The sequence below is a fragment of the Artemia franciscana genome, chromosome 19, assembly GCF_032884065.1.
Source record: "Artemia franciscana chromosome 19, ASM3288406v1, whole genome shotgun sequence".
NCBI lineage: Eukaryota > Metazoa > Arthropoda > Branchiopoda > Anostraca > Artemiidae > Artemia > Artemia franciscana.
This window is the reverse complement of record NC_088881.1, coordinates 23,170,987-23,235,928: the sequence shown is the minus strand read 5'-3', so window position 1 is coordinate 23,235,928 and position 64,942 is coordinate 23,170,987. Positions and strand designations below refer to the sequence as shown.

Sequence of the window (64,942 nt, the reverse complement as noted above, 5' to 3'; positions counted from 1 at the left end):
CTTCATACTGTTATTTTAATTGGCAAAATAACTCTAGATATTGCTTAATCCTAACTGTGAGTTTTCTATGATTTTGTCCTTATCTATTTTTAGCCTATGTTTTACTTGGCTGGTTAGAAGTTTTATATTTTTTTTGTCTGTTGCGATTTTAGCATGTTTTCTCTCTTTTTCTTTATTTATTGCTTATCTGTTAAGTGTAGTTTGAAAAAAGGGATGTAGATCGTATTTATTCACTTAATATCACAGCGAAATATCTCCAGTTTGTGTATCCTTGGTATAGGGATGTCCTGGGTGCCAGCTTGGCACCCAGGACATCCCTGGGGATCACTTGGGGACAAAAAATTAACTAATAAACATCGCAATGAGATACTTGGCTTTGGGTTCAAAAGGGACATCTTTTTTTTTTTTTTTTTTTTAATCGGAGCCAAGTATGACTGATTGCTACTTTTTTGAGAACGAACTCCTGAAACATAGGGGCTGTTTAATTAGAATAAGAAACTTTTTTAGAAGTGCCTAATACTTTACCGTGAAGAGCAAGGTATTGAGGAGGGAGCAGCCCTCTTGTATACGGAATAATTTCTGTTTGTTTTTACTTTTAACGTAGAGCCTTAGAACATTTGGCTGATTTTCGAAAAAGGGGAAAACACACCTAAAAATTCAAACAATCTTAATAAAATCATACTATTAGACTCAGCTTATAATAAAACTGTTGAAGTTTCAAGATCCTACCTACAAAAATGGGGAATTTTTAATTTTTTTTTTTTTTTTGCCAGAAGAAAGATGACGGACGCGTGTTTTTTTTTTTCCAAAAAAAAAATGTAATCGAATCGAACCGATGGTCCCAGAAGATTGAAAGAGCGTTCCTTTGAGCTCAAATCAAAGTTATAATGTTCTTTTTCAGTAATCAAAAAAATAGAGGACAATTAGCTCCCCTCCCACGCCCTTTTTCCCCGGATATCTGATCAAAATTTTGATATAACCATTTGATTCAGCAGAGGGTAAAGTCCAATGAGTAAGCCTTTGAAGAAGACTTGACTCTCCGTAGCCCCTTGGGAAATGACTGAAAGTTACGCAATTTGCCCATTCTTTATATGCAGTATTTGTTATTGGGAAACATATAAAGATTTTGTTTGTGCAAGTCTAAGCGGGGGAATCTTTTCCAAAAAAGCATTTTCTGTGGAGACGAAAGTTTCCAAAGAAAATTTTACACCAGGGTGTCTTGTTAATGTAAAAAAAAAAAAAAAAAACGGTTAAAAACTAACTAAAAACTTCTTGAAAGTTTTTTCTACTGAAAGTTAGAAGGAATATTAAAACTTGAAACGAAAAGAAAATATTTCGTATTTGAGTGGGATGCCCCTTTGTCTTCCTTCACTCTTTAAGATACTTTGCGGGAAAGATTATGAGACCTATTACTACTACTAATAATAATAATAATAACTCACTGCAGCACCAATCCGCATGAGGCCAACACAGCTACGCACGCTTCTCCTCCATCCCAGTCTATTCAAACCCACCCAGGAAGTCCCTGTTTCCCTTAAATCTTTCCTTGTGACAAAAATAAAATTCATGATCTTCAGTAGCTTATTTCTAACCTCAGAGCCACCATATTTAAGAAACTAATTTATCACACTATCAGCTCCTGGAGCCTTATTATTTGCCAAATACGTTGGGTAATAAATCAATAAATTTGTTGTGAATATTTTTTTTTTTTCGCATCACTAATTGTGGCGCCATTCCTTTCTTTAACTGGGACTAGTCCCGATTGACTACTCCCTTTCAATGTATTAACATGCCAGTATAATATTTTACTATTATGCCGTCTAGCTGCATCTTCCAGATTCTCAGCAATTTTATCCATGGCCTCCACTTCACATCTCCTTAATTCATATTTTAATACTTTCTCCACTTTCTTTACATTCCTTTTGTTTCCATATGATCTATCACTCAGGTAATTCTTGTACAAACCCCTTTTACTCTCTATTAAACATAAAGCTTTTTCACTAATATTCCTAGTTGTAGTCTTAACAGTCTTCCCTAAGACACCATCAGCAACTTCACAAATTGTTTTTCTAAAATTATTCCATCCATCTTCCACATTGTCAAATTTTAAACTCTCAAGTTTAGTATTTCAACTTTTACTGGAAGGTTTCTCTCAGATTTTCATCCTGGAGTCTACCAACATCATAATTTTCCGGGAGATAGTTACCCTTCCGAAATTTCAGCTTTAAATTAACCTTAGACACTACTAGTTGGTGATCTTTACTGTTAACATCAATAACAGCTTTCCTATATACCCTAGTATCTTGTATTGATCCTGCTAGTCTTCGGTTTACAATAACATAATCAGTAAGGTTTGCTCTTTTGCCATCATGTGAATACCATGTCAACTTATGGGACATTTTATGACCAAACATCGTATCAGTTATAACTAGGTTGTTATGTACCTACAAAATTGCAAAAGTCTATAGCCATTACTGTTTTCGTTTCTTATACCAAATTTACCAAGGAGACTAGGACATCGAATATGGAACAAGGGGATATTGAAGACGTGGTCAATAGACCTACATGTACAGGTTAAAGAGACTCGGAGCGAAGAGACGGATGAGTTAGGATGTTTGGTAAATATGGGAGCGCACGGGTCACCATTTGGGAAAAGAAGGAAGCATATGAGTCAGGTCAGGCTGAAAAATGACCCTTACTTCTTATATCGGGGTGGGGGTATCAGGATGTGTGAGGTATAGGTAGGAGGCATTTGCATTTTGTAATGAAGTGCAAAGAAGTGGTAGTTTTAATGAAAAAATTTCTGGGGTAGTGTTTTATTGATGTAGACAATTGGATAATGATAATATTGAAAAAATCAATTTGGGGTAATTCGAAAGTTGTGAAAAGTCCTGAGACAAGTGTTCAACCACAAAATTTCTTTTTCAGTAGGTCAATGTTCGATTGAACTTGCGTATTTTTCTATTATATATCAAGTGATGCCACTTGTTGGTTAGTATCTTGTTTGTTTTTGTAATAGTCCTTGCAAAAATAAATCATAAAAATGCTATTATTATGATTTCCCTGTTCAGCTGATTTTTAATTTTGTCATTTCTATTTTGTCTGCTGATGTGATCACTCTTTTGTATCTGGTATACCCTATATGAGACGCCAACTGATGCAAAAAGTTTTTAAACATCTGTGTGACCCTACGGCTACGATTTTAGTGGATTCAATCGTTTTTTGTTTTTTTTTTTGTAATTCCAAAATTGAGATTCAAATTGAAAATTGTGTACTACAGTTTTTATCTTTGGCCATGATCTTGGCATATTAACAAAAGCTACTGCACTTACCTATGTAACCTGATTCACAGTTGTCGAATATCCAACAGTAAACTGGTTTAAAACAAAGGCTCCTAAACAAAAATCCTTAAATGATAGCATAAAGTTATATAGCTTTTTCTTTGAGTTCAATTTTCATAGGTGGCCTATTAAATGAAGAAGCAGCTACACATTCTGAGTCATTCTGTATGTCTTTGGCAATCGGTGATGATATTGTTCCAAGATTGAGTGTTTCTACTTTTCGACTTTTAAAAAGCCAAATTTTATATGAACTTCAATCGTGTCAGGACCCAAAGGTAAGATTTTTTTATAGCATTTAGCAGGTGAGGCTTGAAACACTAAAAGACCTTTGATGTATACGTTGGGTAATAAATAAATAAATTTGTTGCGAATAAATGTTTTCTTAGCAACTTAGGATAAAGGGAAGACTTTTTCATGAGAGGTTTCAAGGCCCAGACATCTGCATTTTTGCCCATATTAACGTTTTTATTCGCAGAACTTTCTTGTGAGAAGATGCTTCGATTTGTCTTTTAGAGGGATATATGCCTCTGTCCCCTGTTTGTAGCTATTAACGTACTATGTCATTGAAAGACAATTTTCTCTAAATTTAAGACGTTTAAAACACCTGCTTAGTGGCTATGCAATAGGCTGCTTCTTGTGCACCAAGAGGGAGAGAGGTACAGGTGTATGAATGATGCCCATTATATTTTGACTCTGTTAATTTTGCCAGCCATTTTTAGGTGTTACGTACAATTTTTCTTCTTTTTTTGCAACTCTGATAACTCGTTTATTTCCTGTTTCTATGTACTATCATAAAAAACACTTTGACTCTTTGTCTTCTCTTCTGCACTTTTTTGGTGGATTTGACCCATCTCCCTTCATGGCATTGATGCCATTTTGGGTACTCTAATAAGCTAATTTTCTCTGTTCAATGGCTCCATCAAGGTTTCCTTCTATTTTTGTCTTATCTTAGTTGCTTTATAATGGTAGTGTTATTGATAGTGGCTGAAATACCTGCGTATGTAAACGTGTTGCGAGAAAAGTTATTTAATGCCGAATTTTCTAGTTTAAAGTGTTAACGAGAAGTTGTTTCTCGCGAAGTAGACATGGGCGTACTGAAGAACCCGATGGACGACCTTTGCTTTCTGAAAGTAGACAAAATCTAAATCAGGTGAGTGAATTTTGTGATCGTCCTGGGGATTAACTTTTTAGATAGTGTTGCTATAAGCAGTTCTCCAATAGTAACTAGAGGGTGAGTGTAAAAAAAAATGTGCTTTTGCTGGATTCTTTTTTCTTAACGTAGTGCGAACGTGATAAAAATGAACTTGGAACCAGAAGATAATTTTAAAAATAGCTTCGAGCTCAAGGCAATTCGTTTTTTTTTTGTATTTCAAATTGTGAGGGATATAAGAGTGTAAATCAAGTTTAAAATACAAGACAACCAATCAAAAGAAGCTTATAGACTAAAGGTGAAGGTTGTGTAGAATGAATATTTATGCAAAGTTTGTTTAGTTTCCGCCCAGTAAAACTTATTTATGGTATAGCATTTCGCTGTGCCAAGAAAAAATGAAGGTTCTTAAAATCAGGATATTACAGTAAGATCGAGGCAGGGGGAAGGGGCTTCTTAATACCTACTGATTTGCAAAAGTAGATTGCTAACAGACCATTTCACTATCCTGCTGGTTCTAATTTGACACTTCTCACACACTTCTAATCTCCACTATATAGTGCAGATGCTCATCGACAGTGCGCAAGCGCAAGGGTCCAAAACAGACGTACCTTCGTGCTCCATTGTCGACCTTTGTGATACTTATGGACCACGATCGCCACCCTGAGAATCTTATTTGAGTGCCATCCTGCCCAAATCTATTACCAGCACTAACTTGGTAGTTATGACTTTGGTATTAATAGTCTAGAACAAAAAAAGTCTAGTAATTTGTTGTCTTTTTAAGTGAAAAATAAGAATTTTTTTTTGCGTATTTAGGAAAACATCTCATGTCTGGACAGCAGTCAGGAAATATTTCTTTTGTCAAATTGTTTTAATGAAGGTTTTTTTTTTTGCCCCGGCTGGTACAAGCTCAGCCTCTTGACTAGATTTGTTTGTCATGCTGTATGATTGATTTAAGTTAAGGATTTGTAACAATGCGAAGTTAGTACGACAGAATAAGTACATTCAGTGCTAAATAATCTCTAAAATAAAGTGCACACCTTCTTGTTTCCATGTTTGTCAATCGCAAGAGCTGCAAAGATTGCTATTTTAATTTTACACCAATAAAACATGCAAAATTTCCAATGTTATCTTGATCTATGATTATATTTATATAACAAAATGTGTTACGTCACTCATTGCTTGATCATGTGTCCCAAGTCTTTGTAGTTCGATCAGGCCTTCTTAAACTATGGATCGTGACTCCAGATGGGGTCGCGGAGCAAAATTTTGGGGCCGAGAGATATTTTAATGTTAAATATTTAAATACCCGATTTTGTAACATCTAGATGCGTATTTGTGTAGAGTCACATTCACAAACCTCTACATAAACAAATGTTGGAATACGTGCACACACGGGCAGTACGTAGTGTTAACTAGTGTAGTATTGACGCTCTCATCAATCTTGGCCTTTTATATTAAATATTAATTTCAAGAATGTAGATTGGATTCAAAACTATTTTGGATTGGCGTAGGTGACATTGATCATCTGCCACTTAAAGCTCCAAAGGAATTTTCTGAGTTTTTCCAGTAGTGGATCCAGGGTGTGGGGTGCCCCCCCCCCTCCTTGGAGTGGACAGAAGTGCGGTCTTCAGATTTCTTTGTCTTGATTGCGCGATCAACGCATGTTTGAAAAGGATTGTTGATACTTGATCTGCCTACCCTAAGTCTTTAGGGAATTCTCCTGTGGTTGGTGTCACCCGAGCTTACAAGGCATTATGTAGCTTGTCATCCCGTAAATCGTTGAATCTTCAAAAAGTGTGTATGTCAAAACCTGTTTCCTTTTCAGTAGCTAAGCAATTTTTTGAAATGACAGCAATAAAAGATTTTTGGATAATTTTACCCAGTTATGATGTCGAAGCGAAGACAGCATTCAACTATATACAACTGTTTTGGTTCGAAATTTAGGCAACTGGATGATATACATTTACCAGTAGATTTTGATGATGAGAATTTGAGTGGTGACAGTGATTCCAACGCTGATAAAATGGAAAAACTATGGGTGATTCGTTAGCAAAAGGGGCTGTTCCCTCCTCAACGCCCCGCTCTTTACGCTAAAGTTTGACTCTTTCTCTCAACTCTACTTTTTATTAAATAAAAAAAACTAGTTTTTTTATCTGAAAGTAAGGAGCGACATTAAAACTTAAAACGAACAGAAATTACTCCGTATATGAAATGGGTTGTCCTCTTCGCAATCCCTCGCTCTCTACGCTAAAGTTTTTAATTGTTTTAAAAAGTAGAATTGTGGCAAACAGTCATAAACTTTAGCGTAAAGAGCAAGGGATTGCGAAGGGGACACCCCATTTCATATACGGAGTAATTTTTGTTCGTTTTAAAGTTTTAATGTCGCTCCTTACTTTCAGTTAAAAAAACTAGTTTGTTTTAATCTAATTTCTGAACGTTTTTGAATTAATGCTGATTTTGTTTAATGTCTGATGTTTGATTTTGGCTCCCCACACATAAATTATTAAAATGAAATTTGCATATTAATTCTTTTTTTTTGGCTAAATGGCTTTCTCTTAGTTTTGATCAGACGATTTTGAGAAATAAGAGGTGGGGAAGGAGACCTAATTGCGCTCCAATTTTTCGGCTACTTAAAAAGATAACTAGAACTTTTAATTTTTAACGAATGTTTTTATTTGTACAAATTATACGTAACTTAAGAATTAACTTACGTAACAAACTTTTATATTCTTATATTTTTATGATGTATGTGAGGGGGTTTGTCCCCTCGTTAATACCTCGCTCTTTACACAAAATCTTAAGTTTTGTCCCAGCTCTTTAAGAATAACCCCTGAATCAGAAAGACCGTAGAATAAATAGTTTAAATTACTAAAAATACTTTAGCATAAAGAACGAGGTATTTATCTTCTCCTAAATACCTCGCTCTTTATGCTAAAGTATTTTTAGAACCCCTCATATGCGTAATAATCTCTGTTCGTTTTAAGTTTTAATGCTACTCCTTACTTTCAATTAAAAAAACTTTTTCATGTTTATTTTTTCATTGTTTTTTTTTTTACAGTAATGCTAGAAAATCCTGCGCCCTTTTAATTGAATTTCTCTTCCCCCATGACATATTCCTCCAAGGAAAGATCCTCTCACATAGCCCCCTCCCCTCAACCCCACCCCCAAACCAAAAAAAAACCCCTGAAAACGTCTGTACGCTTCCCAATAACCATTACTGTATGTAAAGACTGGTCAAAGTTGGTAACTTGCAGCCTCTCCCCCAGGGAATGTGGGGGGTAAGTCATCCCCAAAGACATAGTTATTATGGTTTTCAACTATGCGGAACAAAATGGCTATCTCAAAATTTTGATCCGTTGACTTTGGGAAAAAATGACCGTGGGAGAGGGCCTAGGTGCCCTCAAATTTTTTTGGTCGCTTAAAAAGGGCACTAGAACTTTTCATTTCCGTTAGAATGAGCCCTCTTGCGACATTCTAGGACCACTTGGTCGATACGATGACCCCTGGGGAAAAACACAAACAAACAAACAAATAAACACGCACCCGTGATCTGTCTTGTGGCAAAAAATACGAAATTCCACATTTTTGTAGAATGGAGCTTGAAATTTTTGCTTTAAGGTTCTCTGATTTGCTGAATGCGATGGTGTGATTTTCGTTAAGATTCTATTACTTTTTGGGGGTGTTTCCCCCTATTTTCTAAAATAAGGCAAATTTTCTCAGGCTCGTAACTTTTGGTGACAAAGACTAAATTTGATTAAACTTATATATTTAAAATCAGCATGAAAATCCGATTCTTTTGATGTATGATTTAGCATCAAAATTCGGTTTTTTAGAGTCTCATTTAATATTGAGCCGGGTCGCTCCTTACTACAGTCGTTTACTGTTTTAAAAAGAAGAATTGAGAGAAAGAGTCAAACTTTAGCGTAAAGAGCGGGGCGTTGATGAGGAAGCAGCCCCTTTCATATACGAAGTAATTTCTGTTCGTTTTAAGTTTTAAAGTCGCTCCTTACTTTCATTCAAAAAAACTTGTTTTTTTTATTTAATTTGTTATTAGGGTGGCTATAGCCCAATTACTTTCTTAGTTTCAAATCTTACCATCTATTTATTATTAGGGTGGCTATAGCCCAACTACCTTCTTACTTTCAAATCTTACCATCTATTTGTTATTAGGGTGGCTATAGCCCAACTACCTTCTTACTTTCAAATCTTACCATCTATTTGTTATTAGGGTGGCTATAGCCCAACTACCTTCTTACTTTCAAATCTTACCATCTATTTGTTATTAGGGTGGCTATAGCCCAACTACCTTTTTACTTTCAAATCTTACCATGTATTTGTTATTAGGGTGGCTACAGTTCAGTAGCAGAAAGGTATGGTGCTTCTCATGTATTTGAGAATGGTCATGAGACTGCTCAAGAGGTTAAACTATATTTACCTGGAAGAATACTTCAAGTCGATAAAATTACAAGTAGCAAGTAAGTTTTTTTATATTTCAGAAACATATTGTCTTCTTTGATTATCTTTTTACTGATTCGTTATTATTCTATATTTATAGATGGACATTGAAAATCAAACGAAAACAAATGAATAAATAAAACTTTCCTTCCCAAAGCCAAAGCTTGTTAGGGAGTGTGTTTCAGAAATCCACAAAACAATAATAAAAACATGATGTAATCTAATGTATATAATACAGTATTATATAAATAATGCTTAATAAAACATTAAGCAACTAAACACATCTGAACATTCTGAATCTCACACTAATCAAAATATACATTCGTCAAGTCCCCTAGCCCCTTCCTGAATTCGACCTTGTCTACGTGTAATATTTCTCCAGTGTAATAACAACTATTTAGAAATGTAGTAAAAGCTTTTCTTCACTCACTCTTGGTAACTATTGAACCAAAAATCTGCTATTTTTGGCTTACTGTCATATAACCATGAACTGGACTCATTCTGCAGCAGCATATGACTACAGGTATTTTTCATTTAAACTCTCTTCCGTGAATTTCGTAGCTTTTTCTTCTTCCTCTTTTTGAGAAGTGTGCATTTTTGTTGTAGACTTCTTTTTTTGTGCAATGAGAGACGCATCGTGCTCTACCTCTTTGTCTGCCTTGTAATAAGTCGACATGTACAAGTTGTACTATGTTAATTTCAATAAAACTTATTTTCATTTTGCTTTTCCATGCCTTTAATGCTATGTTATGTAGCCTGTCATACCATTTTATCTCCTCGGGTTCAGTGTAGTGTGTTTAAAATGTTTGGGTTGGTTTTTAGATACCTGCGTAAACGACTTTCTGACTGGAAAATCATTGTCAAATAAAATCCTTACATGTTTATATCAGAATTAGTAAAATGACTGCAAGTTTTTGGTAAATACTTATAGTAAATACAGAATTGTATTCTGTATTTACTTTTGGTAAATACAGAATTAATAAATACTTCTGCTAAAAACTCATTGCATTCTTCTACAGTCACCATTTTGTTTTCAAATTTCATTTTATTTCAACTTTACTTTCCCTCGTAAAGCCCCCACTTTCTTTGAATATTTCCTTATAATCTCTTCCTAATTATGGCGTTCTGTTTTGTGTTTAAAAAACTTAATAATTTCTGCATAAATTGAATTTCTGCAGAATAACGTCATTTCTTACTTATTTGTTTAATTAATATAATGAATTGTATGAATATTTATTTCTTTTTGTGTGTGTTTAAATGAACAGATTAAAACTAAAAGAATTTCGTCAGTAATCATAGGGGAGAAAGATTACAATTTTTTGCTTAACTTTTTGCATATTCACACTTTTATAATTGGTACAGCGTATAACCAAACTGCGTATACTGCGTTTGGTTATAACCAAAGAAAATATTTATATTGAAATATCTCGTATAACCGAATTATTGTTACTCTATTAAGAAGAGTATCCCTAAGTTGTATGTTGGTTTGTGGGCTATCAATGAATGTATTCTTGTCGAAAAGCTTCTCAAAATTGGATTTAAAGCCAAATTAGTTTGTTTTGCAACTTGAGATGGCTTAAAGACGCATTGATGCCTTTTCTGTGCTACTTATTTTAATACCAACTGTTAGAGACACAAGTGCCGCGTTTTATTTGGTCTTGTTTCAGTCTAGTTTCAGTCCTGTTTCCTTAATAGCGTTTTTTTACGTATTTAGTAAGCTCAAAGCCGTTTTATTTGCGAAATCCCGTAAGGGACCGTACCGTTTTCCGTAACTAGATCCCGAAAATCGAAACTTCTTCGTCCAGGCAGTTTCACCCCTTGTTTCATAAAAATGGCGTCAGAAAATATTTACCTGATTTTGATGTGTATGAAGATTTCTTTTATTTTGTTGACCAACCAGGTAGTATTTTTCCAGATATGTGTACGGCACTGTTTTTCTGTGCCTACTGTAAGGTATGCCCTTGGCTCTAGCAAATTACAGTACTTGGTGTCTTTTTAAATCCTAAAAAAAGTCAGACTTCACTTTCAACATTCCCAGATGGGTAAATGTATGACAGTTCATATTATTGACTTGCCAATAAAGTGAATATACCACCCAATGCCTTTTTTTATGCTCTTTACGAATATAATAGTTGCTTCTATCGCAAATTCAAGCTTAAGCACTTTTTGACCTAATCTAACCTAAAAAAGCTAGTAACACTCAAGAAGCATTCGCCGATTTTCAAAACTTTTGTCAGTAAGCTGCCTAGCTCTTTTCCAGCGTTTTATTTGTCAAAGGCAGTACCGAAACGAAACAAAACGAAGGTTCAAATAAAACGGAATTATGTGAAACAAAACTGGAAACGATAGCCCAAAATGAAACCATCTTCTCTAAAAAAAAATATGGATAAGGTATGGCTGCAAAAATAACAATCCATTTCTCATTACCAAACATGTTCCTTGGAAAATAACCAAAACAGAATCTGGGCATGGACAGCGTATGATAACTGAAATGCTGAGTAGTTCTTCTATAAAATGGTTATTTCTGTATAAATCACTTTTCTGAACATTCTATTAGGATCTGTTTTTTTCTAATACCTGAATTCCAAAACTATAATTCTTTTAATATTTGCTTTCATATATTATTTAGCCTTTTTTGGTTTTCTTAATAACACTGATGTCTTTTTTAATCGGAACCGTTCTTGGAATTAGCAAATATGGCAGTTGTTCCTGGCAGGTTTACAAAAGAAACCATTCCTTTCCTTCTGCTCAGATGAGTCTCGTTGCTAAATTACAGAAATTGAGGTTGAAGAATATTACCAAATCTGGTTGTCTCCTGGTATACGATTTAGTTTGCATAATTAATAGTGTTTGAAGGGATGTATTTTTTCTGTATGCTAAACTGGTGCTTTTTTTCTGTGTGATAGTTGGGAATGCGTAGAGTTATGTCTGGTGTTTGATAATTTACATGTTCATAGTGAAAAAAAAAATGCTAATTCCATATCCGGCTTTTAATTATAAGTTCTAAAATATAAATGGAATTTAAAAATATCTCATAAAAGATGATTATCCAGTTTTTTTTGTTTTTTTCTGGTGAGGTCAAAAGCAATGCGTCTCCTAAATCGCATGCGTTCTCTATTAGCTCTTGTAATATTTGCAAATTTTCCTGTTTTCGATGGCAGGAAAGCCAAAATAACACAATGATTTCCCACTTTTTTCAGTTCCAATGAATCTCGGTACAGAGTTCGATGGGCTAACCGTGAAGAATATGACCAAATCCTTTTATCTCCTGGTATACTTAGAGATCATCTGCCTCATGTTGTTGCTAAAATTCTTCAGGCTGAGTCCAATTCGAGTGATCTAGTGCTTTCAGAAGTAGTTTCAGTATGAAAATGAGTCATTCCTATTTCGAAAGAGTTTATTCTTTAATGAATTATTTATTTATTGGTTTATGTAGCAGTGCAAATTTTATCGGAGGGTAAACTTTCTTCCAACGAAGAATGGATTGTTTATGCCCCGCCCGAATGGGTGCTCCTCATATTTTGGTATTATCGGAGTGATGGAAATAAGCCATTTTTTCCGTCGTTATTTTTTAAGTTCAGTCTAACATAAGCCCTTAAATTTACCGTTTACAGCTGATTAATGTGGTTTCATTTCGGTATGTATTACGTAAAATTATACAAAGTTGCCTTTCAGGTAGCGGCATTCAAAACAATCGATACATTACGCAGTTGTAGAGGACCGATGTTCTTTTTTTTTTTTTTTTTTTTTTTTTTTTTTTTTTTTTTAATATCTTCCTGTCTCACCTAAAAGTTTTAACGGACATGTCCAGGAATGCATAGAAATTGAAATAAAAATATATTTACGGCCTTTATAGGAAAAGGAGAGACACAGTTACCTCAAGAGCAAATGTGCAAGACTTTAAGGAGTTAGTGGAATCTCTAGATAATAATTTTAGTTTGTCAACCTATACTGCGGGATGTAAATTTTGCAAACAGTGAGGGTTTCAAAGATATGTCATTTAAGACCTTTGGCATAACAGCGAGTTCTATCGAGAGCCAGTACTCGATTTTTCTCACTACTGGGCTTCGATGCGATTTTGTGTTTGGTGACATCGGTGTATCAGCGATAGAACGAATTAGCTATAGAATAGGCTTTATTAACAGACGATGTAAATCAAATTGAATTCAAACTCCTAACGGAAAGCGTAGCTCGCAGAATTGGGTAAAATAAACGTAAAGAATTGTCAAAAGAAAGAAGTTTTCGAAAAGAGAGAGACAGAGAGAGATGCCGATCAAAAAACAAGGGGAAACAATCGCTATAGAGTAACATGAAATAAATGCAGTATAATGTTGTTTTTTTTGTTGTTGTTTTTTTTTTGTAAAATACTCATCAAAATACTCCGATTTCCTGTTATCTTAGAGCGATAGATTTTTGTTCATGAACAGACATGTTTTTGTACATTATTTCATCTTCTCTGATATGAAGAGATATTTGGTTATTAACAGGCTTTATAAAAAAAAGATCTGACTTACGGGATTTATCACTCGATTCCAACTTATCTGATACCAAAGACTGTTTTGTGATGACTAAAACTAAATTTAAAAAACTAAATAAACATTGAAAGCCAAAATCTGTTGATTTTGTAAGAGTCGAATTAATCTTCACCTATTTGTTGCCCAGTAAATATTTAACTTCCCACTGGCTAAAATAATTTTCGTTCTAACAAATGAACAAAGACCTAAAGGCCTTTTTGAGAGCACTCTAGATAATTCTAATACTCTTTTAATTTGACTGCAACAATATAGAAAGTGATGCAGGAAGGGTCGAACCTGCATAAGCCTTTATTCGATAGAATCGTTTTATAAAATTATATGAAAATCAAATATCTTTAGATTCGTTGATAAATAGTCAATTTTGTGATGTTTTGCAAAATATTTCTTATAACTATTTTAAATCCTTTAAAAACATTCGACTGTTTAATTCGACTTTTTAACATCTAATTCGACTGATTACATTCTTGGTTGAGGGTAAATAGGCATAAGATTAATCTTGGTAAATCAAAATCTTGCCATTTTCCCCCATCTCCTGTTTTTTATACATTGAACACCCAAATCTGTTGATTTTGTAACAGTCGAATTGATTCAGAGGATACAGTTTAAAAATAATTGGTGTTGGTGCAGGGGTGTGAGGGGTGATACAGGGTCGAACCTGCATAAGCCTTTATTCGATAGAATCGTTTTATAAAATTAAATAAAAATCAAATATCTTTAGATTCGTTTGTAAATAAATATCTTTAGATTGGTTTGTAGATTCGTTTATGATTTTTTGCAAAATATATCATAATACCTAGCTTGAATCCTTTTGCATTATTTAAATTTGGGGACAGGGGATACGCTGTAAATCTAAGTAAAAATGAGAAATTTAATATAAAATAACAATTGTCTTTGGATTATATGTGTGGAATTAAGATATTTCAGTTCTTGTTTTAGTTTAGATTTCTCGTATATAAATGGCTCCTTAAAATAAAAGAAGATCAGGTTCTCAATATAAAACAAAGACTTGTATTAGCGTGGGAATTCTGGTTTTTACCCCGTTTTACTCATTTTTTGTCCGTGTTAGGTCAGTTCTACAGAAATATATTCATATTGTTTGTCGTAGATTAGGATATTCACGTATTGTTCCTTCTTGTTTGTTAATAGACTTAGAAAGCTGTGGTCGCAGGTGTGCCCAGAACTGACCAGTGAAAGGGGTGAGGGATTATCACTTTAAGTAAAAGCTTATTTTCGAAAATACATGTTGACTTCCAAAAAAATATGTTTGATAAATATGTAATAGCGTAAAGTGCACGTAATGTGTAGAGGAGGGATGGTGTCAAGTGGAGGGGGGATCATCCTATATCCTCCTACATTTTGAGAAAGATTGGAGAAACAACAATCCCCCCCCATCACGTATTGAAAAATATGCTTCGCACCTCTCCTAAATTCTCGTGGATTGACGCCAGTGCAGAGAAGAATAAAACCTATGCGTAAAAATATGCTTTTTCAGCACCTGGAAGTGTCCCAAAACGTTTAAAGCATAACGCGGATAAAACGGCTAAAATCCATGCCAGATAGGAAAGAATGAAGGAAATCGTATATATAGGCTAGGCTTTTTGGGTGTTGTAAAATAATGCTGAATAAAAACACTAATTTCTATCAAGTATATTACAAATTATTCAATTATTTCTCATGCAAACAAGAGCAGAATTTTTATGGATATTTTCTACGGGATATTTAGATTGATTCAGAGGATGTTCTGTCTGAACTTTTACCTCTCTGATCAGGGAAGAAGGAAGTTTTATTATATACAGAAACACTTGACATTAAGCATTTATTTCCCTTACGAGGTGTTTACAGCATCTAATTCATAGATCGATAATTCTAAATGAAGTCTATTAATAAAAATATGTCTACGATCTAAATAGATAGAGTAAAGAGATGATCTACTTAGATGTTTTTGAGAGTCGCCAACTTTCACCCACCTGGTCTGCATATCCGAATGCCATTTTTAATGCACAATTTTGCCAAGCGTGTTCACTCGCCTTGCCGCTTGACACATTCTCCCAGCCATGTGGTACGATTTTTGCCACTCTTGTTAGGCTTGGCACGTGTCATCCAGTGTATGTGATTTCTGAGAATCTGCAATCCCTCTAATAGTTTTACACTGGTCATCCATAGCCCACTTTACAGTAAACACTCCATTTTTAAGAACTAAAATTTCTAACTAAATTGTAAATAACACAGGTGAAATATTGCAAATCAACAAAAATTCGTGATAATAAAAAAAATAAAAGAGAGTAAAATGGTCTCAAATACGGATCTGGTAAAGCGGGTGCTAAGTGGATTAAAAAAAATAAGAGGGGTAAAGGGATCAATTAATAAAAAGTTCCAATAGTAGGGAAGGTCAAATATTTTTATATAATCTGTGTGGTTGCCAAAGGGGTGATGAATGAATATGGAGAAACTACTCAAAGAGACGTGGGTTTAACAAGGATTTGGAGTTTGAATGAAATCTCTTTTGTTCAGTAATTGGCAAACTTGGACACGTTTTGTTCAGTAATTGGCATGGTTTGAAAATTTTTCAGCCTGTCAGTGTTCAAAAATTGTTTGACTGATCCTTTTTTAAGTAATAGTGGCAATATTAAGACATGTTAACTTCTTTGGCAACAATTTATGGGGTACACTTTTGAACTAATTCAATTTTATCTCATTTTCAAGGGTCCTTGTACCCCTCTGCAAATAGTTATTCCTAAATTTGACTCACAAAGAATTGTAAACGGGCTGAGAATCAGAAATAGGACCCTTGAAGTAATTGAAGAGCTTAATATTGGGGAGGGTATCGAAATCCCACAAAGTGGCATTGTAGACAGTCCAAGGACTTATATACTAGTCATAGTCATCTGAGGTTGAGTTTGATAAAGTAAAGTAGAGAGAGGTTCAGCTAGTGGAGTTTAGTTTCATATTTAAATCTAAAATTTACTCAGAGATTTGAAAAAGGGCTGAAATTCTTTAAATTTCAAAACGCGTACTGTCTCATGTATTTTCAGTATTGGAAATATTGATAAACGATCTGTTTTTATCTTGTCCACATGTATGTAAACCGAATGGTCCCATTAGAGTGGTTTTATGGCCTTAGACATCAACTCTTGTTTCTAATCAGAACTATTTTAAAATAAGTGACGAATCGAATTTAACCGTAGTTCAAAACGAGTTTTTCGTCGCATTTGAAAACCGGGATATATTGCTCTAACGGTTGACGAAGCTTGAGTTTATATGATTGTGGTCAGCTATTTTCCTAAAATAGAGGCTTTGCCTGCCACCTTCCCTGATTTTGTAATAATATTATATATCCTTTTATTTTTATCTTCAATGTCTTGATTTAGTGCCAAGGAATTACTATTGTACAAGAATAATATTTTGTATTAACCAAGTATTACATATCAATTTTTATTAGATTAGAGACTGGTATTTCAAGAAAAACTGCCAACCACAATATTATAACCTCAAATTCCGTTAATTATGAGAAAAACTGATTGAGAAATATTTTCTACTTTTTGAAGGTAGGTGATGGTATCTTTAAATAAAAGCTTTAGCCGCATCGTAGGCTAAAATTAATTACATGAAATAAAATGACTGGAAACATTTAAATAAATAAATTGCTTTAAATTGTCAAATGTCAAGTTTGTGATTAAAAGATATATTTTCACTGAAAAGAGATATGGTGTCCCAAAGACGTTTGTCTCCACTTCTAACATAAGGGAATGGTTAGTACTCAGAGTGCATTGTCCATAACAAGGAGAGTCTATTCTCGCCCAGAAATTTTAATACTATGTTACATCGTTCTGTATAGCAGTTTCTCAGTTTAAAATCACTAAGTATTAACAAATAACATCCAAAGAAAAAAAGAAAGAAGAACGAACCACTACTTGTTATTAAAACGGCTGTATATTGCCAGTTGGAGAGTTTAGTGACAATGACCTTGCTCAAATTAACTTTGAAACTTCCAAGATGTCACACCGCGTTTTTTTTTGTTTTTTTTTTCAGTGTCTCATGTATTATTCAGTTATGGATCGTTTTATGGATATTCATATTCGTAACCTCATTGTCGTTCTTTAAGCATAACAATTTTGGTATAGAAAAGGACGAAAGTTACTTTATAACATCTAATCAGTAAGCTCTAAGTTCTATCCAATGTTAGCGTGTCAAGTAAAAGTCCTTGAAATTCTATATTAGATCCTCCACTTTTCAGAGGTAGTTTATAATCTGCTTTGTTTCTTCATGTGCGCATGTATGTGCGTGCTAGTAACTTACTCCTATGATGCTGTTTATACAAATGTAATTGGGAAAGAATTTATTTTTTGTTCTCATTTATTTTTGCCTTTCTCTTGGTAATTTAATGCAAAGGAAGTTTTTTGAGGCTTTAGATTAATTCCTTAAGTATAGGCCATAAAATAATTAGCTTTAACATTATTTAGTATAAAAGAAGTCAAAAAAGACCCTCAACATTTTATCTGATACAAAGTTATTTTTGAAATATTGGGAATTTTGGTATTTTTTTTTTTCGTTCGGCTTCTTCATTTGCAATGGTAGATGTTGCCTTTCCTGGTTTTTTAGTTGAGGGTTCACCGTTAGATTGGCGCTAGGATAGACTTGGAACTGTTATATTCTGAATAACATATATTCTATAGATTATTTTTATTAAAAAGTTTTTAGGAAGATTACTGGTACTTTTTTCAATTTTTATGTTTTCGCTTAAAGAGTGGATTGAACATTGTGTATGTTTTGATAACAGTTCTTGAGTCTTGCGTTTAAACTCTAATTTGTCTTCCGCACAAAAATATATGTACAAAAAAGAACAACACAAGAAGTTAAAGTTCGCTTCTTCGTCTTTTTACCCCCTCTCCTTTGGGTTGACTAGAAATTGATATGTTTTTTTTTTTTTTAACTGTGGAAGTACCAAAAAACTTGGTGGAAGCGTGAGGGTACACAGTATGTATTTAAAAATAATCCTGAAAGTTTATTATTTGTACTGCTCATGTGGAAAAGAAGGAAAACAATATAAATTATTTCTGTATTTAATTTCACTCATTTGGTCTGATACTCGAGTCTTTGAATTTTCAAAAGAAATTTCATTATATAAAGTAAAAGAAGTTAGTAATTCTCGCCACACGCAACTAGTTCTTTTCTGTAACAGAATATTTTTCTTACACTAAACAAATTAATGTTTTGATACTAAAAACTAGACATTAAACACCCATTCAAACTGAGACTTTTCTAACATTGAGGTTTAGCTTTGGCTAATTTGAGACAATCAGATTTTTCGTAAAATTTTCTGATTGGCTGATATCTATAAAAAATACTGAGTGGCTAAAATTAGTACTAGCTATTTCTCCGTATTTGTAAAATCTTATTGTGAATGGGTCTTAAGTAAAACCTTATGGGTGCAATCTATCGAGCCTCTTATTAAAAAACTTACTATATTTAAGCTGAAATTAGGCGAATGCAGTAAATCGTTAAAAAGATATATCTAGTACATGTTCTTTCACCGTAATATGTCTTGAATAAACCTTACCTTGAAATGCCCATGGCCATGAATGTACTATCATTATGTATATATATTTTTTTCCTAGTCGGGCAAGTTGCAGAATATATTACTATTTAGGGTGTGCATGTACTTTTCGCAAAACGAAAAATTCCTATTTGATTTGTAAGGAAAGTGTAAGTAAAATTACATAACTGTGATGTCCCTTGACTCCATCCTTAGTTATGGTGTCGTTACTGTGTGTTACTTGACATATTTATTTTTTCCAATAAATTCGCTTCTATTTTATAATCTCTTGTTGTTCTCTGGCTTTTTAGATATACTTATTGATTGGATGATATTTATAGTGGTGTAACTATCAGTCAGTATTTTTCAAACTGTTTAGGTGCTTAGGAGAGGTTTACACTGATTTTTGGTCTATAGCTTGCTTCAAAATTTCTTTCAAAATTGTAGATGCCTTTTTCCCAAATAGCAAGGGTTGTCACCCATGGCACTAAAGCACGTGTTATATAGAACCCATACGTATGTTCCCGTGGGAAAAGGCATTTGGCCCACACCTCCAGCTATCATGCGTTTGAGTTTTCATATTACAGTTTAATTCAGTTGTTTTTTATGCTTTGGAAAATATGAAGAATGTATATATCTACTAGTCTGTTCTGAGTTATGTTTATATCTGCCACTCAAACAATTTTTGGGTGCCACAAAGATAGTAATAGCTGTTCAAATTGTCATTCCGTAACTTAAGTTGTTTAAGGTTTGCTTTTTCTGACGATACCGCTGTTGGGACCCTTGGAAAGACGGAATTTGATATCAAGTCCAACCTTGTGGCATTATTTGAGAGAGTTATGTCATGGTTTAATGCCTATGACTTCGTCTTGAATATTGGTAAATCACATTTTCTTATTTTTTTTCTCGAATTGGTATAGCTTTCCCTCAGCTTACACACCTTCAGGTGTCACAAGGCTCCTTGTGTAGACCAGAGAATCGGGTGGTCCGGTTTCTTGGTATCCTGCTTGATGAGAACCTTTCATTCAGAAACCATGTAGCCATGATAAGGGTTAAGGTCTCACGGAGTTTGGGTATCATTCGAAAACTTAGATACACATTTCCCGGATCTATTCTGAAACTTCTTTTTTTCTGTCTTGTCCAGTCATATGTTTCTTATTGCCCCATTGTATGGATGTCTACTTTTCCGTCTACGCTGCGGTCACTTTCCGTCATGTATAATAAAGCACGGCGTGTGGTTATGGACACCAACCATTCTTCACCAACACAGCTCTTAAGTCTACGGTCTATTTACATTATTTCTTGTGCTTCTTTTGTCTTTGATCAACTTCACGGCAATCTTCCAAAATCTCTTTGGAAAACTCCTATGTTTATTTCTGATTCAGCTCCATATAGCCTTCGTTCTTCAAATAATAAAATGCCTACCCCCACTATTCGATCAGATTTCAATCCCCACATTGCTTGTCAACAGGTCTGGAATTCACTACCTTCTTCAGTGCAGAAATGCCACTCGTTTGGGACTTTTAAAAGGATTCTTAAGGATCATTGAATAAAGAATCAACTAGATTTTTTTTTCTCTGAAGAGTTGATGGCCCCTGTGTTTTGTTAGAGGTGTTTGGTTTTCATCTCTGCACTTTGCTCCCAGGCCTCAGGTATGTTCTCTGTTTTTTTTTTTTTTTTTTTTTTTTTTTTTTTTTTTTTTTTTTTTCTTGTTGTTGCTTATATTGTATCCCCCGTAAGTATATTGCCTGCGAACGGCTATATGTGATTGCCTATATTGAATTTATTGCTTGTATAATAATTGTTTTTTTTTCTTATCCCCCTTGTATCCCTGGCCATGGAGCCTTTCGAGGGGAATTATGTGTATTGTAATTCAATTTTGGATTGTATTTTGTATTGTCTTCTATTTAATATTAATAAACTTCTCTCTCTCTCTCGTTCTCTCTCTCTCTCTCTCTCTCTCTCTCTCCTCTCTCTCTCTCTCCTCTCTCTCTCTCTCTCTCTCTCTCTCTCTCTCTCTCTCTCTCTCTCTCTCTCTCTCTCTCTCTCTCTCTCTCTCTCTCTCTCTCTCTCTCTCTCTCTCTCTCTCTCTCTCTCTCTCTCTCTCTCTCTCTCTCTCTCTCTCTCTCTCTCTCTCTCTCTCCCCCTTACTCTCTCTCTCTCTCTAACAATGCGTAACGGTCTCTGGCTGGTTTGCTAAAAATAATTCACCAACCAGAACAACTTTAAATTCTTACGGACTTTAAGTAAACCAATGTAAACGTAAAAGGAGTCTAATTGTCAATTTTTCACATATATATTGGCATACTAGTAGGATTTTTTTTCTAAATTTCAGACTTCCTGTTTACTCCATTAGGAACTTACAGAGACCAGACTTCGGGCCAAGACTGGCTCATCAAATTTAGCTGATTCCTCACAAGTTGAGCCAGGCCACATAATATCGGGCCTTTGGACAAATGAGTTAAGAAGTAATAAAATCTCAAACTTAAAATTTTTGTTGTATGTGCTCTCGTGTGCCTTGAGCAACTTCTACTGAACTGAACTTACATCCCGAGCCATCTATACATGAATGGTGAAATTCTGTAAGATTAAAAGACACATACAGACCTGTACCGGCATAAAATTCGAAGAACATCTGATATGGACAGGAAAAGTTTACCCTCAAAACCTCTTTTGGCAACCAAGATCATATCAAGCTCTTTTCTTCTATTGACAAGTTATTAATGAAAGCTATTTAAGCTAAAATAAATTAAGGAGTATCTCTTCAAGGGTAAATATAATTTTCGACAGAGCCAGCGAAAAGCAATATACAAAAAAATCATTTTGGTCAAAAAGCGCCACAAGACTAAAATAACGAGGCTCATAAAAACGTACTCAAACTGGTAAAGGTAAAAAAAAGTTTAAGGATAAGGCACTAGACTTTCAAAGTCCAAACCGACGGTGCTGATCTCCGTCTCAAGGCACTTCAGTCGGGAAGTGCAATGGGGCCCCGTAGTGACCCCATGGAATCATATATTTCTCTTGAACTTTTGGGCACTTATTATTCAAGTTACTAAGTCAAATTTGAGTTTTATTAATTTTTCCCCTGAAGTTTATTTACTTTTAGCCTGCTACAAAAAAAGTGTATGTGCCTATTTTCTACCGACCACTTAATTGTTTCTGAATATTAAAAGCTGCCAGTTTAAAAATACTTTATGTTGTGGCAAAATATCGTAGTCCTTCTAATGTAAACCTTTATCTAATTGACTAACTGAGAAAACTACTATGCTAGTTCAAGAGTCTGTCTACTGGCTAAATGCAGGTCTGTCATGTTTTACCAAAAACACATTCTCCCTTTTCTGAACGCTCTGCTTTTGAATTTCATGAATATGATGAGTGTAAGCGGTAGGTTTTTGAAAGTTTTTAGGTTAATTCATGCTCAAATTTGTCCCGGAAAGCTGTTTTCAAGCTTCCCTCTGCTTTCCCATTTGTAACCCCTGGTTCCCACTCTTGCGATTTCGCGCAAAATCCTTGCGACATGAGGCAAATGACACAAATCATGCAACAAACGACGCAAAACCATCCGTTTTGCTGCAATGTCAAATGCGTTGAATAATTTCAACTCATAAGACAAATCCCATGCGTTGTTCTGTTAAAAAAAAAAGAAAAAAAATCATGACCGATGTCATGGAGCTGATTGAAAAGCTAATTTTAACTGATTTGAATTCTTCTAGAGTTTTTCGCAGTGACGCAAAAGTATGCGTTTACGGCCCTTGTGTTTCACCATTGTTTCTTAAGGAATTATGACAAAAAGTCGAACTTTAGCGTAAAGAACGATGGCTGAGGAAGAGGTACCCTCTTCATATACAAAATAATTCCTGTTCATTTGAATTTTAACGATGCTCCTTACTTTCAATTGAAAAAAAGTGCTTTGTTTAATCTCTGACCATTTTTCAAATCATACCAGGAAATCCCCTTCTCTCCCCCTTATAAACATTTCCCCCTGGAAACTTTCCACTCCACGGAAATTCCACCACAATAAAACTCCCTCCCCATTCCCCCAAAAAATTTTATTTTTCAGAATAACAAACCCAAGGCAATTGCATAAACAATGGGCAAACTGTATTACTTACAATCCCTTCCCCAGGGACGATAAGGGTTCACGTCATCCCTAATGGCATAATTATTGGCCTTTCCAAGTGTGTTGAGTCAAATGTCTATTCAAAATGATGATCAGATTCCTTTGGAAGAAAATGGGATTTGGAGGGGGGCCAATTCTTTTGATCACCTAAAAGAGACATTGGATTTCTTATGCTCATTCAAATGATCCCTCTCCCGATCTTTTAGGACTATTGGTTTGATACGATTACCACTGAGAAAAAAAATAATAAAGACGCGTGATCTTCCTTCTGGCCAAAAAAAAAGATAATACAAAATTCTATATTTTTATAAGTAAGAGTTTGAAACGTCTACATCGGGGCTCTGATATGCCGAATCCAAAGGTGAGATTTTGATTAAGATATTTAGAGTTTTTGTAGTCGTTTCCCACCTTAAAAAAAAAAGAAGAGCAGATTTTCTGAGGCTGGTAAGTATTCGATTGGTAACATTAAACTTAATGAAAATTATATATTTCGAATCGGTATAAAAAGTCAGTTCTTTCGTATATCTATTGTTATCAAAATTTAGTTTTTAGATTGTTGGTTACTATTGGACCGAGTCACTCCTTACTTTAGTCCGTTACCACGAACTGTTCGAATATCAGTGAAGAAAAATTTTTAAAGAAAAACGTAGAGGCTTTCACATCTGTATATTCATCTATTTGTTAGAAAAGATTGACGAGCCATAAAAATCAGTCTCTTCGTTTAATGATGATCATCCTTTTCATTTATGACAACTGTTGAATATTCCAGATGTGTAAATCAGAGTGGGTGACAAGCTGCCTGCTTCCCACATAATGTCTGTACATATCAAGCCTAAACAAGATGCTCAAAAGTAATAAAGCAGGTGCTCCCCCTATAAAGGTAGTAATTAAGTAGACATAAGCTGATGTTCCGGAAGAATTCCAGGTGAGCGGAAACTAAGTAGAATGACGAATATTTTAAATCACTCGCTACTGCAAGCTTCATAGAAAGGAGAGAAGGAACAGAAAATCCTTTTGGAGTGACTCACCTATACCCTCCTTATCAATAGTGGTGAAGTAAAAGGAGATCGACAAACTTGGTAAAAGGGGATCCCTCTCTGTTTGGAATATGAAGAATTATGAATATAACCAAATTTTGGTAATTTAATGATCATAAAAGGACTGAGAATTTGACCCCCTCCCCTTAGTGGAATTCTTAATTTTGAAATAAGTGGTAATGGGGGTTTAGTGATTCAAGAGGCACCATCCTCTGTAAGTCTCTTTGTAAAACTTATCGCATTATATAGTTCAGTGCTAAAATTAACGAAATATGTCAAATTATTTGGTACTCGTATGAATTTTTCTACGGTAGAGTAATTATTTGGTACTTCTAATATGACTTCCACTCCTTCTTTGACGTTCATTCCTAATGAAAATACCAAAGTAAGAAAATATAATCCTTTAGCAACCAATTAGGGAAATATATTTGCACATTAGAGGGGGGGGTAAAGGATAGTGTGTCTGTATGCCTAATGTTTTATGTACATTTATTCTGCAAATTATGTAGTAAGAATTGTTTTCTAACTTCACACAGTCCAAATACTTTACCCCCCCCCCCCCCCACCTAATATGCAAAAATTGAGCCCAAATTATATATTTTTCCATCTATTTATGACATTTCTCTTTGTTTTATCTCACGCTAAGCTGAAAGAAATAACGAAAATCGGTTCTATATCAATGAATGATATATCAATATATATCATATATGGTATGAATGATATACCACGCGCAACCTAGTCCATCTTTAGTTGTTTCAAAGAAATCGGAAGACAGTTTGGTTGCTAACTAACTACCTGTATTTTAACTTTTATGAGAAAAGGCACTTCGAAAGTTTTATATGAAACAAATTCTTCGGCTACTCGTGAGATACGCAAAAAAAACAGACAAAATAACGCGTATTTGATATGTCAAGTTGTATGTATGTCAATATGTCAGTTTGCCAACTTGCATTTGATCTGTTTGTAAATGTTAAGAATATGGTCAATAGCTAACTGAAATGTTACTGGTAAACCACTTGCTATTGAATCTAAGTATTTTATTAGATATTGAGGCTTATCAAGTTGTGAAGGAAAGAAATTACCTTGCGACAATATAATAGAATGTAGTAAGTCTTTTTTTTCTTTTTTTTTAGCAAACTTACGAATTTTCTCCGAAATTTCACAAGTGGCTCTATCGAGAGCGTTATGAAGTGAAATTCAAGATCAGTTTTGATTTTTGATTTCCTGCTTAGCGCTGCTAGTCGATTAAGAATTGCTCTTTTTTCTTTCATGGCTTATAATGGAATGAATAAATACTGAAAACTTTGAACTTTTTCTGAAAGCACAACTCATCGTTTACAATTCTTTCTTTAACTGGCAAATAATCAAGAAAGTTGTGTTTAAATTGTTCAGATAATTTATCCCGCTGTAGAAATTTATTTCCATGAATTTTAAATTTTTCAATTAACCTTCCTATCTTGAGAAGCTGACCAAACTTCTTCTCTTTTTTCTTCATTTTAGTTTCAGAAGCTTATAATATAAAAGCACAATTAAATTTGTCATAATGTATCTCAATGTACCTAATACCACAGATTTGGTATAGTACTCAATGATTATTCTATATAATGTATTAAGTACTCAATGAATCAGTACTCATTGATTAACGCGCTGGAGCAACAGCTCAATTGGTTGACGATGTGGGTGGGCCAATTTAATAATAACTATCCTAAACGGATATATCTGCTTATACGTCTTTTTGAGCAGAAGTTGCATAGTCCTAGGGATTCTATTTCTAAGTAGATAAGTGTGGCAGTTTTCGCTAACTGCTTTTACTCGGTCCCTCGTGAGTTTGAAAATTTCTTTTTCCTTTACTTATAGTACCCACTGCTGCGTCAATCCCGACACGATTTTTTCCTGGCGGAACAGACGCACGACAGAATCGGATGGAGGTTCACAAAGAAACGCAGACTTTTGCGTCGCTGCGACAAATTCTAGAAGAATTCAAATCTGGCTCTCAAACTCGTGATCACATCGTGATCCTCGGAATATAATATTAGCTGGCACCTATCAGCCAAAATTAGCTTTTCTATCTGCTCCATGACTTTGGTTATGATTTTTTTTTTCATCAGAACAACGCATGCGATTTGTCGCCTGAGTTGAAATTATTCAACGCATCCGACATTGCAACAAAACGGATGGTTTTGCGTCGTTTGTCGCACGGTTTGTGTTATTTGTCGCAAGTCGCAGGATTTTGCGTGAAATCGTAGCAGTGGGAACCAGGGGTTACTCTCTCGAGAGTTTTTCACTGAACCGTGTGATCCTAGCATTCCGTGAGAATGTATCAGTTCTGTAACAAAATCTACAAGAATCCGAGGAAAAACAATTTATTTGCTGTCAAGTATTATACCTGAGTTTTCTTGGTTGTTCCTGAGGGTAATAGTAAAGAACTAGATCTATCTCACATAGACGTCCATGAGTCCGAGTAGCCATGGCATTTGATCTAACCTTGGACTTTTTTCTTATGCAGCTTTTGCATTCAGTTCAGTTCTGGAAGCGCCTGAACTTTTTGCCGACGTATATGCTTCTAGCTCCAGACATTTTCCCATCGGAGTCCCTTTTCTTAGGCTTTCCTTGCCTCCTTCCTCCAGCCCTTCCGTACTTTGCTGCATTCGATTATCATATGAGTGCAGTTCCCATCGCGCTCAGGATACCATCCTCCGTCAGCAGGGTTAAATTTGTGGCTACATTTTTTCGCCCCCATTGACTGTCTGTATTTTCCCCCTTATAAGTTACTTTTTATCTGCCCGTACCTTTTCTAAACTGATTTTGTTACAACTTTCCATTCCTCTATTAATATCTCTAAGATGTTTGGTATTAGCTAGAAGGAACTAGAATCAACTAAGGATTTATGACACCAGGGATCAATATATGTTTTAGTTTCTTTTCTTGTCAATTTTACACTTCATGTAACATATGGAATCTCTTAAAAGTATTAGAAAAAAAGCAAAGAAATTTCGGTATAATTTTTTTTTTTGTTTAGCGTTCGAAACGTTTAGTTTCTTTGTAACTTATAGAACTAGCATATTTAAGCTATTAATTAAAGCATATTAAGCACTAGTATAGACCCTCCCACTATGCTGGTGAACTATTTTTTTGAAGTCCCGTCAGGATTTAGTCTTTTCTTATGCCTTTCTTTGGAAGTTCTGTGGTTTTGTCGGTCGTAGACATTGCAGTATTTATTTTGTTCCATGTTTTTGGAAAATTTCGGGAACTAGGGGATACGTTATTTTTCACTACGAGGAGATTCCCGAATTTTTTTTTTCAAACACCCTATAGTTATATCATTGCATCAGCTCAGTCGATATACTTTGCCAGTCAAAGCCTTCCAAGGTATTTTTCTTTTTCTGTCTAGAAGCACAATTTTCTAGCTGATTCCTACCGTTATTGTACCCGTTTTTCCCGTTTCTCTGGGAAAAAAATGGTTTCTCCTCATCCACCGTTTCTGCCAGCTGACGGCTCTTATCCGAATGTTCTTTCCCCTTGTTGTTGCTTTGGGGTAGGCGTAGTCTACGTTCAACTGTTACGGTAGCCAATAAAAAATTAGTCTGCCAGTATGGTCGCTATCTCTATCTTCTCATTTTTACTAGCAATTTAAAATTTGTGCTCCTAGTCATTGATATTATCAGCTTTTTCAATTGGAACCATTTTAAATTTTTGCGTATCCCCTCCCTAAATGTGTGTAAAGTTAATGGTTTGACACCGGAGCTATTTAAACCATCACCATATCCCATTGAACTGGCGGAAAATTGTTTACACCCTACAAGAGTTAACTGTCTAATAACCCATCTTAACTGGCCAATAAACTCGTTTATTTGAAAGGATTCTGTCAAAGGCACAAAAAGGTTTTCTTTGCGTTTCCCCTCCCTAAGTGTGTGTAGAGTTAATGGTTTGACACCGAAGCTATTTAAACCATCGCCATATCCCATTGAATTGGGAGACAATTTTTTACACCCTACAAGATTTAATTGTTTAATAAACCGTCTTAACTGGCCAATAAACTCGTTTATTTGAAAGGGTTCTGTCAAAGGTATAAAAAGGGATCCTATATCTGTTGTTACTCTTATTGAAAAAGAATCAGAATTAGTTGGCTGAGTTAACGGGTTTGTTTGATTTGGGTTCTTAGACGCAATTTGAAGATAATGGTTTAATACGGCTGGATCCCACAGGCTTATTTCTTGAAAAAATTGGTGACATTTTCTGAATCATATTCATCAGTTGTTGGGTCAAAAGTGTTAGGTATTTCTATATTACGTTGTTGTTAATGCACAATAAATGCTTTTTTGCACATTTGTCAAAATGTGGCGATTTGGGATTAAGCTCTGGCACGATGTTCATGATAATTCATTTGTTTATTTGGAAAGAGAAAGAAAAAAACATTAAATTTCAGAAGGCTTAACATTCGCGCTCAAAAAGGTAAAACAAATGCATCGTTCGGTAGATACACTCTACATATTTTCCTATGTGCACTAAAACACGTTAATATACTCAGAATTACGTATTGAGTGTTCGTATATTTCCATTCTTGGTTTGGCTGGGTTACTGGCTTTGTGCAGGGTTTTACGCTTGACATATATCTATTAGTTGCTTGGTTGATACATCTTTTCAAGCAATCTTGATCAACCAATGTTGATACATTGGTAGAATACACTGGAGGTGGTGACGTGTTTTGCTTAATCAGTAATTGGTTCTTGAATTGTTGCTAAATTGACTCTTTCTAATCGCTTTTGTAGTTATTGTGGTGTCTCTGCTTTCTTGAGTTTTTGAACTATTAGTTGGTTATTAAATAAAAAAAAGCAAGTTTGTTTTGATTGCAAGTTAGGAGCGACATTAAAACGAACAGAAATTGTTCCGTATATGAAAGGGGTTGTCCCCTCCTCAACGCCTCGCTCTTTACGCTAAAGTTTGACTCTTTGTCACAATTCTACCTTTTAAAACAAATAAAAAACTTTAGGGTAAAGAGTGAGGCGTTGAGGAGGGGACAACCCCTTTCATATACGGAACAATTGTTGTTCGTTTTTATTTTTAATGTTGCTCATTTCTTGCAGTTGAAAAAAAACTTTGTTTTATTTAATTTCTGAACGTTTATGAATTAATGTATGTTTTGATTTTGGCTCACCGCACATGAATAATTAAAACGAAATTTGCACATTAATTTTTTTTTTTGGCTAGATAGCTTTCTCGTAATTATGATCGGAAAATTTTGATAAAACAAAGGGGTGGGTGGGAGGCCTAGTTGCCCTCTAATTTTTGGTTACTTAAAAATTCAACTAGAATTTTTTTTACGATGGTTTTTGTTAGTAATAAACATACATAACTTACGAATTAACTTACGTAATGACCTTCTATGTTTGTGTATCTTTATTACGTATATGAGGGGATTCGCCCCCTCTTCAATACCTCGCTCTTTACACTAGAGCTTGAATTTGTCCCAATTTCTTAAGAATGACCCCTGAATAACAAAGGCCGTAGAATAAATAGTTGAAATTACTAAAAAAAACTTTAGCGTAAAGAGCAACCTATTGTGAAGGAGACTAACTCCCTTATAGACGTGATATTTTTAACAGACGGAACATATTGCCTATATCCCAACAGATACATAATTTATTCTCTCACAAGAGAATAAATAGACTCATTGAGTCCAACAGATAAATAATCAGGTCGTGCTATTTAAGGCTAATGGTCTTAATTTGTGTCCAATGCTATTTCTCCTATGATAGAAAATCATGAATAACTTCTGCGATTTAGGTGATTTTGAACTGATTTTTTTTTTGATGACTCTCGAGTTAAAAAGGAAAAAAATGTTGGTTTCACTTTTTCTGTATATGCTTTACCTATTGTGCAAAAAAAGAAATCAAGTTATTTTGGTTTGGTGAATAAAAATTTAGTGGATGGGAAATGACAGTAGATTTTTTTTTTAGTTCATCCTGCCAGTATTTAAAAAAAAATGTTGGTTGCAGAATTGTTATATTTTTATTTTTAACGGTGCAAAAAATTATTTTTAATTTTCAACATTTTTATTGCTAGAAGGTATGAAGTTGGCTCCAGAGGGTAGAATTTTGGATCATATGTAGATTTTATAATCTACAACCATTACAGAAAATTTCTGATGTCTATCATAAATAGTTTGAAAGCAAAATCAGAAAAATACAATTTCAAAATGTGCTTACTTTTTACTTATTTTACCCCTGTTTCCGGCTTAATAGCGTTCTTTATCAGCCAATAGAAAAAAAGGCGGGATTCTTATCCAATTTTAGACATTACGCCTAGAAGGCATTGTGTCTCTGATTAAAGCTGTTGACTTGTCAACTGAAGTCAATAAGACATTTGAGCTATGAGGAAGAAAATTATCAACAAAAGGTGGCTGAATTTAAAATACCGGTAAGTAAAAATTACATATACAAGTTTCATTCCCTCTTGTCCATTAAATAAAAAAACAAGTTTTTTTTAACTGCATGTAAGGAGCGACATTAAAACGAACAAAAATTATTCCGTTTATGAAAGGGGGTAGTCCCCTCCTCAATGTCCCGCTCTCTACGCTAAAGTTTGACTCTTTCTCACAACTATACTTTTTAAAACAATAAGAAACTTTAGCGTAAAGAGCGAGGCGTTGAGGAGGGGACTACCCCTTTCATATACGGAATAATTTCTGTTCGTTTTAAGTTTTAATGTCGCTCCTTACTTGAAGTTAAAAAACCTTTTTTTTTATGTAATTTTTGAACGTTTTTAAATTAATGCATGTTTTGATTTGGCTCACCGCACAACGAAATTTGCATATCTTTTTTTGTCTAAATGGCTTTCTCATATTTTTGTTCTGACGATTTTGAAGAAAATGGGGTGGGGGAGGAAGTCTAGTTGCCCTCCAATTTTTCGTAACTTATAAAAGCACCTAGAACTTTGTATATTTGTATTACATATATGAGGGGGTTTGCCCTTTCGTCAATACCTCGCTCTTTACACTAAAGCTTAAATTTTCTCCCGGTTCTTTAAGAATGACCCTAGAATCACCAAGTCCGTAGAATATATAGTTGAAATTACTTTAGCGGAAAGAGGAAAGAGCGAGGTATTTAGGAGGAGATGAACCCCTCATATGCGTAATAATTTCTGTTCGTTTTAAGTTTTAATGCTGCTCCTTACTTTCAGTTGAAAAACTTCTTCATTATTATTTTTTCAGTGTTTTTTTTTAATAATGCTAGAAAATTCTATGCCCCTTCATTGAATTTCTTTCCCCCGTGACAAATTCCTCTAAGTAAAGATCCTTCAACGTAGCTCCCTCCCCTCTACCCCCCCCCCTCAGCCAAAACCCCTCAACCGTTGACTTTTAATTAAAAGGAATAGTTATGGGAAAAGTCAAGTCATGGCCAATTGTAGAAAAAGCCAAGACAGATTGTCCAATTGAGTGGGCATCAGGTCAAGGTAAACACTGGTCAAAGTTTATAACTTGTAGCCCCTCCCCCGGGAACTATGGGGGAGTAAGTCGTCCCCAAAGACATCTTATTATGTTTTTTGACTATGCTCAAGAAAATGGCTATCTCAAAATTTTGATCTGTTGACTTTGAGAAAAAAATGAAAGTGGGAGGGGGCCTAGATGCCCTCCAATTTTTGGTCGCTTAAAAAGGGCACTGGAACTTTTCATTTTCATTAAAATGAGCCCTCTTGCGACACCCTAGGACCAATGGGTCGATACGATCACCCCTGGGAAAAAGAAAACAAAAAACAAATAAACACACACCCTTGATCAGTCTTCTGGCAAAACAATTCTATGACTTTTAGGGCGTGTTTCCCCCTTTTTTCCAAAATAAGACAAATTTTCTCAGGCTCTTATCTTTTGATGGGTAGGACTAAATTTAATTAAAATCCGATTCTTTTGACGTATTTATTAGTATCAAAATTTCGTTTTTTAGACTTTCGTTTACTATTGAGCCGGGTCGCTGTTTTTTTTTTCTATGGTTCTTTTCATTTTTTTTAGAAAGGTGCTGCTTGGAGAACAAGATAAAGATAATTTGTCAAATGGATCAAAAATTTCAGAAGAATTTTCAGCAAATCCTCTCATAGACGATTCAAATAAATTGGGAAACGGTAGTGGTTCTTACGGTGTTGATTGCCCCGATACGAATACTGAGATAGACTTATCTGGAATTCCAGATGGAAACTGCATTGTGAATCTAAGGTATTTCCTTGCTGAAGTAATTTCAGCATTCAGACACAAAATCAGTTGCGATCACGGAAAATTGATTATAAAGCAATTAGAAAAGAAAGGCCTGAAAACTGAACTGAAAGTTAAGTGTAATAAGTGTAACTGGGAAAAGAGGATTAAAGGTGAACCAGAATGTCCAGCAACAAGCGTAAAAGAATATATTTCAAGTTTTACGGACCAGACACAGGTTGCTTTTTCCGAAAAAAAATCAAGTCTTAAAGGCTGCTTGAATTCGAAGGCTGTTTGGGGAGCCATGGGTAGTGGAGGAGGGTATTCTACACTGTGTGAATTCTTCGGGGTGCTTGGAGTGAAACCAATGTCACGAATAGTTTATTCCCGTATGGAAAGGCAGCTTGGTAATGCTTGGATGAATAGTTTATCGGAAATTTTGCTAGAAAATGGACGAGAGGCCTTAAAATCAGCCATTCATGATGATAGGTATAAGGAGGACTCATACTGGACAAAAGTGATATGTGATGGAGGCTGGAATAAGCGTAGCAAAGGACACGATTATTCGGCCAAAGGATGTGTTGCAGTTATCATAGATGCATTTTCGAAAAAACTGTTATATGTTGGCATAAAAAATAAATACTGTTATATATGTTTTTCTTCTGCAAACGCCAAAGTAATTCCCAAAGATCATTTCTGCTTTCTGAATTATAACGGAAATTCAAGGAGCATGGAAACAGATATTCTAGTTGAAGGCTTTCGTTCCAGTGAGGAGATGCACGGATTACAGTTTTTAGAGTTTATCGGTGACGGTGATTCCAGTGTTTTTTATAAGCTAAAACAAAGTGTTTCCTACGGTTCCAACATACGGAAACATGAATGTGCAAATCACGTCACAAAAAACTATACCGCCCATCTATATAATTTGTGCAAAAATAAAAAAGGTTTGTACACAAAATGTCTTCCCCGAGGAATTATACAGCAACTGACAAAAAATTTAAGGGGCGCGATAAAAATAAATTCTGAAAATAATGGAACAGCAGAAGAATTGAAAATCTTGTTAAAAAGAGGTCCGTACCATGTTTTCGGAAACCACACAAAATGTGATTCTGGCTGTCCTAAGATTGCTGAATTGGCCGTGAATAGTAAAATAGAAGATCGGTGGAATAATTTTCCCCTGCAGGTGTTTGAAGATGTTATGACAGAGGTCGATATTGTGTGTCGAAAAGCAGAGCAGCTTCGAAATGACGCAACTACAAACTTAGCTGAAAGCTACATGTCAGTTGTTGCTAAATTCATCGGAGAAAAGCAAATAAGCCGGTCTAAACGAGGTTCATATCATGCAAGAGTTCATGGAGCAAGTCTTGCTTATAATTCAGGTCCAAAATGGCATCAATTAGCTTGGAAAAATATTTTTGGGCTTAGTCCTTCTAGCGTAACAAAAAAATATTGTAATAAAACGGCTAAGCTCCGTGTAATATCTAAACGTAATTTGACCAGTTATTATAGTGCTCTTGGAGGAAAACACGTTGCTAAGTTAAAAAATAGAAACTATAACTTTGGTAATCGTGACTATGGACCAAATTGCAATAAGCCAGACATGACTTCTGATGAAATGAATTTGGCTATACAAAAATATACTGACGAGAATTTAAAATTGGATTTTGCCAGTATAAGCTGTTTGTTCAACAGTACCAAGGGTCAATCCAAAAATGACACTTGGGTTGAAGAAAGATCTAAGAGAATAACTAGTAGTTACTTCCACAGAATTGCAACCAGAAAAAACAGCACCAGAGTTGCCCCAATTGTTAAGCAAATTCGAAACTTGGGACCTAGATTCTGCTCTGCCCTAATGAAAAAGGGCTTAGATTTAGAAGTAGTGGCACTAGAAGCATATGAAAACAAATTCAACTTAAAAGTCGTAAAGGGAGATCAAATAGGACTCAGTGTGCATCCACAGTATCAGTATCTTGCTGCATCTGTAGATGGACTGCTCCCTAATGGCACACCTATAGAGATAAAAACGGTGCATAATATACCAGAGTTCAAAACCATTTATGATGTGGCCCAGTCAAAAAATTTAGTTAAAGCATTTTTTCTTGAATTATCCAGTGAAGGTCTTCAGCTAAAAAAAATCACAGGTATTTCGCCCAGATACAAGGCCAACTCGGGATACTGGATAAAATGGTACGCCACTTAATAGTTTATAACTCTATTGAGGATTGGGAAATAATTACAGTTCACCGATCGAAAGACTACTGGGAAAAAATATTTCCGAAGCTTGAAGCCTTCTGGAATGAATCCTTACTTCCTGAAATTTTAGACTCAAGGGTTGCAAGGAATATGGAAATCAGAGAACCTGTGTCTGTAAAATGTACAACAGCCCACCAACCGAAGGACTCAAGCTTGTCTCAAGAAATAAAAAGAGGAAAAAAAAGAAGGTTGAGTCGAGTTGAAGTGAACAGCAAGAAAAAAAACGCACAGAAGGGATCGGGGGAGAACAGTGAATTTACCAGGAACTCAATGCATGAAAACAGTGATTTTGAAGAAATAATTTGGTCTGATTTGGAATAGATAAATCTTCGTGTTTGATAAAAAAAATGTGTTAAAAAATATTGGCAAGGAAAATTCTTTTTTCCTCCATAAATTTCTGTCTCATTCTTCGTCAATGTCCAAAAATAATGAAGTTTCTTATCTGGTCTGAAGTATATTAAATACATTTAATACAAACAATTTTAGTTTTTTTTATAAATTTCTTGTATGTTACTTGGGCTTAATATTTGTGATTTTTATAGTTTTTCCTACAATTATTACGTTTTCTGTACAATTCGTTCATTTTTGGTATTTAATTAAAGCGTCATTAAGTTTCTTTCCGAAATCTTGTGCATCTCGCCCTAACACAAAATAACGTTAACGCCCTAATCTTATTACAAGGAAAATAGCTTTCATCTTATTAATTCCAAACAAATGACAAAAAAAAAACCTATAAAAATCAAGGTGACTGGAAAGATATTGAAAATGAACTGAATGTGTAATGTATAATTATTTAGTGTTTAATATACTAATTACAGGAAGCATCAACAATTAAGGTTTACAGATTCTATTTAGCGACAATTTTTTATTTTGGTTTACGATTAGAAGGGAACTCTAGCCCAACTCCTATGGGCAGTAATTTGTGTCCTTTTTGGTTTAACTTTAGCACTCATTTTAATTTTCAATCGTTTAGGATTTAATTATTTGTATATAGCAGTACCCATTTCTTTTATGTTTGGTATAATTATTTATTTTTATTTCTCTTCATTTTCAGTCAATTATGCATAGACAGTAATGTTTGACCGTTTCACATTTAGATCATTGATTTTATTTTCTGTCCGTCTGTTTCAAATGGCTCTTTAATTTTTGATTACTTAACTCACTAGCCTAATTGTATAATGTACATTCCCAGATTGCTATGAAATCACGATCTTGTATCAGACTTAGCAGACATCTGCCATGCTTGGGATACTTATGTCATGCTTGGCACAGATCATTCACTCTTAGTACTGTTCTCACAGTTCCGCTATGCTTGGCACACTTCTGCCATGCTTGGTACTAGCCACCTGAGGTATATGATTTCTGAGAGTGAAAAACCTCTCAAACATTCATCCTTTTTCTTTGGGTAGTTTACTTTTGCATGTGCGGACTGTTTGTTTTCGTTGTTGTATTTTAATGGGGGCAGATACGATGGACAAGGGTTTTTAAATTCCTTTTGGGAAATCCCGAACTTTTTCTTCTATTTTTATCGCTTTTATTCTATTTCAATAAAAATTATTTTTTATGTGCTTTAACCTGTATGCGCCTGAGAGGCTATATTTCTTCCAAAATAAGTTCATTAGTACGGGTATGCATTGAGTTTTTCGTTTTACACAAACTTTTCATCTTGTTATCTTCCCAATAAATTAGTTTTATTTCCATCAATTCTGTTTATATGCTACTTTTTCATAGTAAATTTATGATGGAATGGCGGATTAGTCTTCTTAGTTATTTAGCAGGATGAGATTGAGGAGCACAAAAACACAAACGTACGCAAACACAGGAACAAGTCTACACACACACATCAAATTACCAATTACGCACTTATTGTTTGATGCAAGCTGTGCTAGAGTTTTGTTCGCAGGAATTCTTCAATTCAATTCAATCATATATATTTAAACAAAAAACACATAATTACATGTACATAATCTGCCAGGAAAGCACAAAAGTGCTTGACTAGGGCAGAAACTTCACTAAAGAATAATTAAACAATCAACTAACAGAAACAACGAATCAACTGGATTTATCAAAAAAGAAAAAAAAAGAGAAAAAAGGGGAGTGACGAAGAGATAGAAAAGAAAAAAAAAAAGAAAAGAAAAGACCGAAAAGAGGAGGACCGCATATTCAAATCCAAACAGTATTTCTGTAACGACCCTTCACTGCTCGCTTGAAGGTAGTAAGGCTATTTGAGTTCCGGATTTCCAAGGGGATTGAATTCCAGATAGCTGGTGCATATCCGTAGAAAGTCCTTTGCGAAAGCCAAGTTGGGTATCGCACAGAAGATTCTACTCCTGGAGGTAATCATACATTCTTTCATGGACTACTTTCTCGTAAATCTTCGAAAAAAAAAGGTCAAATAGAAATGGATCGGTAATTACTCGGTTCATTTTTTGACTTCCCTTTGTGAAGGGGTAGCACTCGGGCTAATTTAAGTCTTTCTGGAAAAGTTCCCTCTTCAAGTGATAAATTAATCAGATGAGTCAAAATAGAAATAACAATTGTTTTTGTTGCTTTAACAACTTTTAACGATACTTCATCTACTCCACAGGATTGTTATTTCATACTCATAATTATTTCATTTTCATCACAATTTGTAAAAAGGAATTCAGAAGTAACATGACGAGGTTTAAGTTTGGGGACTGGTGGACTTCGAGAACTGGAGATTAAAAGAAAATAGCCAGGTGGGTGTTTCACCCACCTGGCTAACTGCTTGCAATTCTCAATACCCAAGGGTTCTCCCAATAGCCAAACAATTTTCATTTCCAAACGGACTCGGTCTCGGTTGAGGTTTGGGAGAGTTCACGCTTTACATTTCAAAACAGACACCCATCTCGAAAATAAAAGATTTGTCTACTTTTCGTACAAGTTCTACCATTTGCATTCAATGCACATCGAATCAAAATCTCTGAGCGAAAAAATATAGGATTACCCTTTAAATTGATGTGCAAAAGAAAACACTATTTTTAGCTCAGCAGTGGGTATATTTTCTTTTACATAACCTGTTCATCTAAATTAATCTCCGTAGAATCTAACGTGCTTTTACTAAACAAACATCTTTTGTTTTTTTCTCCCACTGGTTTATGTTTTTGTCAAGTCTCATAAACGAGTTTGCTATCGAATAGATACTAGCAGTGGCGTTATTAAGATTCTTAGAATCTGTTTCAGAAATTGGGCGGGAACAAAAAAGACCATTAGCCTTAAGAGAGCGGGTGATAAGAACGTGAAATAAACCTTCTATTAATACAATTTTTTGTATTAAAGGACTTGAGGATGGGAGATTATTAAAGTATTGAATTTGATGGAAAATAAGTTAATTAATTCAAGATACGCCTTCAAATTTAAGTAATTTCAATTCTTTTAAATGTTTTTACTTTGAAGAATGGGCCATCATAGTTTTCCTATTATCGTACTGTATTTATAAACTCTTTTTAGTTACTGAAATTCATAGTCTAATTGATTTATAAGGCTTTCCTATAATTTCTCCTTTAAGGAAGATATGTTCCTTATACAAAAATCCAATTTTCATAAGACAAACTTTAAATATAAAAGCCTCTATTTCATAGATCATTCTTCAATAGGCAATTTGAAACTAAATTGTCTGAAAATGTGTTTGTAACGTTGCTTCAATATCAATTCAACTCTTTGACAGATGGGATTAAGGCCGTGATTAAGTGAACCTGAAAACATCGAGTTATAAGATTCTTGACATTAAACATTCCAATTGATAGTAAAGGGAATTGAATTATGATTTAGGGAAAAATTTAGATTCTACCTGATTTAATATATGATATAGTTACAAATGATAACGGAATTTTATCATTTGACAATTATCTATATTGGTTCTAAAACACAGATTCTAAAAACATAGTAGTCTAACATTAAAAGAAGAAGAAGATTTTAGAAGAACCTTAAAAAACCTTAGAATACACCTACCGCTACTAGTAAAAACACTTATTTGATGACCCCAGTGGTGGTGAGACAAAAGTGAAGACATCTAGATGTCTTTTCTAGAAGTTCTTTTCTTAGGAAGTGCTATTGCGCTGCCTGTGATTGTGAGGAGCAGATCCTGCCTTGTCTTAATTCATGCATAAGACTATTAGAAGAGGTCAAGCCTTCCTTTCCTTTATTAGTTTCCCCATTAGAAGATATAACAAAACTAAAAGAGCCCATGCCATACCCAGCTTTTGATTCCTTAAAATTTTAGGTTCTATAACAGGTATTGCCAGTGGCGTCGTTTCGGGGGGGGGGAAATGTCCCAATATTTTGGAGAAAAATTGCTACAAAGCCCATATCCCTTGACTCTCTGGATGGAGACCCCTCTTACCACCCAATAAAATGCTGTAGCTACGCCCCTGGGTATTGCTTCAATACTAAGATGAGAAAGAAAAGGGAATAGAGCTATAATTCAGTGTTGTTCGCACTACTAATCTTACTCAGGCTTTTGCCAAAAAAAATAAAGGACTCTTATTGCCGTTATTTTCTAGTTAAGACAAGCCACTACGCCAACTAAGACAAAGGTAATGATTTACTACTAAACTCAGTAATGAAATTTATTGCACATCTTAAAGGAATATATTTGTTACGCAAAAATTTCATTTCCTTTAATTTTTTTTCCGTTTTATTTTGATGCTAAACATTCAGACTAATAAAAGTGGAAGCAAAACTAGCTTATTAATTTCTTTGTTGCTATTGGTTAATTTCTCCTGGAATTCTAATTTCCAAAGAGCGAATCCACGCTGACTCCAGACATTTCCATGATGTTTTCAAGCTCTCGGGAAAATACCAAGGTGCTCTTTCACTGTCATGCAGGAAATTAAGGAGATTAGCCGCCGTAGAGGCCGTAGGGATTTTCACAGTTCTAAGGCCCTTAGAAGCACTAATTTCTTAGAAAGTCGTGTATACCCTCCCTCCTCAAAGACAGAAGGTTCACTGTAAAATGTTGCATGTCAAAGTTTATGAAACCAAACATTAAATTACAATACTTTTTAGTGTTCATCCAACGCCGTTATAGAGGGTAAGATAATTTATTTTTCAAGAAGGAGAGCTAAGTGACTACATGGGATCTGAGTCCGTGAGGGTGAATTCATTTCCAATATCAGAGTCCGACCTGTGTCTTACTTAAAAGTTCTAAAGCCTACTGGTCATTTGCGTGTTATTGATAACTATATGCATTTTGAATAGTGTGCTATAATTTTTCAAAACATAAGCGAAAAATAAAACATAAATCACTATGGTATTCAAGATGACTGGAAAGAACTAATGAAAATAAACTGGATATGTAATATACAGTTATATTGATTCATAGAAATCCGTTAAAGATTTTATTTAATTTTATTTTCTAAAGCTATCAATAGACATGTCTTTTTAAGCGTATTTTGTTTTCAATAAAAAGCAAAGGGAACATCACACTTTAGAACTTCTACTGTTAGGGGAAGGGGGGTAGCCAAATTTACCTTCGAAGTATTTTTGTTCGTTTTAAGTCTGACTTGAATCATCTGTACCAGTATCTATTGTCTTTATGTTTGATATTATTATTTATTTTAATTTCTGTTCCTTTTGGGTTTCATTTATTCTTTTATAGTTATTTGAAGTCCTTTTCAGTTTGAAAAGGACTTTATTTTTGCTGATTTTAAGTTTTTTAATATGGCTCTTTGCTTTTCTTTGAAAAACTACTGTTTTGGAAAGTTTTTCGAAATTAGTTTCTGTTCACTTTTTATTGACAAAATTTTATCACTGGTTAATATAAGGAGTGTTTCTCCAGCGTTTCAGATCTTTGACTTAGAAATTAATATACTGATTCGAATCTAAATTCTTAAGTTGCGTACGATGACTTGAACATTGGCTTTGATTGTGTTCAATATATTTATTGTATGAATTTTGTTAAAATTGAAACCAAGGCTTGGAGCTGTTCTTGACCTAAAATTTTGATTCAGCAGCAATTTACAGATAATATACTCGAAGGAATCCTCCTGGGAAAATGCTCAAGCTATTACACATGAATGAAACTAAAATAGGAGAGTGATTATGTTCCAGAGACGTCACTCAGCTCTCTTTATTTTTGACTCTTTAAACCCTTTTGTTTGTGACCTTGGCGTGAGTCATTGTTAGGTTTGGTATTGAAAAACATTAATCCGACAATCTGGATGCAGATAATGTCTTCTGTGTGGGTTCAATATCCCTCTCAACATTCCCTGGAAGTTCAGGCTTAAGATCCTGGCCGTTTTTCAGAAATTTTGCATACGTCCTTTCGGCAATGTGGATCTAAATATTACCTTTTGATTTATTTCAGCATCTCCTTCAACATTCCCTGAACATTTCAATTTAATACCCTTTACTGTTCCTGAGATATTGCACCCACCATTTTAGCAAGCTGGATGAACATAGTATCATTTTATTTTGTTCAATATCTTTGAAAGTTTCAACTGGCCGATCCTGATATGTTATATATACGCCCTTTTGATAACTGGGGTGGATGCATTTGTATTTCGATTAAGTTCTATATTCTCAGAAAATTTTAATTTTAATACTCTGTTCCTGTTTAATAACTATTCCTGAGATATTGGAGACATACCATGTTCACAACAAGGATACTTATAGTGTCTTTTGATTTATCTTAAGATCCCAGTCGACGTTTCCTGAAAGTTTCAACTTTATCATCTTAGCTGCTCCTGAGATATTGCAGTTACATGCATCGACAGCTGGGATGCATATACCCTGTTCAAGTTCATTATCCTCGTCAACATTCTCTGAATGTTTCAAATTGTTACCGTTCCCCGACCGTTAAAATTGAAAATCTGTCGTTTTGACAACACAGATGGATATAGTTTCTCATGGTCTTGTTTAATATCCTTCTTAGCATTCCCTAAAAGTTTCAGTTTAATATCGGCAGCCACTCCTGAGATCAATACAGATTTGCCCTTTTGACAAATTGGATGCGCCTATTGCCTTCTGATCTAGGTAAACATTACACTCAGCAATCCCGAAATTTTCAACTTAGTAACCATGGCCAATATTGCACATAAGCCTTTTAGGCAACCTGCATGTTCTATGCCATTTGGACGAGTAGAATGCTTTAGTTCAATAGTTCTAGTTGTAGTAGTAGAAGCTACAGTAGTATTTGCAGTCGTCAAACCAGGATAGGCCCACTAAGCCCGGGCCTAGGGGCGCACAATTCCAGGGGGCGCAATAAATTGTCAGTGATCTATTTTTTACCAACAAAACTGGACCAATGTTATTTATCGTCAAAGTGCCAGGTGCACTCCGTCACCTTGCATCCTATTCACAGAAAAGCTATTTTAAAGCAACATGGGAATCCCGTCGACCCTTATAAACTATCAGATATCTCCCAAAAATGGCAACTGAGAGTTTAGTATCACCTCTCTCTTTCATTACTTTTGGCTCATCAATTGCGTTCTGTTCAGTGCTTCCACTATCCCACTATTCCCGAATTTTCGAGACCTCCCCGAAAATCTTGCTAAAACAGAGTGACAAAAACGCTTAGGCACAGGAGCGTCGACATTTTAAATCCCGCCCTAGTATCAGTGGTAGTAGTCAAAGTCGCAAGTAGTAGTAGTTGTAGTCACGAGTTGTCGCATTCGCAGTCGTTAGTTATCACGCTAGCTGTTGCAAATAGTTTTAGTCTTAACTGCAATTAGTCGCAGTACCAGTTGACGGTCGCAGTCACAATTAGTAGCAGTTGTGGTCATAAGTTGTCGCAGTCACATGCATTCGTAGTCATATTAAGTCGCAAGTAGTCACGGTCTCAAGGTATCCCAGTCGTTAGTAGTCACAGTCGCAAGCGCAAGTGGCCTTAGTTGTAGTCATTGACACAAGTAGTTGCAGGTGCTAGTAGTCGCAGTCGCAAGTAGTTAAGCCGCAAGTAGTCGAAGTCGCAAGCAGTCATTGTCTCAGATGCAAGTTTTCACATTCACAGTCGCAAGCAGTTGCAATTGCAGTCGCAGTTAGTCACAGTAGGCGTCACGAATAGTCACAATCACGAGTAGTCGCACTTCCAGTCACCAGTAGTCGTAGTCGCAAGTAGTCACATTTGTGGGTAATGGTTAGTAGTCATAGTTGTAGTCGCAAGCAGTTGCAGTTTCAGTCAAGATAGTAGTTATAATGGTGGCCCTGATAGTTTTAAGCTAATACCATTGGCCGTTCTTAAGATATTGCAGATGTATCCTTTTAATAGCTCGGCCTGTAGAATCTTTTAATTTGGTTTAATATCCCCTTCAACATTCCCAAAGGTTTCACCTTAATACCTTTAGCCTTTTCGGACACACCCGGGATAAAACGTTTCTTCCCTTACCAATAAGAAATCCTGTATGCAAACAATGGACAAGTTTCATAATTTATAACCCTTTCCCCCGGGGGCTGAGTGGGACGTGGGAGCCCCGGAGGCAAAGTTGTTAGACCCCTGACTATTTTAAATAAATTGGTTATTTTAGAGTTTTGATCAGTGGTGACAGGGTATTTAAAAAGAACAAGGGGGTCCTTTGCCCTTCAAGCTCTTTTCAACATAACCTGAAAATATTAACTTAATACCCTCAGCTCTTCCTGAGATACTGCTGAAGCGCCCTTTTGACAACCATTAAGCACATAGTGTGTTTTGGTTTTGTTCAGTATCCCCCTCAACATTGCCTGAAAATAATCACAAGCAGTCGCAGTCTTAAGAAGTCACAGTCACAACTAGTTGTATTTGCAGCTGCAATAGTAGTAGTAGCAGTGGTCCTGAAAATTTCAAGTTAATACCCTTAGCTGTTTCTAAGACATTACAGATACATGCTATTGATAGCCGGGAACCACGTAGTGTCTTTTGATTTAGTTTAACATCTCCCTCATCATTCACTGAACTTTCATCTTAATACCCTTAGCTTTTTTGGACACACGCAAAATCAAACATTACCCCTTTTTCAATGATAAATCCTCTATGTAAACAATAAGCAAATAGAATAATTTACGTTCCTTGCCCCGGGGTTTGTTGGGGGCATGGCATCCCCGGAGGCATAGTTATTAGACCTTTTCACTATATTGAACAAAATGATTTTTTTTCAAATATCCTTCAGCATCGAGGGGGATCTAAACAAGCAAGAGTTTAGGTTGTGCTGGTTGTCCTCTGATCCCTCATGCCCTGAAAGTTTCGACATGTTCTGAAAGTTTCAACTTAATACTTTCAGCCGTTCCTTATGTATTGCTGATACGCTCTTTTGACAACCATCATGCATGTAGTATCTTTTGATTTTGTTTAACATTCCCCTTGATATTTCCTGAAAAATTCACCTTAATACCCAGAGTTGGTTGTAGGCAGTGGAGGCTTATGTCCCGAGTGTAGAAATTTTAGGCACGCAAATTTAAAATAAATTATCTAACATCTATGATCATAAAGCAAATTAAATAAGCAAATTAAATATGAAATTTTCATCTTTCCACGTCTTTTCCAATGTGAAGTAAGAACAGTCGGATTTAAACAAATGAAAAATTGTATTAATAAATGAAAACTTTGGTAAAATTTAGCCTGACGTTTTTTGGGAGACAGGGGGGGGGGACTAATCAGCATTTTGACCCGGACACCAGAACCGCAACTTTTAATACCCTAATCCATTCATGACACCTTGGATCAAACATGCTTCCTTTTCCAAATAATATACCTTACATTTAAACAATGATCAACTTAGATAATTTACAGCTTGTATAGATTAAACATGAAATTTATATAGTGTACACAGGGTGGGGTGGTAGGCTTCCCCCGGGAAGAAAAGAGGGCTTGAAATCAGAGGTGCCATTTGGGCCAAATCTTGGGGTGGACATGATCTCCATCTTGCCCCCCCCCCCCGAATCACTTTGTATCGCGTAATCATCTAGGAAATGGGCATTTGACAGAACTCGAGAATTTTATTATGTATCTAACCTACTTTCAAAGTTTTCAATGATTAATAGCAAATAGCGTAATTACCCCAAGGGTTGTCAAGTAATTACGCTCTTTGGTCAATAGGCGTGCAATAATTTAAATTCAATTGGACAGAATGGATTATGTTTGACATAATGGATTATTATGGCCGGCAAAGGGCCCTTTGTGGTGGAAGCTTGGCCCCCCTGGAAAATCTGGGGTGGGATTTGCCCACCCCTGACCCCCCCAAATGGTGCCTCTACTTGAAGTATTCAGGAAGTATTCGATCAATTTGAATTGTAATAGAAGGTATAGCACGTTAATGGTAAGAATTTTTTTCATTATTTCTCTAATGAAAGCATAATTTTATGTCCCGTTCACCTCCCATATAAAAAATTTCGTAGGGTTCTCTTTTTTATACTAAGATATAAGGGTCGTGGATGAATGGGTTGTTATTTCCTGGATACCTCCCAATTTGTTCGGGAGGGGGAAATCTTCAAAATAGTAAATAAATATTGGCTATTTGATAATTAATGGGAGTTACTGCGAAATATAATTAGAATTAAGAGGTATTGGCAGTAATAGAAGTTTCAGAAACTCCTGGGCTATAGTATCAAATCAAAAAACAAATTTGCTTGAAAGGGTCGGTATAACTTTACCTCCAGCTCTTTGCTTTCAATACCCTAAGCTATTGAAAAAACGTACTGCCGTTACTGGTATTCCTATTGCTAAAATGGAAAAAATCAAAACAATTGAAACAGGTAAAACCACAACGAAGAAACTCGCATCTGGAGTCCAATCTCAACTCTAGATAACCCTGATCCTATTATTTTACAACTCCGAGCCCGAAACAATGTCTCGACTCAGCCGTGGATAGATTGATTTGCTTAAATACTCTCTACCAAAATTTAAAGTTTCCTACAAGGCCGCATCCAGGTTTTTTTTTCGGGGGGGATTACAAATAAAAACTTTAAAGAACGCATTAAAAAGTAGTTTTTATGAATTTTTTGACGTTTTTACTTAGTCGGACAAAAATTTTGGGGGAAGAGAAGGGGGTCAAACCCCATAACCCCTTCCACTGGATATGGCCTTGGTTACCTGAAAAGGGGGATTAATTGAGGGTGGGGCATTTACCTCTTAGAATTTTTGACCCTATTTTGAAAATAAACTATTTTTTTCAATGAAAAATACTTTTTTCGGCGTTTCCATTGAAACAGCTGAAAAACAAAAATTGTCCCGCTTTAGATTTTGATGAAATGTATAATTACCCCCCCCCCCCCTCCAAAAAAAAAATCTCGAATTTACGCCACTGTCTTTTACATTTGCTACTCTTACCTTGACGATATAATATTTACGTCATATTTCCCATTAATAAACTAGAAAATTTATTGAATTTATAAGAACAGGGCACCATCACGAAGATCACAAAATTATTAAGTCATTGTAAAGTAATGAAAAGTCTCCTCCATAGATAAATATTTCCTCTAATTTTCATCTCCAATTCTCCAGGATATTTTGTCACCGCCCACGGGACACTTTTCTTGTTTATGATTGGCTAGTAGTCATCATCTATCTGAATTTGTTGAGAAAGTTCTCGGGAGAGCGCAAGTTAATTTAGATGAGGAATTTCCAGGCGTAACAATCTTAGTGAATAGCAAAGAGTAGAACGGATATAATCACGGGTCCTTGAATTATTTCCAGGGTAAGTTCAAACTAAAATCCCATTTAGTGACGCTAAAACTGCTTTTAGTTATGTCTATGAAACCTGTATACCGTTGTGTCAGGGCATATAGTGCAGAAATTTATCTTGAGGTAGTACAATTTCAAACAAAAAATTAGTAAAATTTAAGAACTTACTGGAAACGCCATAATTATCCCGAGATTTCACAGTAAGCAAGGGTCTTTTAGTTCCCCCTCCCTAAACCTTAAAAATGTATTTCAAGATGTCACCTTGGCGATCAGCATTTTGGTATCGTCATCTATTAGTTGGACTCACGATATAATTTGTAGCCGTATGTTCTGACAGGAATGCCGATTGGGATTTTGAGAATCACCTTTTTCATTATTTTCATGGAAAAGGCGCCCTCTAGGTTTTGGGATACAATCTTTTTGGTATTTTCATAAAAAAAATTCGTCCCTTAGATCTTGAAAAATATACTTTTAGCTTCTTCATTAAAAAAGTTGAAGAAAAGTCTTAGTCCCTTTCCACTTTCTTTGCTATCTGTAAATTAGTGCCCCTGTGTTCTTTAAGCTAATATCTTAGTAGACATGTTTTTAATGGCAGGATACCCTAGTTGTTTCGTTGATAATTCTATAGATATTTTCTCACATTCTTCCCAGTGAGGAGGGATTTTCTTATATATAAGTATGGTTTATGGACTCTGACGTTTCTGAGGCAAAGCTACACAATTTTTTGGATTTATGTTTCATGCCTTGAACAGCAGCAAGGATGCCCACAAAGTAGGGTAGGGTTCTTCATATCCTTTCCTAATCAGAGAGAGCAAATGACAATTTTTTTAACCGTTTGGAGAACAATATTTCTTTTCTGGCAAAGAAAAAAATTCCTGTCTAACACCATAAGAGATTTGTTTGGGTTGCCCTCATCCTTAGCCCTTTGAAAAACATAGGTGACTGTCATTTATGCCTATTTTCAGTAAGAAAAGTGGTAATATTATTAGCATATATGTATAGGATTTGGGGGTTAAGAGGGAAAGTCAAACAATTACTCCTGGAGATATGTTCATAATACGAAACAAAATGCATTTGCATATCACCATTTTAATGTTTTGAGGGTTTAACTGGTAATATATCTCAAGAGAGAGCAAAATACCCCCCCCTCCATCCTCCCTGAGTGCAGTTACGGCTACTTATAAATTCAAATACTCTAATAGACCTCAAATACCGTAAGACAAACATGAAATGGAGTTTGTATTGTATGGTAAGATACTTTGGAAAAACTATATGGGAAACATATTTTCTCCTGGGAATTTTAGGGTTGCCTGCCTACCGTGTGCGCTTGCCGTACATAAACATTTGGCAGTAACTATTTGTAGAAGATCCTGATGTTTAAACACATCAACAACTACCACCCTAACAAACTTCCAATATTTTGTCAAAAATATATAGCCAACACACATAGGCTATCTCTTTCTTTTCGTTTTTTAGTATTCATTAAATGTTAATTCTCATTTACCGAGAATCGGCTACTTTTACTTACTCGCATAACTATTTTAATATTTTGGCAATTGAAATCAATGAAAATAACAGAGCATAGACTGTTTTCCCTAATTAAACCAACCTTTAAAAAGTAAATTAGCAGTTCCCTTCGCCCAAATATCGAAGATAATATCGCGTCTTAAATCAACCCATGGCCAAGAATGTAATGGAATTAGCACTGAAAACAATTAAATTAAGCATTGATTATTCAAACCTTCTTTACGGTTCTGGAAAGAAATGCAAGCAAGAACTTGAGCTTTTGTTTTTAGTTGAAAGGGTGCTTTATATAAAAGTAACAAGAAACTTATACATTAAAGTCCCTTTAAATACTTGGTTGTCAAGGAATGGGGAAAAGAGCTATTTACATATTAATGGAATTAGTTCGTGGTTCCAGCAATACCACCCACTCACGTTAAATAAAGTATTTCTCTTAAATGAAAATAAAGGATTAATTTACAAATTGATAAATGATTATCTATGAAGTAACATTATGCAAGTATGAATATATCCAAATGTTATTTTCCTAACATGATCATTCAAATGTTGGGCTAGCGATTCAGCTATCACTATATAGCCTGAAACTGTCTTTTAGCCTAACACTGTCAAGGCGATAGTGATGAATAGTGAAATATGGTGGAGTGCCTGGTTAAGGTTTCTTTATTCAAAAGCAGAAAAAAAATTGGTTTTTTTGCAGACACTATACTTATAAACTAATCTAACGCTTTTACTAGCGTGCAGTATAACATACTAGCCATTTTCTTCAACTCTCATACAACAATAAATAATAATAACGGAAGAAGAAAAATAATAAAAAAAAACAAGGAACGAATTAACAATTAATACTCTTTTAGTAATATCATATCCATATCACACCCATAACACAGCCCAATACTTCCCAGCCACCCCACCATCTTTCGTCCCTGTCACCTCATCTCCTTACAACCCATCTCCCCTACTACCTGCTATAATATAAAACCATCAAAAGCGACCAAATAAAAAGAAATGGATCTAGAAGTTATTGAAAGACAATTTTAAACTTAAAATTCAGTACTGAAACCATATACCCATAATAATTTTCTTAAAGGGCTCTTGATGGGTTAGTCGAGGCTAAACGATTGTGGGGCCTCTCAGGATTGTCTCCAGATTTTTTTCGGGTATAGATCCATACTTATCGTCAAATGTCAGATATTTATTGCCCCAAGTCTACTGGGAATTTAAGGCTATTTCTGTGGAGGCTTCTCAAAGGGTTGGAGAACGCATTTGAAATATTAATTTTTTAAGTGGGTTCTTATTCCTTGATCACTTCTTTGCCCACAGCCATGAAATTATATAAACTCTTTCAACGCTGGGTTTTAAACCTTAAAAATCGTTACCGAACTAAAAACAATATGTGCAATGGCATTGGGGCTTATTCAACACCTAGTAGATCTGAAGCTCAAAATCTACTAAGTTTTACATGGTCGTTTGCATGACTTCTCAAAGAAATTTATTTGAAGTCAATAATTTTTAGCAAATTATCTGATACAATTCCAGTAGCTCTATTAAATATTAGCAATTGTTGCCTTTTCGTTATTCTACTATGGACTAACAGTAGGTTAAACAAAATTCTAGAGCAGCTGACTATCGCAGATTTTATTCACGGCCAATATCTATAGAGATAGCACTGTACCTGACTTGCTTCATTTTATTACCGAAAAGATAAGTTTTTTTTTTTCATAGAAATCATTCCTTTTATTTTGAATACTTCCCAAGTAAGGAAAAAATCTGTAGATGCCTGTGACATATTTTATGAATCGAATTGTGGTAAAGGCAACGGTATCTTTTATACGAGAATGATGCTGGATTTAATAAAATGTGGTCTACGAGCTCAAGCCAAACTGGATCTCATACTTGGCTCGAAGAGCCAAAAGTATGATCTCATACTTGGCTCGAAGAGTTATTCTACTATGGACTAACAGTAGGTTAAACGAAATTCTAGAGCAGCTGACTATCGCAGATTTTATTCACGGCCAAGATCTATAGAGATAGAACTGTACTTAACAATGTTTAACTGTTTATTAACAAAAATAATTTTTTCTTTTCTAAGAAATCATTCTTTTTATTTTGAATACTTCCCAAGTAAGGAAAAAAAAAATTGTAGATACCTGTGACATATTTTATGAATCGAATTGCGGTATATGCCACGGTTTCATTTGTACGAGAATGGTGTTGGGTTTGATAACATATGGTGTACGAGCTCAAGCCAAACTGGATCTCATGCTTGGCTCGAAGAGCCAAAAGTCAGGCTCTCAAAAGGAACCCGATTGGACGTCTCAGGCTATACTCAGATTTGATTACAATCCCAAAAATATTTGGGGTTTTCTTGGGAGGAGGCCAAGGCGAATTTTGTGATGGATTGGACGAGCGTTAGCCAGTGAGTTCACCAAAGGTCCAATTCGTTAGGAATCATTTAGGAATAGAGAACAACCGCTAATTTGTTTGGCCAATATCAAATTTTTGGGAAAAAATGGTTAAATTGTAGACAAGCTACTTTTTGCTATCTTGGAAAATGGTTAGGTTAGGAATATAAAACCCGTGGCAATGAATCCGGGGCCAATAGGGCCAAAAGAAAATACTGTTGAAGGTATTGCCAAGCCACTATGTTAACCCTCTTCTGATTTCTATGTCTTAGAAATGTCCCTACTTGACAGGTCTATAGCCTATTGGAATTTTGACAAAAAAAAATATTGTACATTAAATTCAGATTTCAGTTTCATTTTCTTTAATTTTGATTTTGAAAATGCAATTCCCGTGGTTTGAGAAAAATTTTAAGCCATATCAGTGTTTCTTTTCTAAATTTAGAAAATGTATTTGCAGATCTCTGAAACCTCTTAAATTGGGAATGAGCAAAGTTGTGAAGCTGAAGATACTTTAATTATACTTCATTTAAGCAGAAAATTTATATTTTAAGGTTTCCCTTTCATTAAACAAAGATTTTTAAGGGTTAATAAAGATTTAGAGAGCGGAGGTATGTATTTCAAAATACCTACATAGGACATTTGGACATACCTGCCCATAGTCTATAGATCCATCCCTTAAAGTTTCATTTTCCTAATCTAACCACTTTCCAAGATATCAATAAGTATCGTTTCTTGAATTTTACCAAAGAAATTAACATCTTCAAAATAGTGTGCAGGTTTGTGTCTGTGATTAGTTGAATATAATCTATATTTGGTGATTTTTGAATTTGTGTTTATTTATTTTATTTTTTTTGCGCAAAACCGTCCTATGCTCAGTCATCGGTATTTTGCGAACAATAATAGGCACTCTAAAAGATTAAGCTAGATACCCCTGGCAAAGAAGATCACCTTTTCCCAGGTAAAGCAAGAATTTTCTCATCCGTTGAACTCCTGATTTAATCTAATTCAAACCCACGTGCTTCAAACAGGAAAAATGAAAGAACGCGTCGCGTGCGGGCTTTTGTCCCGCATCATTCATACATTAGTAATTTACCCAACTCACCTGCGCCAGACGTCTGTCAACGGACGCTGAAGCAGCCGCTGCTTGATTACAGTCACATCAGGCAAGAGAACATTCAGAATTTGCTTACTTCCGACTTCCTATTTCCGACGGGGGCTGAAGAGCTTAAAGTTTTTTTTTATGACAGCTCTTGAAAGGGTAACAAGATTAGTAATCTACCCACCTGTAGTCTATTTAGCGCCAAAAATGGAATTCTAAATGTAATGTATCATTAATCCGTAGGGTAACTTTTTTTTTATAGACGATACTTTTTTGTGAAAGTTCAGAATGACAATCTTTAGCATTAGGACTACCGCCGACAGTTTTTCCCCCTTGAGAATATTCCTCTTCTCCTGAAAGTTTAGTACTTTTATTTGATACTCGATTTAAGACATGGGATAGAAAAGTTTTGAGTTTTCGTGATAGCTTTTTTTATAATATTTTGCTTATGAATTGATGAATATTAATTTAGAACATTCGGAATACAATTACTTGATCCCATTCCCAACATGAGGTGAATAAGTTTTTTGCATGAATCGAATCGCACAATAAGATCAGCAAGAGCACATCCAAGATTTTGATCGGGGGGGGGCAAAACTTTAAAACACATCAAAAATATGTTTATATGTAGTTTTACTACAATTTTAAGAATAAAAAATTTTCAGGGAGGAGGGTTTATGCCCCCGTAACGTAGCTTTGATACAGTCTTGAAGATTAGCTGTGTTCTTACCGGTTATATAGTCTGCGGTACAAGTAAGATCCGTTATATTCATTAACGAAAGGAGAAACCTAAGCTGTTTTTATTTTCTCTGATTTCTTGACTTTAATCCCTTTCTGTTAATTTTTGGGGGCTTAGAATAAGAAGGTTTAGAATATGAATACTTCTGATTTTATGACTGAGGGTAAATGAACTATTTTCTTTCCGAAAGATCTTCAGCGTAATAAAAAAAATATACTTGTGGGAGAGCGCAGTTTAAAACTCTTACAAAACTTAATGGTTTAGACAAAAGGATGTCCCTTAATTTTTATAGCCCTTTTTTACTCTTTGAATTCACTCCTACAGTTGTGTGCTATTAGTAATTTTTTTTGCATTTTTAGAAGTGGCCCATCTGTTAAGGTTTGAGTTTGTACTTTCTCTGTATAACAAAAATATAATTTTTCAGTCAAAGTAAAAGCGTAGACTTAGCAAAGAGTGCACTGGTAGCAACGGGGAGAAGGGGGGTATGTGTTCCCTAGACTTTTGACCCCCCTAGATTTTGAAAAAAAAACCTTTTCCTCGGGTATTTTCATTGAAAAAATACAAAAAAACAGCCTAATTGTCCTCCCAAATTATGAAAAAATACATTCCCAGCCCCTAAATTTTCATTAATTGACGCCACTGGAAGAACAGTGCATTGGCCTTATACTTTTTCCCCATGTGCCATCATATAGAATAGAGGGTCTTAAAAATTAGAGAGGAGGGATCATTCAACTCTAAATTAAAAGCTATAGAGTCCCCTTTGATGGCCAACACGGAGCGGAGGTAGCGAGACATCTTTTCCGGCCCCAAGGAGCGTGCAGCCTTGGCTGGCACCAGGTCGAAACTTCAAGGTTGCGTTTTTAGTCAAGGCAATTGAAAGGCCCGATTAAGCGTCTGTGGTTGATATAGTCTTTGCGGCCCCATCAAGGGTAAGGGTCCCAAATCATGCACCTAACCCTTTAAAACAGAGGCGTGATGCATGCATTTTAGTTGAAAGCGAGCATGTTACTCATGGTCCAGACAGCTACAATTTCTTTTGCCGTCGTTCTTGAATTTTAAGGAAAAATAGTGTGTCCCACAAGAAAATACTCTGAAATTTCCACTAAATATTTTTGTGACAACTTCTGACCAAATCAGTAAATTTGTTTTTAAATCTGTTCAAATAAAACTACCTTAAAATATCGTCTGTCTGTACACTTCACAGGATTTTATACCGGTAGTTCTAGCCGTCATATTGGGGTAGTCGTCTGTTTTCTGCTTTTCAGTTCTACCTCTTCACATACTGTGTCCCAAGCTTTCATAATTACATTTCTGCTATTGTGTTGTTTTTCAGTCTTGGAATAAATAAAGGAATATTTTCTAATACCTTATTAACTTTGTTGTTTTACTATTATTTTATTTTACTATATGTTATGCGGTAATGTCAATCTGCGATTTAACGTTGAAAAATGATAAAACTAAAGTTACTAAAGTTTGCCGTTTTTTTTAAACATCGCTGAAACGAGCCACACATTTTACGAGAGTGTTATATTCGCAGCTATGGTAACTAGGAAACTTGGGTAAATTGCATAAAATAGCGGCTTGGTGAACCATGGACTATTATTTATGTCTTATCTAAATCAGTATTGTATCATTATTGTACAATATTGTATCAGTATTGTACCACACCAAAATCAATTTTGGTGTGGATTGCAAACCCTTGGCCCCAAAAACTCCACATCATCCACAGCTTTTTTTTGAAATATTGAGTCTCTTTCAACTCGTGATTGTTAAGGAATATTTAAGCAATGGCCTTAAATCATCACATGATTGTCCCAGCTCAAAACCCTGTTGGCTATACGGCCTTTCCAACATTGCCTCTAGTGGAGAAAAGATACGGGAAAAAAGGTCAAATCTCAGGGAAAATATAAATAATTTTTTATACCAAAAATCAGCTCAATTACACACAAAAATCTACCCGAATCCCCCTTGCACAAGTGTTCCAAATTTGCCCTTGAGGGGAGGAAATGAGGGGAGAAATCGATTTAAGCATAGTTTTAGTATAGTTTATTCAGCATCAGTATAGTTTCGTTCAGTATAGTTTATTGTAATCCTTTACTATTACTTATGTAATTAGAGTAATTATTGTGCTCTATTGATTGTTTCTTGAACAGCAAATTTAATGTTACAAGATTAATTTGAAAGTAGGAAAAATGCTGAAAGTCTAACGATCTAGATTCCTTCTCTATAAGCCAATGGTGTTCCCATTGTACTAAAAATTATAGTTGAAATGATAAGAAAACCCATAAAAATTAGAAATCTTGCAGCTCCATAGCGCCTTTTAAGAAAGATTCTAACAAGAGGATATCTAATTTATCCTGATTGATTAATACACCAATATTTCTCTATACATAAAAGAATAAGTTGCAGCTTATTTAGCTATGACGTGCAATAATCCAATAATTAACTTAATAGGTAATAAGCGCTGTTTAACGCGATTCAACAATTGCAATTGGCTCTTGAACATTAAAAATTACGAAAGTTAATTACGATAATCTTAATGAGCACGGGTGTGATATGGTTTCCGTAAAGTTGGGATCTAAAGGTTTTTTAAGTAAATAATGACAAAGATAGTGCAAAGATTGTGATTATAGCCGCCACCTAGTGTTCCCTGGGTGGGGCTTCCCTTCATAGATAAATACTTCATAGACAAACTTCATAGGTAAATTCTTGTATAAGAGTGAGCATGTTATACTTCGTCGACAACAGCATTGTACTCATGTTTAGGGGTGTATATAGTTGAAATGATCCGGGACTCATCCTCCGCAACTTCCCTCACTTCAGATATGTTGACACGTTGTATTCCTTTTTGCCTATGATCCTTCAGAGATCATTCAGGGAGTGGCTTGAAGGGATCAGAAAGGCGTCGTTTGCCAAAAGGCAATGTGTACATGTTTCACACTTGGCGGTTAATTTCCGTTAAAGATGGTACTCATAATTTGTTTAAATTGCTGATTGCAAACATAGGACCCAAATTGTAATATGAGCTTCTCAAAATAAATCACAGTATATACCCAATATTCTTTTCTACAATGGCTTTGATTTTTACAATAATTTGTTTCCAATTGATTCTGGGCTGTTTTTTCTAGAAGCTGAATATAAAAGCATGTAATAAAAAAAAACTACAATTTGTCCGGCCATCGTGAAAAACATTCACTATTTACTGTATTTTGCTGGACAATAAATATGTTCCGATGTAATTAAACCTTAAGTGGATACCAACTTTAGTGTAAATTACCGTTTAGCATGGAATACGTATTTATTATCTTTTGATCTACAACTCTCGTTTCTGAAGGCCTTTTCCTGAACAATCACAGGTCGAAGCCCCACGTTCTTCCTCTAGGAAAGTCAACTATTCAGACCAAATTTTTTTGGAAACTGAAGAATACTTCGATAGTTACATTCTGGCATATAGCGACAGTAGTAGTGCAATAGCTTATTATAAGCCAAAATATGAAAAATTAACCAGCATAATGAAAATGGAAGCTTACGATGAACTGTTGTTGAAGATTTTAGATGAAAAAAAAAAAACATAAACAGATACCTTAGTCAGAGGGGAGCATGTAAAACCAAAGTGCACTGGTAAATTCGCATTGTGCCAAAAAAATTCAAATGTACATTATTATGCGAATACCTCTAAATTGTACCAAAACGGTAAAATTGTGTTGCGTTGGCAACGCTGCTGCAAGTACCATCCTTTTTCTGCTCATTAACGTTATCTGACTGCTATTAAATCACTAGACGGCAGCACTATTGTTAATATACGCAAATACAGTGACAATTAAAATGTAAACGGATAACAATTTTTATTTTGTTAAGGCGATTTTCACGATTAGTAAAGAACAAATTTACAGCGTAAAACAAACACAACGTTATCAAACACAACGCTGTCGTGATATGTAAACTTGAAAGATAGGATATTACTATAAATAAAGAAATGACTAAAGTGTAATTGAACAGTAATTGTAATGTACAGTGAGTTCAAACTTAAAGTGATTAACAATTATCAAAGTTGATGGAAAGTTGAAGGGGATGCTACCAACCCCTGAAGTCCAGGAGACTGAATTGTTATTTGCACTTCACTGAAAACAGAATATGTTAAAAAATCTGTTTTCCTTTATAATAAAATTCTATTAAGTTTTCAGTAAAGCATAAAATGACATCCTTGTATGACTTTGGCGAAGGGCAACACCAACTTTTATTACGATTATTAATCTTCAATTTAAGTCTTGCTTCATCTTTTACATTAATTCCTATTCGTCTTAGCTTTTGTTCCTCCATGAAGATAATTTCTTACACCCCATTGGCTTGCCATAATATAAAGAAGAAACGAACAAAAATGTTCTTTTGAGGCCAAGGAAAACACTGAAAAAACACAAAACGAATATTTTGAAAAGATAACCGCGTCTCTTCTTCAGCGTAAACAAAAAAAAAATTAACGAAAATGCCAAAAAGGGAGGTATAGAAAATCACAAACGCGAAGAGTCAATGTGAAGAAACCAACCCATTAAAACCAATAAAAAATCTAATAAAAGCCAAATATGAATAAAATCCAATAAAAGCCAAAATTAGAAGAATTAAACCAAATGCCGAAGAAAAAAAAACGAGTCCTTCATCTGTATTCACGATTTGCGCAAAATTCAAAAACACATGAACTGCCAGTGACGGATAATAGCGAACGACTTATGCGTGTTTTCGTTTGTCTTAAAAAAAAGGCCAAACAAACAAAAGGTTTTTGTTCCTTTTTTCTTTATATTCTTCCTCCATTTATTGTAATTTCTGTTCAATTTAAGTTCGATGTTTGATCAGTGTTTGATGCTCATTTATGCAAATTATAACTTAAAATTCACTCTTTTGTTTTTGTGGAAAATATTTTGGGTTTGAATATCGTATGCTTTCAACCAAGTATTTAGGAAAGTTTGCTAAAGGTTATTATTCTGGCCACTTTCATCACGAATACTCCAAAGCAAGATATAATATGATCTAAGCAAAGCCTCCTTCCGCCAAAAGAGGAAGAAAAAATACTACATTTTTTTAGCAGTATATAATTTCAGCCCTTGACATACTATTGCTAGCTGAAGGATGTCTTGCGCTATAATAAAAATGCATAAAATGCTGGGCTATTTTTCTGGGTATAATGTCACTAAACAAACCAGACTCTGACTTGACTATTTTTGACTTGGCTATTTTTTAGGTACCATGTCAATAAACAAAGCTGACCCTGATTTGACTAGCCTGTCATGGCTTCAAAATCTAAACATAATAAAAAATCTACATGTATCGGCACCGCCTACACCTCCAACTTCTCCTAGACCACCGTCACGGAGTCCCCAGCCTAAGGAGGAAGAAGAAGAGATTGACTACAAGACAGTCGGTGACGTCAAACCGCCTTATTCTTATGCTACGCTCATTTGCATGGCTATGAGATCCTATAAGAATAAAATGACTTTATCAGCTATATATAAATGGATTAAAGATAATTTCTTGTATTACAAATTGGCTGATCCTAGCTGGCAGGTATGATTTCTGTGTTATCACAATTTTAAAATTTAACTGTTTCATCCCTATAATAAAAAGGTTTCATCCCTATATTGAACTGTTTTACTTTTGTCATGGAAAGGCAGTGTGGTCTTCGAAGTTATCTATATTATAATTTTATGTACAAATTTTAGTTTGATGCGGCAATATTCACATATAAATAAAATGTTTCAGTAAAGATGGGAGGGGGTGTAATAAAGATCATAATGGTTTTTCTTCATTATCATCAATTATGCTAAACAATGGGCATAATGTGAAGAATTTTTGATGTCATGGCTTTCAGAAACCACGGTTCCAAAGGCCACCGCTCAAAAGTCGGGCTATATGCTATTATCAGTAAACATGCAAGGATTACTACCAGAAGGCTTTAATAAAATCAACTTGCAAAACACGCCTACCCCAATTTTATTAATGCAAAGTTCAACCTGCTGTGGTTCTAATTGAAATCAGGTGTTTGGTACTCTTTTCGATGCTGTTTTGTATCCAAAATAAGAATATTAGTTCGTCATTTAAAAGAAATTTTGCAAAAACAGCATTTTTCAAAATCTAGGATTGTTACTTTTTTATTTTTTTCCGAAAAAAAAGTAAAGATACAAAAAATTCTAAATATAGGGGAGGGGGTTTTGAGTCTCTCCGGTGTAATTATTTCGGGGGATAGGACCTCTGCGAAATTTTTTCTAGCGATTTTCTCCGGCTAGAACAGCAAGTACTTAAAGGAGACACACGTGTTTGCTTCTTCTGATTTTACATTTTTAGCTCTTATAATCGGTAAGTGATTGTGTTAGTGCTGGAACGGGTATTTTTACCTCTCTTCTTTCATATACGTTTTTGACTTAAAAAAACAGTATCTTAAAAAAACAGTTTTGTAAGTAATGATCTCATTGGAACCAATTTGATGTTCTATCATGTTATCGATATTCAAGGCCGTATTCAGGGGAGCTAGGGAGTTCGAACCCCTCCCAAAACGTTTTTTCGACTCGCATAAACGTAAGAAAATGATTATAAAACAAATTTTTGATGCGTTTTCTAAGGTTTTTTTGTAAACATCCTCTTCCCTGAAATAAAATCCTTTTCTACTGTTAATAACAGTTGAAACTAGTATAAATGAATTTATAGCACGTATAAATCTACGAAAATCAATCTGATCACTAAAGAAAAAATCAATAGCCCAAATGGCAAAAATAATCACACAAACCCTAATCTAGACATAATATCTCAAAAATCTGGCAACACTAATATTCATGTTTGACTCTGGCAAATTTTAAACCTTAACTACACGTGTGAAGATATAGAACATCTGCCTACATCCAAAAATGTAATCAAGGTACTCTTAGTCCTCCAGGAGAACTAGAAAATCTTCATCTTGGGAATGTGGTTTTTCATGTTTCTGTCATTTTTTTTTTTTTTTTTTGTCAAAGTTCTGCTCTCTTGTGACAATCTTTTGATTCTTGGACTTATGTGGTTCAGAAGTTTAAGTCTTAGAATTTTTTGTGGCCTTGAAAATTGGGAGATTGTATTATTGAGCCAAACTTGTACGTATTGTTTAAGTTATGCATATCTTTATATTTTTCATCAGGCTTCAACTTAAATCTTCAACCTGAAAGCATGTTTTTCCTGTTCTATTCTAGTCTCTTGCCAAAAATTTTCAAGATTCACCTCCGCATAGTTCAGCGGCTCAAATCTCAGAAAATTTTTTTCTATAGGGACTGGTTTAGAAAAACTATGAAATTAAGCTCAGATTTAGGTCCTCATTCCCCAAGTAAAATATGATTCGGTAATATACAGAGTCAAATGGCAAGTTAATTTTTTTTCTTGGCTCTGTAAAGCGAATCTTATGGGTATTTAGTTTTTTCTTAATGGGAAGAGGGTCTCATAAAAGAGCTCAAGGATACTGACGCCAGACTCCTCAGTAACCAAAACTTCCCCTAGGTAATTGCTATTGTTCTGTGATTTCTTTTTTTTGGTGGGATTTTCATTATACACCTTGGGAAACCTCAGTTTATGATTTTCCAAATCTGACTGCTATGCATTTACATTTGACCCTGTATCAAAGAGAGCAAGCTTATTACAAACATGGATAATGAGTTTTTAAGGATCTCTAGTGTTGTTTTCAGTAAACTATTTGCTAGAAATTTTCAATGTTTCCATTTGAGAAGGCCTTTTAGATTCATTTTATTATCCCTCATACTTTTAATGAATATTTAACACTTACCACTCTTTATTTCTTGCAGAATTCCATACGCCATAATTTATCTCTGAACAAGTGCTTCGTCAAAGTACCACGAGCTAAGGATGAACCAGGGAAAGGAGGTTTTTGGAGATTAGAACCAGAATTTGAAAAATCGTTAGAGAGTGGAACTTACAAGAAACGACGGCTTTCCCAGCCTTTGAAGCCGGGGACGTGTAGGTCATATCCACAGGTAAAGAAGAAAAAAATCAATAAAACTTTGGATATTAGACCATCATATACTGACCCAGACATAGACTATTATCAAACCAATTTACCTTCTCTTAGCAACCCAAGCTTATCAGAAATTTGTAATGACATATATTGGAGTTCTCCCCATGAAAATAGGGACAATATATATTACGAACATCATGATTATAATTACCAAAATAGTTACTGTCAGAGAAACTCGGACATATTAAGGAGTAGCTACAGCTGTACAGAGCTGACACCTGTTTCTGTTGAAGAAGAACTGTTCTCTGGAGATCTCAGTGATGATTCTTCAGCATGTCATACGCTAACAAGCCTTGATTTAACCGTTTATGGACAGCAGATCAATCGGGTAGATTGGAAAAATGACTATGATCAGAATTATCACCATATAGACTATAATCATTATCACGATGCTTACTCGGCGGCTCATCAGCAGCAACAATGGGAAGATCCTAGTCAGAGAAGAATTTTTCCAGTGATAGAATCAGGTTTTGACTTGGAAAATTTGATTGATCTCAACGCTTTATAAAATCAGCGAAATTCTAATAGATTTGTGATAAATATAGTCACTATAGAGGTTTCCGAAACAGACTATCCTTCAAGTCGACCTTATTATCGTTGCCTTGATATATAAGGTTAAAAAAAGGTTCCAGATGAATCTAGGTCCCTTTTGGCTTTGAAGGAATTTAAGATAAAAAGTAAAGCAGAGCTGTGCCTCTAGGAACACAATCTTTGTTTTCCTTAAAAGAAAAAAAAGGATTTGGCCTCAATGCTTCAGCAGTATCATTTTATTCAATTCAATGATGAAAAAGTAGCAAAAGAAAAATAAATTAAGGCTAGATTTCAGAAACCTCTCTAGTCTAAAACTAGTTTTTCAAACTTCAATTATTGGTAGCAATGGAAGCTAAGACTGTATCCAGGATTTCTTTTCTGGGGGGGGGGTGAAACAGTTTTTTTCAGGGGCTAATAAAAAAAAACGCATGAAAAATTCGATTATATTCACTTTTGTTATGTTTTTTACGAGTCAGGCAAACATTTCCGGGGGGGGGGTCAAACCCTCTATCTCCCCTGGATACGGCCTTAATGGAATCATTTTAAACTGATGCGTTTTTTTCTGGTGATAAAACTGCGGTTAGATAAAAAAAAGGATAGATCTCAATGTGTAATAAGCAAAATATATTGTAAAATATTCAAATTTTAAGTTTTCGTAAAGTATTGAGATAGTATTGGCTGTGTGTGAGACTTACGAAAAATTTGTGTGTGTATGTGCTTTTTTTATGTGATGCCAGAAATTATTAATTATAGTAAACGCAAGTTTAAATAGTGTGATATTTATGTGGAAATAGCGCCGACTCTAATCAGATATTTTTGTTTTATTTATTTTGGCAAGATATATTTGATTTGAAGTAGCATATGGAATATATAGATAGATAGATAAGTGTATTTCAAAAGCACATGGGCCATATAAACACAAAAAAATAAATAAGTAACAAACAAGCAAGGAAATTAAACAACAGTATGAGTTACAAACACGAACGAAAAACAGAATACAACACGAAAATGTCTAATTTAACAACAAAAGAAATTAATCATATAAAACTTTTTTTTCCTATTAAGGATTTATCTATGTACACTCCCACTCGAAATATTGTTGTTGGGTTACTATTTTGCAGAATATCCGGAAGCATCAAATTAATCCCATGCAAAATAAATTTCCCGTAGCATACGGAATATGAATCTTAAAAAAAACACAATCAAATGAAATATGCATGAGGATAATTTCTGATGCGTTGATGAACTTCCCTTTTTTTTAATTTAGACTAATTGGTTTTTAAAATCGTGCATTTAAAAACAAAGTGTATCAACTAATTTTGGTAGTAACGTAAAAAATACGTAGTGCACGTAAAAATAGATTACGTAGATAACGTAATAATACGTAACGTAAAAAATTACGTTACATAAAAATTAAAAAAGTAAAATTAAAATTACGTAACGTAAAAAATACGTAGTACACGTAAAAAATAGTGCCAAAAGTAACTTGTAAGGTACGTGCAAATTCTACTGGGCCCGATGCGCACAGTGGCACAAAAGAAAACCTCAGAGAGGGAGGGCAAAATATATTTTTTAAATCTAGAGGGGGATTATGTTTCGATTTTTCAATGAAAATATAGGGCATATTCAGTAATAATACAAAAAAATTATTTTTGAAATCTAGAAGGCGGAATACTCTTTGACATGCACCTTATTGGCTCCAAAGGATACACATGAAGATTAAACCAAGAATATAGCCAATTAAATGCTTAATGATTTCATTCCCTATTGCCAAGGCTTTAGGTTATTATAATTTGATATTAGAGACTATAATATAGCGATTCAATCTCGCAAAAACCTCAAATTCAGCAACAGATACCTGTTGGAACGACTCGCTGATTCTGTTCAAGCCTGTGGGAAAAAAAAACTATTGAAAAGACCAATATAATTCTTAAGAAAAAAGGAAGGAAAAGCCCTTAAGGTATCACCCTAGTCATGTAACGATGATTCTGAGATAAAGAATTTTTAGCTACACAAACCGTGTTCAGAAATAATTTTTAGCTGAACAAGTAGTGAGACTCTTCGTAAAAACACAGACTATGCGTCAAAGCCATATCCAGGTGGTTACCAGATTTGGAACCCCCCCCCCACCGAATTGCCCGAATCATAAAAAAATAAAGTTTGTATAACCCTATCCCCACACCAAAAATATTACCACCCCCGAAAAAAAATCCTGGATGCGTCCATAACCATGTTGTAGTTTTTTGTCAAATGCTCAACTATTCAAAATAAACTTTGCCCTTTTAACTTAATATTTATGAAGCTTTTTATTGTCCAACATTCTAGACATTTAAGGATCCCGCCCCCCTTTCGGCTGAATAGATTTCGTATCTTTCCACTGTTTGAACTTTATAGGATGTTTTGCATGAAATAAGGCCATTATAGTTATGGGCACCACCAGGAAGGATGCAGAGGGGAATAGACCTCGAGAAAAAGTAAACTATAATAACTTCACTTTGAAATCTATGCACCTAGAACGTGGTGTCAGAAAGCAACAAACTTTAAGTAAGAAATTAAATTTCAGGCCACTCTAATGAATAAAAAACGGGGAACAAAGCTGTAAATAATATTTGTTGAATTGAATATTTTAAATATCAACAAAATTGAATATATCAATATCAACAAATTGAATATAATTGAATATCAACAAATTGAATATTTGTTGAATATTTGTTGAAATAATATTATGAAAAATATAATATTTAACATAAATCAAAGGCTTTCAATTTTTATAAAAGCAGCATAAGGTTTTATTTTGTTGGTGATTCTGGCAGGATTTCTGCGCAATCGCAATTTTCGACAAAATAATGTGACTTATTTCACACCATTACTTAAAAGTCGCTCAGCAAAAGCATAAATAAAGAATGGCGTAAACATTGACATCAATTTCGCCGTTACGTATCGAGTACCGAAACGCTACTGTTAGAAACAGAGTGAAGCTGCACTTTATCTTCTGAATAAAAATAATTGATGAGATAATAACATTGTTACTTTATATTCCTGACTTAAATCCATTTAATATTGCAATGAATTTAATTTACAATTGATCAAAAATTTCTTTTTATTTAGTTAATATGCTTTAAGTTAACTTTGCTTACACGCAAGGCAGTTTTAGTCCAACTTTTTCAAAATAAGGCAAAAGTAAGAAAATATGTATATATATATATATATATATATATATATATATATATATATATATATATATATATATATATATATATATATATATATATATATATATATATATATATATATATATATATATATATATATATATATATATATATAGGAAACCACAAAAAATGTCAAGATTTCAGGGATTTATAGTTTGGAATACCATTCCTTGTGCTTAAAACTTTACTAAAGATTGTAAAAAGCCCCTCCAATGGAATAAAATAAAGTTAGTTTTTAGAGACACTTGTGAATAGAAAATGCTATATTTGTGTAACTTATTTTTCACTAAACCTCATGTTTGGCTGGTTAATTTCAATTTAAAAGAGCGGAGTAATTACGTTTAGCACAATTGACTTAATTTATAAAAAATCAGGAGCAGCCTTAGTGTTACATCTTATTGAAAAAATCTTCATTTAAATTTGAAAAAAAAAAAAATTTATTACATCAGTAGGATGTCATTTTTAGACACATCCGTCAGAAATTTAGACACAGGCCTTTTGAAATGTTCCGTCCAAATATAACATTTATCATTTCCTGAATGTTTTCAAATATATTTAATTTAATTTATCTATGTTATATTTTTTATTTACCCAAATGTTCAAATTTTGCACACAATCCAAAATAAATGTCTGCCTGTGCGCCTAGTCACAATGATAAAGTGCGTCGCAACCTCCGTTATTTCACGTCCCTTTTACGCTAAATATTTTGATCCATAACCGTAATAATTAGAAGTGTAGAAATTTTTGCCCCCCAAACGGGATCCCCACCCAAAAATTGCATATGTGTCTGGCAATTATGACCTTTCCAGAAATTTTTGGTAGAGTTACCTAAACAGTGATCTATTTAGTGGTTTTTAAACTTTTTTTACGCAGTTAATACTATTGGCAATATATACGTAAACCATATTCAGGAAGAGCAAAAGCACAAACATATTTATTTTTAACTGCCAAACACGTACATCCAACTATTCACGTGTTGTGATCTCACAATTCTAGTTCAAGTGTGTTTATATTTTATGTATAGTTAAATTGTCGCCCTTATCCGGCCGTCCATTTTTGTATATACATTTCTTAGTATGAAGTCTTCGTATACAGGTGCAATTTTGTTTTATAAAAGTGTCTTCCTTGTTGTAAAAGTACGCAACAAGTTTGAATAAATCATTTTTCCTTTTCGAGT

The 64,942-nt window shown here is 34.7% G+C and overlaps 3 protein-coding genes across 5 annotated transcripts in view; all 3 read left to right on the top strand.

Moving 5' to 3' along the window:
• LOC136039445 (diacylglycerol lipase-beta-like) overlaps positions 1-12,664 on the top strand; it is a 121,850-nt gene extending 109,186 nt beyond the window's left edge. For all 3 annotated transcript variants that reach the window (XM_065723200.1, XM_065723199.1, XM_065723201.1), the window contains exons 12-15: positions 3,462-3,616; positions 4,387-4,491; positions 8,836-8,966; positions 12,147-12,664. In XM_065723200.1, coding sequence (XP_065579272.1) covers positions 3,462-3,616; positions 4,387-4,491; positions 8,836-8,966; positions 12,147-12,315 — 560 coding nt within the window. In that variant the 3' untranslated portion in view covers positions 12,316-12,664. The remainder of the gene's footprint in view (positions 1-3,461; positions 3,617-4,386; positions 4,492-8,835; positions 8,967-12,146) is intronic.
• Positions 12,665-29,881: 17,217 nt separating this feature from the next.
• LOC136039444 (uncharacterized) lies at positions 29,882-36,744 on the top strand. Its single transcript, XM_065723198.1, has 2 exons — positions 29,882-30,588; positions 32,177-36,744. Exons 1-2 carry the CDS (start codon positions 30,542-30,544, stop codon positions 34,551-34,553), a joined length of 2,424 nt encoding a protein of 807 aa, XP_065579270.1. The 5' UTR covers positions 29,882-30,541; the 3' UTR covers positions 34,554-36,744.
• Positions 36,745-46,153: 9,409 nt separating this feature from the next.
• LOC136039443 (uncharacterized) lies at positions 46,154-63,769 on the top strand. Its single transcript, XM_065723197.1, has 3 exons — positions 46,154-46,233; positions 57,218-57,540; positions 59,793-63,769. The coding sequence occupies exons 2-3, from the start codon at positions 57,223-57,225 to the stop codon at positions 60,528-60,530; spliced, it is 1,056 nt and encodes a 351-aa protein (XP_065579269.1). The 5' UTR covers positions 46,154-46,233; positions 57,218-57,222; the 3' UTR covers positions 60,531-63,769.
• Positions 63,770-64,942: the final 1,173 nt, after the last annotated feature.

Bases quoted from the DNA above. Each gene is read 5' to 3' on its own strand.
- LOC136039444 (XM_065723198.1), top strand. From the start codon at position 30,542: ATGAGGAAGAAAATTATCAACAAAAGGTGGCTGAATTTAAAATACCG. The intron at 30,589-32,176 runs GTAAGTAAAAAT...CATTTTTTTTAG, and splicing joins TGGCTGAATTTAAAATACCG to AAAGGTGCTGCTTGGAGAAC.
- LOC136039443 (XM_065723197.1), top strand. From the start codon at position 57,223: ATGTCAATAAACAAAGCTGACCCTGATTTGACTAGCCTGTCATGGCTT. The intron at 57,541-59,792 runs GTATGATTTCTG...TATTTCTTGCAG, and splicing joins TGGCTGATCCTAGCTGGCAG to AATTCCATACGCCATAATTT.